We start from the raw sequence: 72089 nt of genomic DNA on the forward strand, positions 1-72089 counted from the left end.
CAACATGGAGATTGCGGGATGGGATAGGGACACTGCAGAGCCATTAAGGCAGCAGCTCATGGCTTATCTTGATTTGATTTTTAATCTGTTCACCGATGGGCCAGGTAGCTGCAGCACTACTATGTTAAATTTGGAACTGATGTCATATTTGTGCATAGCACCTGACTTAAAATACTGATTCTTCTTAGCTTTTGAGTGTTCCTGCTTTCAGTTAGCTAAATATTTTAAATATTGAAAACATCCTCCCAAATGTAATTTTTTTTTAACATTAGAGATGCTTTTTCTCACTCTATGGATTTTGTTCTAGAATTATTAATGAAGCCACTGCATAAATTACTTGTATTTTATATCCGTAAGAATAATGAGAATAAGACAACTACCAGACCTTTGACTGACATAAGGACTCAAGTGCTTGACCCACACTCCATATTTTCCTCCCTTATCTGTAAAACAGACAAAGACTATATAACTACTTTATAACTAATAAACAGCTTTATAGACCTGCTAGATAGTAAATAAAAGGTATGTACCTTTGGCATTTTGCTGAAGCAGAGAGCACTGATGTCAAAATGACCTAAAGCTTGAGAACCATTGGACACATACATAAGGACTGACAGAAACTTAAGTACCCAAAAGAAGCGAGACATGGCTTAACATCTATAGAGCATCTTGACTTTCCAGGGTTATGAATCTAATTTTTCTTCTTCCTGTAGATGTTTTAATTTTATGATGACCTTCCAGCTCACTTTCCTTTCCCTTGCTAGTCAGTACCGCAAAATTATTAGGTATGCCTCTGCCTAATGATTTCTAATTTCATTCAGCACCAGAGACTGAGAAAGCATCCTTGTGTGTTTCTCACTTTAGCTGATCATATTTTATTGTGAACAGGATAAGAAGTGTTGAAAAACACTGGCATGACACTAAGTTATCATTCAGAACAAGAATGTATTACTGGCTTGGGAAAGCAGTCTTGGATGACAAGGATGTCTGTTCTCTTTAGGTCCAAAATTAAGCTGTTGTCGAAAACTTAATAAAAAACCCTGGAATTTGTGATGCAGAATTGTTTATGCTTTGTAAAGTCCACTTTATACCAAATGCTCATTAAGATAAAATGATAGCACCTGCAACTAGCTGAGCCTAATTTACATTTTTACTTGATATATTTCTTGTTTAGTTTCAGTTTTATCTAATTAAAATGTGGGCCAATATCCATGAGCATAGGCTAGAAGGCTAGTGATGCAGAGCAATGAGCTGGAGGCCACTGATGCATGGCATGAAGCTGGAGGCACTGGTGTGAGACAGAAGTAAAACAGTTTTATGGAGTAGCCTAAGAGGCTCCAGGGAGTGATGATATGCTAGAAAATGTTACTAAAGTACCGTAGTCTGAAAATTACTAGAGGAAGACAGATGGATGGGATGACCGATAAAGGACAGAAATCTGTAAAATGGATGATTTGAGAGAACTGGTAGGCTGAGTCTATCAGAAGAAAAAAAAAAAGCCAAACGTGGAAGCCCACTGGAGCAAAAAGCAAGTGCTAGGTATCACCGAAGTATGATACAGGTGAGCTTTCCAAAAGCTTGATTAGCAGAGCACAGCCATTGCTTTGCCTGAGTGGGTCAGCCAAAGTAAACTTTGAAACCTAAATATCACTCAAGGTAGCCAAGAGGTTAAAATACTCATTCTGTGTCAGGTCAGAAATGACAGACCAGGGAGAAAAAAATGCACTCGTATTTTCGTAAGTGGTTGTAGTGTGCCGAGCCACAGTGATCCTGGTTATTCAAGTGGCAGACCTCACTCTGTGACGGAAAAGTCACGGTGAACTGTGGGGACTGGGAAAGCACTTGGTAGATATAGATTGAAGCTTGGTGTCTGAGCAGATTTGTATGTTGTGCGGCACCCTACTCTTCTGGAGGTCTCAGAGCTGCAGAGTACACTGTGCCAAATACCCTTCTGCATTCAGCTCAGCGTCCGTGCCAAGAAACTGAATAAATTAGGCTGTAAGGAGCTGCATGCTGCTGCAGCTCTTCTGCAGTGAGTGCCTGAACTATTTCATTTACATATAGCTTCACTTACATGTGGTTCAGGTACAACTACCTTGCACTGAAAGCTATGATGTAGATTTACTTATGAAAGAATAATAGCTGTATTTTAGTTGTATCCTGTATCTTTTTTACCAGCCAAAAGCTGTATTCGGAACTCAGAAAATTGGTAAGAGGTTAATATTCATTCCAGAATATTGGTACAGACAGGTTCTTAACTGAGTAGCTGGATGAGCTTTTTCTATTATCCTACAAATTTTCCTGCACTTGTCCCATTATTAGAGTTTATGCCTGGAATTAGATTGTTATGTCTTAGGAAAATAGCCATCTGTATTTGTAAAACATTTCTTAGTTTTGTGACTGTTTCCCTGAAGCTAATTTTTAAGTCCTGTAACATCAGAAAATAATCACGTGAAAAAAACCCAGATTAAATAAATCGGTGAAAATAATTTGGAACACATACTGTAAATTTATAATTGGCTCTCATTTCCTGATTCTGTTCTCATAATCATATACATGAAAAGATTTTATAAAATTTACCTCATGTCAAATTTTAAATTTGGGGTTTGGATTCTGGTGTATTTTAATTTCTGTTAGACAGCCAAAATTTCTAAAAGTGCTCAGAAAGAAGGCGGCTCCTTGTCTGTAAAAGAATGAATGAAAGTTAAGGAGGAGGTTAATATTTTTATATTATATGTGACTTCTCTTTCCCTCTAATGTGTGTATGCATGTCTTTTTTAATACTTGTATTTATGAGTACGTTGGGAATGAGACCAGGGGCTAGAGATTCTCCTTGATTAACAGTGTTCTAGAAAGGGATTCGAGAGAGGCTGAAATTGAATTAGGATCCAAACTTATAATTCAATGCTATGAGAATATATAAAATAAGAAACACCATTAAATCAACAGGAAATGAAAAAGATTGCAGTTAGCCAAGCAACCATCACTCACCACAGAAGCTAAGCGATCCTTGAACTGGATGAATCAATCCAGACTGCCAAGGTCAATGCGTTGCCATACTCGAGGAAATATGAACATATGTAGTAGGAGCTTAGCAATAAAATGAGCCACGCTGCCATCTTTTGTTAATAGGAGTTTTATCTGATTAAGGAAGGCAGCCCTTATATCAGCAAATTTACACTAGCATTTGGAGCAAATTGACTGACAAGAGACGATCCAAAAAAGAGTTATGAAGTAGCAATGCTGCAGTACAATAGTCCACTCTTAAGCTGAGCATAGAGGTACTGCAGACAGCAGATTTTAGTACCTCCCTACAGCTGAAAGTGTTTTAAATAGCTACGTTTAGTGTAAAAAGATTTTGTATGCTACTTTATTTTCAGAAAAGTTAGGCAGAAAGCTGAGAAAAAAAAACATGAAGCTGGACTTTTAAACACTTCTCCAGCAGCGCCTGAATAGAAATATTCTTCTTTTCACCCTTGTGCATTTTTTTCCTCCCATAACTTATAGCCTCTTTTGCCTTTCAGCCTCAATCACTTCTGTCAGTCTCGTATCTATTTCACAAAATAGGATTTGCATAATGAACAATTTTGCAGAGATTCAAAATATAAATTAGTTTTTTCTGACACTGCAGTGAAAGGAATTTGAAAAGATTTGATCTTTGTGACTGCCAGAGTCAGCAGAGGTGAAAGTTAAGTTGTGTAGAAAGCATAGCAATCATACTTTTCATTAGGACCTGCATATTTTCTCATTGATCATTCTCAGTGCATCGTGCAGATGGAAGACCAATCTCAAACATGACCCATTATAGTATTTCCTATATACGCGCATAATAATTCACTGCCTTTTCAGTTACAGTATAAGATTTTAACACTGGCTGCGCTCATTTCTGTAGTCAAATAAACCTAGTTACTAAAACACCTAGCAGTGATAGTAAGCACTGAAGGGCACACTAGTGCCTTTAACCATTAAGAACTCTTTCCTGCTCAGCTGAAATTTTGGATTATGGCATGATTATTTGAAAAAGGATGGAAGTGAGACTGCTTTAAGGATAGTGATAAGAAATTGCAAGACTTGCTGTTATGCAGAGAAGCAGATGAAATGGAAATTGTTCCATCCTGACTGCCAGCACCTGCCATTGGTCAAAATAAAAGCACTTGCAGTACACTCCAGAATGCTTTTTCAGAGGGGCTTTCATATGTGAACATGTGCATCTCTGAGGGCCGTGACAAGAAGACAAGAGTAGCAAGAGATACCAGTGTGTTAGTGAAGATCTGTAGTGTGGCTCTGAGTGAGAACTTTTGAGTTTAATGCTGGCTAAAAGGGAGTTGAATCTTCAGAAGAAAAATCCCTTCTCCTATTGGATTCCTTTTACAGTTAGGAAACTGTTTCAGATTCTTTACAAGTAAATAGGAATGTGTAACAGACGCATTCAATATTATTCTTCCCTTCCTAAAGATACAACTTGCAATGCTGAGAACCCGAGATAATTCCTTAGGTAAAAAAGGGATATGCTAACTGAGGAACTTTACATTGATGAGCAACTTCTTCAAACAAAACCAACAGGATGCAAAATAGCCATATCTTTTTTTTTTAAGGATTCTTGGTGATCCTAAACATCATGAGATCTATGATCCAGTGAAGCTTGTATAACCTCTGAAAACTACCGCTCTATATTATACAGTATAAGCATAAGTTATAAGATGGTGTGATCAAGAATTGGCAGAGCAAACATCCTCATAGGACTCGGTTATCAACACTAGTTGTAGTAGGTTAGTCTTGCTGTAGTAGGTTAGCTTGCAAAAATAGGTAGTTTGCCTGGTCAACCAGTAGGCATAATGGGCAGGCTTTCAAATGCAAACTCATGGCTGCATGTGCTAAAAAAAGGGTAAACTCATTATTTTTTTCAGATTTTTTTAAAGCTGATTTGAAAAACATAGTCTTTACATGCCATCAGAGATTAAAGTAAACACTACCTGTTTAGAGATTACTGAGAGAGTCTGGGAAGCTACTTGTCCCAGAAGAAACATTTGGCTCACCCAGATTCTTTTACCAGCCCTAGAGAAAAAAGGAGCAAATCTGTAATTCAACCAAAAGTGAAACTACAGTATAATTAGGGGCAACCATTAATCTACCTTGCATGAGCAGCAATATAAATGAAGATGCAATACATGAACTCTGGATCAGGCTGTCACTGGGTAGAAGTTTGTCAGCCTGTCAGGTTCATGGTGCCCTTTGCTGCTAGCGTACAGATGCTATGTCTCACTTGTGTATGCCAAGTGACAGCAGTGTAGACCTACGCAGAATGGATTTTCTAAAGAGTGCTTCAGTATATGTTGGGATCGGGAGGCCTTGGTGAAAAAAGTTACGTCTTCTCACCCCTTATGGAAACAGAAAGGTAGTTCATTTTAACTTCAGTAATAGCTTTGACAGAGGGTGTTTCTTACGTTGGTTGGAGTGAACTCTTTCTAGCTGTTCACTGATTTCTGGGTGATATAAATTACTGTGTATCCCTTAACTACCCTGTCTCCTTATGTTTTAAGATCTTTCTCTAACCCATGGTCTTCAATGAGGCACTTTTAAAAATATTTCTTCAGACTAACACTGGTGTGGCTGCTTTGAATCTACAGTATTTCCTAACGACATGCAGATGGTTCTCAGGATGATTAACAGGTCTATGCTGCCTCTGTAGCTCAAGTACCAGGCGGTAGCATTTGCTGAGAATATAAAAAAGCTCCAAAGGTTGGTGGTGGCCTTCTGCCAGGGCAGTTAGCTTTGTAATGAGTATGCAAAAATGAACAAAACCAACCTTCTCTCTTCACATTTATTATTGAATACCTGTTTCATAGTGGTGGCTTTTTTTACTATTGTCAGAGAACTGTCTTTACTATTTATCTGAAAATGTATAGCTGAAAACCCGTGTCTCTGCCCCAGTGCAAAACTTCACATTTAATCTGTTTCAGCAACAACCAAAAGAAATTACCTTTTGAAGATTCTGTGGAACAAGAAGTCTTTCCCAGTCAGTTACCTTTATTTCTATGACAGTCCTGGAGTGTCTGTCACGCCATCTGCCAAGCCCCCAGTAGCCAGCAAACAACAAAAGTTAGACATAGCTTTTCTATAACAAGAGTTACTCCAGATAACATAATCTCAGCTGATATGTTGCATAAAATTACTAATAAAACTCAGCAAAAGTGAGAGAGATGCTGAATTAATCCACAAAATGTCTATTTACATCATACAAGGACTTTTGTTTAGGACCATAGACACTAAACAAGATGTGGATAGGTGAAATGAAAAAGAATTATTAATAAATTATTTCTATTGTGCAGAATTCACATTTTTGTCTTGCTAACAAATTCAAAACTGAAATCCTCATATTACATGCAATAAAATGGTGTATTTATGATGCTAGCCAAACTCTTCTCCAGCCTTTCTGCCAGTATCTTACCTCACTCTATTGCACTTCCTTAATTCCTAAAGACAATGGGAAAATGGAAGAAACATATTTATATATTAAATGTATGGATTATGCTTAAAATGATGATCTGTTCCAAATAGCCTTATCATAAACTTTGAAAATGATCAGCACTGAGAGTTTTTAGGGGCAATGATTGCAAACTTAAGCAACGAAGGAAACATAATGCTTGAAAAACAATTGTAGAGAGGATAGAAGTCACTGTGACCTAGATTGAAAAGTGAAATTTGTAGACAGCAGATGTTTCATGTGAAAGAAGACCCAGTTAACACTTTAAAATGCACAAATCCTCCCTGTCCCTGGAAAAAATTGAGCTAGCCTACTGAATATTTTCTGTTATTTAAATAAATGTCAGACATATTATATTCAAGTAAAAAGATCTGTCTGCAGTCAGCAGAAATTTTCTTTTCACCCTGAAAAGATGGATATGCTTGATTATGGATGGGTATGGTTGATTAAGGTAGTTATACAGTCAAAGGCAGTTCAAACTATCAAAATTTTCAGTACTTTAATAAAATCTGAAATTTGAAGTACTATACAAAGTTGTTTGGAATGGGAATATCTTTACATCAGTTTTAACAGCTGATGTTTAAAATAAGGTTATTAAAATGACATGTAAGTGATAATTAATCATAACAGACCAACATAACACATTGGAATTTCTTGTGCTGTCTTGGAAGCTAAATATGTTAATTGCTACTCTTTTTATTAATAGAAACAGAAACAAAAAATAGAAAGTTACATCAACTATTTAATGTTTTTGAACATAGGCCAAGAAAGTTTAAAATTACCCTGAAGAAAACAAGGCTTAACATAAATAAAATAAAAAAGCATGCTCATTACTGATTTAGGGCCCATAATTAAGCTTATTTATATCTGACTTAAGGCTTGTACTTAAGCCTACTCATAACTGGCTTTTATGACAGTGGAAATTGGATCAGACTCTTAGAAAACATTAATGGCCCTGTCACACCAGGGTGCTTAAGGGCTGGCTCCTAATTAAAAATTGCCTGTTTTTTAAGAGGGGCTGAGCTCTCTTCAGCCCTGCTAACCTGCACAGGGCTGTGAGAAACCTCTCTGTGCGTGGCTGAGGATTGCTGGGCTGGGACAGACCCCACAGCAGGGCAGCCAAGGTGCAGGAGCTGCCATCTTGACTTCTCTTTGCATCCTCCTTCTGGCCTGTCTCAGGGCTTCCTCATGCCCCTTCAGCCAAAACCTGGAAAGCTGGAGTAAGGCATAGATTCAGGTATGAATCTGGCCCTAAAAAAAAGCATTAAGACCAAAATTTTCCAAAGATGTGCCCCAAGAGAGCTAAATTGATAGTCTGATTCCTCAAAACACTGAAACATCCAACATTCAGGTCTTTGGCTGAATACCCAAACTGCTTGTAAATGTGCACTTACACTATTTAAGTATCAGCATTACCAACTGCCATCTCAGTTTTCCTAAGACTGCTTTTACCATCAAATGTCTGGCATTCAGATGCCCTTAGCTACCATGCCCTTAGCTACCATGGCAGTGAGTGTACTGCAAGCATACTTACTTACAAAACAAGTTATCAACTGTATTTCCAACTATAACTGCTGTATTCTCAGTCCTTCTACTTTGCCTCCATGTGATGCTTCATAATCAGATTTTTTTGAAGTAATTTTTACAGCTATTTTAATGAATATAGGGAAAAAGCATTGTAATTGTCACCACTTTTGTCCTATACATAGACTAATACTTATTTGTCTAGTAAAAAAGCACCGCCATATTTTAAAGAACCCTCCTGAGCATATTTTTGCCAAATATTTATTTCTGAAAAATGTAAATGTGTCATCCATGCTGTTTAGTCTTGTAACTTTACAGCCTGTTTCAATTTGTATATATCCCCACTGATCACTCCTACTACATCTGCTTTAGTGAACTAAAATAATAAAAAATATTATCCAAACTATTCATCTGGACTCCTTTTCTTTTCTCCTTCCCTCCTCAGCAAGATTGTTAACTCTAACCAGTAAATTCAAATGTACATTTTATGGCTTATTGCTGTGAGAACAGGGATGCTATTGACAACACTCCAAGGTGTTTAACATGTGTCTTGGAATTAAGATTACAATTGCTGAGGGAGTGTACAAGGAGAATGGATTTACAAAATGTTACAAGCCTAATTAAACGGAGGGGTATTGTGAAACTTCTCCTTTTCAGATGCATCAAGGTATTAGATGGTCTTCCCTGATATTTGACAGAGTGACTTTTATATTGCATCTTCCATGAAATGCCAAATCCCACTCTCCATGCCCAAGCGCAGAATCTTCAGCTATGAGACTCTTAGGGATGTGAAGTAAGTGTAAACTCTGCAGTGCAAGAGTTAAGAGGCAGGATCATCCAGGATTGCACTGGGGGAAGGCCTTTTCATCACTGCATACCCAACTTGCCTTCTGCCTTATATCCTCAGGAGAAATGTGAAATCCTGCTCCTTTTCCCCCTCCACCCTTTTTCTGGGGGATGCTTCTTCGAAATCTCTGTATGAACAGTGGAGCTAAAAAAAAGAGACAAGAAAGCCTTATCTTAGGGGGAATAAAGTTTGTATTGACTTAGAAAATGGAGAAGAGCATGGTCCAGAGGAGTAAACAGCAGACTTGAGAAAATAGCAAATGCTCTCTCCCTAATGCATATACAGATACAAAGCAATCAAACAAAAATGAGATTGTGCAGCTAATAAAATCAAGCAGGCCAGGCTAGCTAGAGCCATTTACAGATGGCCGTTGAGAATTCCCCATCACTTCTGAATGGCTACTGGCAAATACATACCAACACTTGATCTCTCTTGGGATGCTATTTAATTTATCTCCAAATCATCTGTCTAACTCCCGGGTGGCTGTTTATCTTGTATCAGTGTGTTTCTCTTATTGCTAAAGAATTCCTGTCTTGTTTGACTAGTTTTTTCTATGTTTCCTCTTTCTTTGCAGATTATTTATCTCTGTTTTTCTCACTCTAGGGAAGCATGTGCATAATTTGTTTGTCAATAATAAATAATGGACACATTTTATTATGAGTTACTAATGTTTCTGAGTAGGACAACAGAAGGAAAAATCTTATAAAACTGCAAATGCACTGAATGTGTATAAATACTAGTGACACCTGGCATATATATTTCTATTCGCTTTTTTTCATTTTATACTTCCATATTTACATTTTTTCTTTAAATATAAGTAAATATATATATGCACATATATATAATTCAGTTCATAAATTGCATGTTGGGTGGTTTGAACTTTTTCTGTGTAGAGACAAAGCATTCCTGGTTACTTCAGAAAATTGAGGAATGGCTAAAAGTTTCCCCTTTAATATCAGACCCCAGTGATTTGATCTGCTCTGTCATTTTACTGTGTCCCTGATTCTCAACCTGAAAAAAACCCACCCTTATTTCCTCCCTTCAAAAGTGCACTGACTACCTTCTGCTTTCTTCCTTTTAAAGTCTGTCTTCAGTGATGGCTTGAACTTGCCTGATCTGTCTGTATTAAGTAGTCTTACAGGATCAAACCCTGTTACCTTTTGCTCACTTTCGGTAGCACCTTGCTTTTCACCTATGGTTTCCTTGAAGTAGTTGTATAGATTATCCTGTAACCCCATGAGTTGGCCATTCTCTTTCTGCCAAGGTCCTGTGACACAAACAGGCCGGACAAGAGCATATGAGGGCTTTTTCACGTTGGTCAGATAGGAGTGCAGCAAAATTCATAACAAGCAAGGCTGATATATTGACAAACAAAAGCAAAGATACCAGAGACTGTCCCATGGGGTTTAGCATGAAGGCTGTGGTGCTGTAAAAATACCAGAGTCAGCAATGATGTGATTCTGCACTAGGGATGGGGGAATCCTTCTGAAAACATGCCAAGCACTGTCTTTGGATGTGACAGTCTTTGAGCCCCCATGGGGGGGTGGGTGTTAACAGGTTAACTGTTCTGATTTATGATATATGTATGCACAGGAATTTGATCTCCATTTGCCCTTTTTTCAGCACCACCCTTGTCTTTAATGTTAGTATTTGATATTCAAATTTGTTGTTCAATTTGATGCTCTTGATGCACAAAGACAAATCAGTCATCTCCTTTTCATTCTACATTTTAGACTGCTGGACAAGCCCAGTCTTCTAGCGTGCCTTAGTAAGACAGGCCATACTGTCCCTTAATCATTCTTATGTGTCTGCACTGATTCCAGTCCGAATACATCTTTTGTGGTAATGCCTCTGCACAGTGTTCCACTGAACTCTTACCAGCTTTCTGCACAATAGACTTAAGATTTCCTGGGTTTACCTGAAAACAGCTTGATGGCTGCATTTTAAGCTTTCACTGCCTTTTCACCAGTGCTGCATTGATGAATTATATACATAATGAGATCAAAACAAGCACCAATTTATTTTATTCAGTCATCCCAGTCCACTATCTCCAGGTTCATTGCAGAAATCAGCATTATTTTATTCTCCCAGTGTGAGGCCTTGCATTCTGTACTATTTCTGTACTATTCTATTCTACTATTCTGTACCTTTCACCCCATTTTTATTTCAGCTTTAAGGTGATGCTTATGCTCTTTCAGTAGAGTCTATCCTCTCTTCATAATACCTCTCTGCTTCATTCTGTCAACAGGTTTTGTTAGGACACATCTATATTTTGCAGGAAAAAATCTGACTTCTCTCCTTCCCCTGTGATTTCAGTAGGGTCTTTCCAGATTATTTCCTTACATATTTTGCCTCATCTCTGAATAGAAAGTCACTACCAGTCAATGGCCTATCTGGTAGAAAACAGTTGTTCTACTCAAAGAGAACATTGCATTGAAGGGCTGCATTAATGACACCCCACAGATAGAGGTGGCATAATAAGAAGGAGGACCAACCATAACTGAGCTCTTCTATTTCATGTTTTGAGAACTTTCCTAGGACCGAGTCGTATGGCAGGTGTTTGCTTCATCCTGCATCTACCTTCCAAGCCATTCATGACATGAGTTTGTACCAATATAACAGCTGGGTCTGGCTGGTTTTCAAGCATCTCTGAAAGGGACAGCTCTTCATGATATGTAAACAGCCATTTCCTCATGTGACCTTCACACTTAAACCAGCAGCTATGGTTCATTTGTGTGGGTGGAGAATTAAGATCTGGTTCAGTCATTTCCTTCTGTCACATGGAGAGTTCTGGCTGAGATATTGCCTCATCAGGGTTCAGGTTTCTCTGAGTTCCTACTTGTGTTTCTCAGCATATTTATGAAGACATCAATGACAGAGAGTGGAACAAAGAAGTTATTTTGGGTCAACTCTTTTGTGATCTTGGGCAGACATACAATGGAAATAAAATAATTTTACTTTATGTGTCAGGGATAACGTAAGAATAACTGCACTCCTGTGAATGTGAGGAAGTGGGAAAAAATAAACTGTCACATCATTTTTAATCTTCAGTCTTTGTGCAGTCATAGAGACTAGAAGTATATTTTGATTGGTCATTCCAAGCCCAAATTCTGTAGGGCTTCAGGAATGGTGGGCTGTACAGAGGCCTTGACTGGTTGTGTGTGGATGTTCTCATGACTGATACCCACAGAATGACATATGAGCATTTATAATAATTAAGACTATAAAGAGGCTGCAATAAAACATTTTTAAAGTAGAACAGTATGTCCAAGTTCTGCTCTTCTGCTTTCTTTAGAGAAGGATTATATTCAGTGAAAGATCCCTTGGGCAGGTGCTGGCACCTGCCTCCTCATGACATTAGATACAAAAAGCTAAGCCCATTAATACATTTTCATTCACTTGGAACCTCTCACCCAGGCCCGCTTGTGGCTGTAAGCAGAATGTGTAATGGGCTTAGCTGCCCTTAAAGGCAGCTTGTATTTGGAAATTAACCCCCTATTTATGAGATACTCTATTTATGTTTGTATCTTTTGCAGATTTTTTGCAAATCAAAAATAAATAAGAGAATACTCTTAAAAATAAATCCATACTTTGGTGCAAAAGCAGTATCAAAAGTCAAACTAATAGCTTAAATATGTACACCAGAGATACTGCTTCTAACAAGGCATGACAGCTAATAAGAATTGTAACAATTAAGCAACAGATATGCAATGAAAGTAGCACGGATCTGACAGGCTTTCACAAACTAAAATACGGTTCATCCTTAAATGTTTTTCAATGCTACTTTAGAGATTCTTGTTTTCTGGTGCACTAAATTAAGCCCTAAGCTAATTCTCAGGCATTAGTACATTTCCACTCCCTTCTATCGTATCTTCTTCACTGGTTAGAGACAAGGGGTGAATTACAATGTCACTGGGTGTCATGCACAATAGCAGCCAGATCACGGACACAAACTTTTACATTTGTTAAACTCTCTACATATACAGCTGCGGGATTGAAAATGCATCTTCAGGCACGAGTTGTTCTTTGCTCAAAATCCAACACATTACAGTTTCTTAGCAGTGGCTTGTTTTCCTGCTCTGACAGCGTGAGCTCTATTAATAATCTGTGTTCATACAGCCACTGGCAAACCAGGAAAGTAAGTGATGTGGTGGCACAGTAGAAACAAGAGCTTTTAATCACACCAACAGTGTTGTCTGGAGGGAAAAAGAGAAAGCCAGTGCTAGATGTGCAGAGGAAGTAGAGAGAGACCAGAGCAAGCCCATGGAGAGGTTTATAATCAAGAAGTTCATTTTGCGCTGGGTTCTGAAATTAATGAGGAGCCAGTGGAGTTGTCTGACAATGGAGGTGATATGAGTTAGTGTCCAGGGATCATAGAAGTTATTCTGAGCCCAGAAATATTGAGTTGTTCATTGTTTTCTCCCACTGAACAGTCTTATAATTCAAGTACTTAATCATAAAGAGTAATCAAGTTCTCTCTCTCTGACTTCAGCTTTTCTGCCTTTCTCAGCTGGCTGATCATGCCTCAGATAATCAGACTCATCTCATCTCTCAGACATATATACCTGATGGTTCCCCTCTCCCTCTGTGCCCGCCTTCTGCTTTGTACTATAGTTCTCTTTACTCCTTCCTATTCCCTAGCTGTTATTTGCTGATTTCTTGTGCAGTTTTGTTGTAGTGATGGCCTGGCTTACAGAAATAAAAGCAGGAAGACCATAACCTTAATCCCGCTCCCCACTCCCCGTATGCTATTACTGTTTTACACTGTTCTATCCTCATTCCTTTCTTGCTTTGTGGTATGCCATTTCATTTGTGGCTTGTTAGCCAAAGATGACCACCTGAAGCTCAGATATCAGGATATTACAGATTTCACTAATCACACTTCTGTTTATGACCTTGTGTCTTTTGCAGATTGCATTTCCCAGGCACATCCCTTGTCATGGTGGTCCTATTGACTTGACTGAAATTCTGCCTTATGCAATCAAAGCAGATTTCCTTGCAGGATAATAACTGAAAGTTTTGATCTCCTTCACTTACTCTGAATTTTAACATTAAAAAATGGAGGGCATAATAAGTACAGAATTGTACTTATCAGCTGGGAGTGCCGCCTGATTGCAAGACTCTGTTACATGAAAGTGTTTAACACTGACTGTGGCAAAGTGAGTTGTAAGTGGGTAATAGCCACGATGGAGAACAACTAAAAATATATTGGACAAACAACTTCAAATTTTACTTTCCTGAGTCTACTTATTCTTCACAGTAAACAATCAAATGCAAGATGTTCAGACATTCAGGTAATTGTTTCTTTTTCTTAAAGATGAAAGAAAAATGAGATAATCATAAAAATTTCAGAAGACTTAGCTACGTACAAGTCAAATGGATTTACCAATAGAAGCAGAAGTGCACCTCTTTGGAGTTAGGAAGAAAAAAGTATTCTGGCCCCACCAGGCTTTAAAAATGATAAATCTTTGGCACAAGGAAGGGCTTTTCTAAATTAAATTTTCTTTGCAACCTAAGGCTTTTTTGATTTATACTATCTAGCCCCAAGCAAGGGTCTTAATTATTTTTGATTTATTTCCTTCATTCCTGAGAAAGGTCTTTCAGTTTTTCTTTATTATTATTATTTCAGGTTTTCTTCTTCTTCTGTAGGCATATCTATATTTTCTAGCTCTTATTTTTACAAGTTTTCATGTTTCTAAGTTTTCACATTTTATTTCCTTCTAAGGTAAAATTCTCTAGCAAAAGCCTTCAGATCTTACTCAAACAAAACTCAGCTTGCTTTCACAAATGTAATGCAAGATTTGAGTCTTTTCCTTTTAATTTCAATTTGTTAATTTTTGTCCCATAACTTCTGCTATGTTGCTGTAAATGAGGTGTGCTGTCCCGTCTTTTAAAGTAAAAAGTTTCCTGTGATCAATATGGCCTCTTTTTCCTCTCAATTAATATTTTTAGACAAAAGATGCTATACAAGCTTAGCAACATTTTCCCTTAGTGATAAAATGGCTTTTTATCAACTGTTTTCTCTTCTTTATGAGAAATAATTCTGTTTTATTATGCATATAAATGGGAAAAAATGCCTCTTTTCTACCCTGGCACGCTTTCAGGAAAACGGGAGGAAAGCGTCCCTGCCCAGCACAGCTCGGGAATTAAAGCAATCTCCAGGACTGCAAAACCCTCACTCAGAGAAAGAAATTGAACCTTTCTCTATTTGGATTCAGTAAGCTGTGGCTGTTGCTATATAACAGGGGAAGGCTGCTGTTTTCAAGGAGGTCTGTGGGTGCTTTTCCAGCCCTGCCAGGGTGGGGTGCTGGGAGGTGGCCTGCCTGGTAGGGGGGGTCCCCTTGGCCTGAGGCGTGAGCAGTGCCTGGAGCTGCTCAGCCCTGGCGAGACCAGGCAGTTCTGCCAAAATGCAGAGTTGTGAAAGCGAGTGCCTTGCAGGAAAAAAGAAAGCGCTGGGGGAATTTAGGGACCTCTGGAGTTTACTGAGTGGGAGTTTTTACTATTCTCATTTTGGGTTTCTCTTCTGCCATGCTTCTCTTCTGCCTAAATCCTGCTGAAAATGCCCAGGAACTTTGTTTGTATTGCACTGCTGGCCCTGTGCTAGTGAGATGAAGTGACACCTTTCTAGCAGATGAGTTTAAATACATGTCAAAGCCAAATATATGAAGGATTATTTCAATCTTACAGTGACAACAGCTCTATAAATACCTGAATGGATTTTTCATTTGCTTTACATCCACATATTTCCTCTAGGAGTAACAATTCTAGTGAGGCGAGTTATTTTTCTTATGGTACCAGTGCCGCCACCTCATGCTGAAGGTTACTGCAGGCAGGAGGAGTTGTACTGCAGCAGTGAAAATCTTGTCCACAAACCCTGTGCTTCCTTTAGTTTTTTATATGGGAATGAGCACCCAGATAGTCACAAAATCAAAAAATATCTGTTTGTGCCTGTCATTACACAACAGATTGAAACCAATTGTTTTAAGCTCTGAATTGGTTAGAAGCTTGATTAGGGACTCTGTATCTAGAAATGAAGCTGCAGATTAAAAAAAAAAGAAAGTAATTGCAATTGTTTTGCAGAGCTACGCTAGAGAGCTGGGACCATCAGCACACTGGTTTACTCTCTGATAAAACAATTGAGTTTGGCTCCCCACTGCACCCCCCATGCTAACCACAGATCAAATTCAAATACTGAGCAAATACTCAGCAGTTACTTTCCATCTGAGCCACCAGAAACATGAGTTTGCCTACAAAAGGGCATGAGAAAGTCAGGTTTGATATGACCGGGGCTTAGAGTGTATGAGTTCCACAGGCCAAAACCAACCACAAAATTCAACTTCACTGTAATGGTAGGAACATACACATCTAATGAATTTTGTTTTGTTTTGTTTTAATGAAAACCTACTTCACAGTATATATAGAAAGCTGTGGTCACAGCCAGTTAAGTACTTTGTGTTTATCAAACACTGGAACATGTTTTTTCTTTCTGTGGGAAATTCAGTAGTGGCATTTTTTGATTGGAACAAATACAAAATGGGAAATATTGGCATTGCTACATGTCATTACAGGATGAAGGGAAGCTTTTTTTTTGATGTAACTGAATATTTGGTTTCTATATTAACATTTTAAGTGCTCTAAAATGTGTTTTTACATAAATATCAATTTAATATAGAAAAATTGCCCAGAAAGGAAAACATAATCCCTTTCATTATAATGAAATATATTTCAGTGCTATGAAATAAATACTGATCATAAAAGTTGTTTTTTTTCCTAAAGAAGTTTGTTTGTTTGTTTGTTTTAAAGTCAAAGGTTAAATCTAAAATTTAAAATTATCTAAATTATGCGATCTATTCTAGGTAACTTTTAACAGTCATTGTATAGTTAATGATTAGGAGAATAATTTCTGAAGTAGGAGCCTGGTAAAGCCATGCTACACATTTTGATTCCCATTCCATATCAAAGATCTCAGTTAAGGCCTGATTCAGAAAGGCAAAACATCCATCGCCTTTGCTGAAAACAGCTATAATATAGAAGAATGGTTATGCAGATTAACCTAGCCCCAGACCTAATATGGGAAAGGCCAGTATCCAGTTACTTGTCTTCACAGGAAAACAGACACAACATTTTTCAGCGCTGTAAGTGCCTAAAAAGCAAAACAGCAAAAGCAAAAATAAATGCAGTAGAACAACTTTTTGCCATGTTTTCACAATGACTGAAAATAGATTGACAGTTTCAGACTCAAGGCCTGAAGTTAACTTCACGTCTTATGAAATTGTGTTTAAGCATGTTTTGATGAATGTTGTTCAAGACAAAAGGTCACAGACATATATGTTGTAATACTGCTGTAATACTAGAGAAGTCAAGACAGCAGAAGTAAAACGCTAACACACCTGAGTGCTATAAAATTTTAATCATTGTTGTAACAGATTTGATCTTGACATATCAAGATGGAATATTAGGAGTTTGGTTTTTGGTACATGGGTCTTTTTTCTCAAAAAAACATTTAGGAAATTGGACTTTGTACTAGGGGAATTGTAGGGGGACAGATATGTTCTGACACAAAGCAAGGAAAAGCCAGAGAGGAGTACATGATTTCCTCTGTAGGACATGTAGACCACAAATTCCACCACTCTGTGTTCGTAGTCCTGGTACTTCAGTGTCCATTCTTACCTCCATAAGCAGGGAACACAAATTCACCAATTACCACCTCACTCCTTGCTGAATTGTCAAAGGTCCCTTGCACTGTGGAACATGTGCAGTTCTGGAGTTAACTGAGAAAAAGTCAAAAGCTATGAAAGCGTACATGTTCTAAAAGTCAAAGCAAAGGCAGTGCGATTGCTCCTTTGTGCGAAGATGGGGTTAATTCAGGAAATACCTTTGCCAGTTTTATTGTATTTGCCAGCTGTATTTTTTTCACTCTTAAAAATTAAGCTTTAGTGATCCAAGGAGGAAGAGAAGAAATGCATTGCCAGGATGACCTTTCTTACTTTCTGTTCAGCCTTCTGTACATTTTCAATGCAGTCCTTTGAATTTCCACATAGAGGAAGGACTAAATTCAGAGCTCAGTGTTTCCAGGGTAAGAACCCTCATGGCTCCGCCTGGAAAAAATGGTGTGGGTAGGCTGAGGGTTGCAATATCTCTGCATGTAAATAAATGAGCATGAGGCACTGAAGTAAAAGCTCTGCAGTTTAGTAGGAAAAGACTCTGATTTACAGAATTAAAAGGGATTATGTCAATGTGGCATGGACCTACAGGCATTCTAAATTTCCCAGCGGTCTAACTACCCAGTGCAAAGCTGTCTTAGTCCACTCATAGGATCCAGTGACATAAAGGATATATGGAATGCTGTTATTTGTCAAAACCAGACATAAAAATGCAAGGTAATAAATCAGAGAAGAAGGCTTTGAGTGGTCTAAATGCTGTTGTCCCTCTTTCATTTCAGAACACCACATAAACAATGTAAACACAAAATCCAGAACTGTTCTGTAACGGGCAACAAATAGCATAGTAAAATTGCTTTAATAATAAGATAGAAATAGGAAGAGAAATATAAACAGAAAGTAAACCTTACATCCTTACAGATGCTGGAACCCGACTTTTGTGCAGCATCAGATGGAACCCAGGTGGGCAGCCACGGCATGCTCTGCAGATCCCATCTGTGGACAATTTCACCCTCCCAGCTATACTGGTGCTCTTTCTATCTTGTGTGGCAAACAAAACTATATGTCTTGTCTGGAGAGGTGGAAATTTTATCTTTTTCTTAATGCCCATCAGAGTATATCCATCTGCACACATCTAGGAACTGTATCCAGAAACAGCACGTATCCAGGGCATTCCAGCACCTTCCTTTACGTTGTTATACAGATATATATATGAGATCATGTTGTGGTCACTCATGCTAACATATTGGCTTTTCAAGCCCTAAGTACAGGGCCTAGTAGAGCAGACATGGCTTGCTCAGGATCACTAACTCCTTGAATACAACGTCTTCTGCAAGACTCCCAAGACACAGATGTACGAAACAGAAAAAATCACAGGCACATAAAATACAGGTGACGGGTATGTAAGCTCATGTTATGACAGCTGGATATTGATCAAAATGGCATGGAAAGAGCTGGACAGAAGTCAGGAAAGTACCAGGGTAATCAAAAGGTAGATGTTTAGAGGATTCTGCTCTGAGCTCACCCTTAGGTTGTGCTGACAAGCATACGTAATTCATCCCATGTGGAATGATTTAACTTGAAGTAAGAAAGTATCACAGTAAGACATAAAGGCCAGTAGCTAAAGAAGGTAACAACTGCTACAGGTGAGTAAGCTCATGTTTTATAAACAAATACATATACAGAACCTTTGCTACATTTCAGCATTTGCACTACAACCAAAGACAGAGTCCTATTGAACCTATGGAGCTACCTGTGTTGAATTATCTTTGGCCTCATCTGATTGCAACTCAAAATGCCAAATCTTGCCTTGATATAACTGGGAAGTGGAATATGTCTCTAAATTTCCCTTAGACCAAGACTGCAGTATTGGTTCCTGAGGATCTTGTGAAAATCTTGAACTTGGCAATGTTGGCAAGATGATTCTTTCTTAATTCAGAAGACCTAAATGGACCCAGAAAGGTCAACAGTTTTATCACAACCTTTTCACTGTGTAATATTAAGCAGTTAAACATGGTTCAAGGTTTTGATTTGAGGCCTCTCACTGCTTACTGCTGTGGAAGACATAAGGAAAAACCCCAACCCCAAAATTGACAAAGATAATGCAAAACATGAAAACAAGGGGGGGAAAAAAAAAGGAAATTGAGGGATTATACAAAACAAATGTAATCAAAGCCTGTTGCCCATAGAGGGGTTACTTGATAAAGTTCTAGCTTTCCTAAGCAAGCCATATAAGCAGGAAAGAAGAGGTTGGCTTTAGCTCTGAAGTGGCCTCTGAGCACAGCAGTTGCTTTTCTAATTTTGACAAAATAGATAGCCAGAAAGAGAAGTGTAGGCAGGATAATAAATTGTGAGAAAAATGTATCTTTTTGTTGATGTTCTCAGAATTTAAGATGGTTTATCTGTCACAAGTGGATACTTAGACCTGGCAAGCTGTCTCTCACAGCTGTTCCCCTGGGACCTGATGCACTTCTTTCGTCTAGTGTGTTTTCTGGCTGGTCTGGTTGTTCCTTCTTCAACTGGTCATTCTCAGGCATTGCAGAAGAAGAGGTCTGTTTGCTCGCATGCAGGAATAATTTTGAAGATGAGTAAAAATGGCAGAACAAGGAAAATAAGTACAGAGGGGAGTCACAGAAAAGGGGATAAAGCAGGAGGGGATCCTTGCTAGTTTGGTAGTAAAGGTGAAAAGCATTCTGTTGCTTTATACATCCTAACAGCCAAAGATCACCAACACAGGGCAGCCTTTGTAAAAAAGTAAACCCAAATTAACTTCCTCCATGAAATTGTCCATGAGCCATTTCACTTGTTTTGGCCCCCAAAGGATAGATGGGTAGAATGGACCATTTTCTTATTATCTGCTCACTAAGCTTAATTTTTAAAACAGAGTTCTGATCTATTAAAATCATATGTCTTATCTCTCTCTACTGTACCTGAGATGAACACAGTCTACATGGTAAAAGTAAGTCACTCAATTCACATCAAGCTGTCTTCTACTTTTGGCATTTTTGCCAGTATTCATTTTTTACAAGCTACTATAATGTTTATAAAAGCTTCACCTGCTTCCTACAGGCAGGTTCAGCATTAGTAATTTTTTAAGCCTGATAACTAGAAGAGTAGTAGGACATTATAGCATAATTACTTGAATAGGCATGTTTGACTGGGTAGGTTGTGATCTGACTGTATTGAAGTTTCATGTGCAAGAACTGGATGAAATGAGGTTATGCTTGCCTTGATGACGTGCATTCAGAACACTGAATTACATATCCTCAGATACAGAAGGGGGAAAACAATTCTCCCAATTCAATTTCTGCCATGTAGTTGCCTTTCCTCATACCCGCATTGGAAATCAAACTAAGAATCTCTAGAGAGCCAAGAAAAATGTTATTCATCCTCTTGCTCAAGCTCCGAAATTGCTTGGCCTAGTGAGTGACATATTATCTGAGTTACCATTAGCATAATGTATAAGTGAGTAGATTTTTCTCCCTTAATTGCTGTATTTTCTGGGGGAAAAAAAAAAAAAAATTGGGTAGCTACTTCAAGTGTTATAATGTATATTTGTCCTTCTGAAGCCATTTTGGTGACCTAGCAGACTTTTTTTTTCTGAAAACCTAAGTTGTGTTAAATTAGAATTTTGTGAGGTCTTCAGTGAAAAGTGACTTCAAACCTACAAATGCTTTATGCATTAAACCAAAAGAATTTATTTTTTCATATCAAAAGTATAAAAAAATAGTTCTAGGGTAGTTAATTTTAATTTTGAAGATATTCATTCTGCCTCTGTGAAACAAAGGAAGGAATGCAAAAGGTTTATATTTTGTTATCTTCCCTTTAACCTTTAGATGTTACATGATTCTTGTCAATATTTATCTTATTTTGCCAAAAGCAGATTAAAAATCTAATTTCTTTATCTGCCTTTCTGGGTCTTTTTTTTTTAACCTACAGCCATGAGAATTACTCTGCTATCAGGTAGCAGTAGCACATGTTCTTTTGTTAAGGTTATAATTAGCTTTGTAATTATTAGCCTGATTTTTGACCTATTTATTTTGCTTAAATTCTGTAAGGCAAAACCTGTCTGCCCATGGCTCTTACCAAAGGGGAATTCTGCAGGAGCTAGAAGTTAATTGGGCTAAACTTTTTGGAGGAAAAAAGAAGAAAAGGGAAAGAAGAATAAAAAAGCAACAACCTTATACTGAAAAGTCTTCTTTTATATTGTATTGTATTCTTTGACATTTGTATGGGAATGCAAGGGCAGAGTTCTCGCTGCTGTAAAATCCCAGCACTTGAAATTTGAAGCAGACAAAGTTTTAGAGACTATCTCCTCAAGTCCCAGACAGGGAGCTATGAGGATGTTAGTAAAATGATCCTATGGTAGATTCTAATATAGCATAAACATTTGATTGAGAATAAACATCTCTATGTAAAAGGCACATAACATTTTCTCTGGAAAAAAAAAAGTAGTTTTTAGCAATACTAAAGACAAAATAACCTTTGGGTTTGCAATCATTGTCAATTTTATGTATTACTTCAAAAATCTTATCAGAATTCATCCTTGTTTTACACAAAACAATAAACACTTTATTTAAAAAAAAGATAGGAGGTCACAGAACTGAGAATTCATCATTCCCCAAATAAGTTAACACTAACCTCAATTCAATAGGTTTCTTTTAATTATCGATCAACTAACTTTTTACACTCAGCTGGCATAATGCCTCTCACTGTATGCTATGTCTACAAAATCTCAGTTCCCCCCAAATCCGTATATATTATCTGCTAGGCACTAATTTGATGGGCAATAGCAATAGAAGGTCTCTCTTAACGACTCCAAATCAATCCGTCAAATATTAATCACTGGAAAATTATTGACACCTCTTTTTTTTTTTCTTTCTCCCACCTTCCAGACACAGCCCTGTCTCTGTTCCACAATTCAGCCCATTTTCTCATTCATTCTTCAGTGTAGACAGTGTTTACAATGCCCAGGAATACTTACCTGATTCATCTGAACCATTTGACACGGCTCAGATAGCTTACCAAAGAATTCAGCCTATGACCGTGTGAACTCTTGAAGGAATCAGAAACTATACTATATAGATAAGCATTATATACAAGTACTTGTTGTCATGGTTACACAGATAGGCTCACTTCTGACTTTTCCCTGGTCTTTCTGAATAGGTGATAGAGATCCAGAAAGACTTTCAAGCCTCACTCGACAGACATTCCTGCAATTTTATATGTGTGCGTGTCTGAAAGAAAAAAGAGTAGGTGTGCCGTAATCCACCTACTTCATCTTTTAAAATATTTATAGGTAGCAGAGTGTAAGTCAACATAAATAAAAGAAGCCTGTACAGGTTGCACTGCATTTTTCAGAGCCAAAATACTGTTTTGCTGTCAGGGAAATCAAAATAAAGTAGTTAAACAAAGTATTGTAAAGAGAAAACAGAACTGAGAACCTGTCAATGCATTATTTCAGCAGACATTTTATGGAACCAGATCTTTTTGAGAAATCCACGAGAAAAAGTGTATGTGTGGCTGTATGCAGCAAATAATAAAGAATCAACAAAATAGATGTGGTCTTTGTCCTTGACAAATATGTGCCCTGTAAAAGTCCATAACCCTAACTGTTGTGTGTTTTATGCTTAGGGTATGTCATGGAAGTTTAAAAACAGATAGTGTAACTTCTGAGTGAGAAGTTAAACTCTAGAGATTGAGACATGAAGCAGATATTTAATGCATGGTTATCTCCTTGCCAGACCACCAAGCTGTGATTAAATTGTTTGCTTGTCTTTCTAGCTGCTGACATAAATATTTAAATGATTTCATAGTTTACATGTTTGCAGGTTATTGACCTTAAGTGGCTTCTAACTGGACCTGAGTGTCTGGTCCAAGAATTTTTCTAAAACCTGGTATCTAGCCAGCAGGCAATTAAGACTTACTGTTTATGGGGTGGATTCCTGCATTTCTTTTACAATAGACTAGTTACTGTATCCCCTCTGTTGACTAGATTTGCCCCATCAAGAACTCATTGGTTCACATGTTTGTTACTTTTCTTTTATAGACAAGTAGCTGGAGGTGAAGATAATAACTTGTAATTTCATAAACAGAGCACTTAATCTTAAAGCTAGAAATAAACTGCACAATAAAAAGAGAAGAAAAGAAAGTTAAAAAAAGAATAAACCTATATGCATATCTGTCTTTCTTACAGTGTAGTAAACACTCCATTTGGAAGGACAGGTTAGTTTAGCTGCGGAGACCCTGCAGGAGAGTATCTCTTTTTCCATTGTTCCTGAAAGAAACTGCCTGATAATGCCATTATACAGAAAGAAGCTTTCAAATATGGATAAGCTTTTTGATCTGCCTCCCAGTCTTGGCAGCCACCACTTGAAACCTAGAAGTTGCAAGCTAATACTTTACACATTGTGTCTTTACAACCTGGACTTACAGTTGATTTCTGGAGCCAACCTTGCTAATAGCTTCCCAGCTACATTTCTGTAGCCTCATATAAACTGCACAGAAGTTTCCTCAAAAGTGATTCCTTGCAGCATTTATTTTTTATTACGGATCAACTCAAGAATCTTTCTTCCTGGCATCACATAAAAATAGTCATGAAATCCTGTCTCCACTGAAGTCAGAATGAGAAGTTGCACTGTTTTTGAAGAAGCCAAAATTTTTCTCTTTGTCCCTCAAAATGCTGAGAAACCTAGACCTGCTCCAGCAAAACACCTAAGCATGCAATGAACTGTAAGTAAATAAGGAGTCCTCTTTAATCACAAAGGTCTCTATTATGCAGAAATACAGATCAAAGTTAAAGTTATCTGGTGACCTATTATGTTGATTTACATATATAAAAGCCTCATATTTTATAAAGCATTATGATAACATTTTTTTCCTTATTGTCTAGTGTTTTATACATTTTCATGCTGTTCAGTGAAACCAGTATGCAAAATACTTTTTCTTATTAATATGAATATGATCTGCCTCTACTAATTTAACTCTGTTTCCAAGGCAGTTGCCTGGGACTTTATCCTATGGTTTTAGTATTTTAATTAATTAATTTTCTTGCCCCTTGTTCAGGTCAAAGATTTAAATACATTTTTTCAGCAGAAAAGATTTTTTCCCCAATTTTTGTATAAAAGTTCAGCTGCCCAGTTTCGTCTCTGTAACATGATAATAATTTTTTTTAATGTTCAGATTACTTTGATGTTTATTTTCTTTTGACTCCTTTCCTAGCTTTCCTGGATTGTGATAAGCTAGCCAGTTCCTTCTGGTCTCATTTCTTTTAGCTATGTGTAAGGTAGATTTATCAAGTACTGAGATAACTTCTGTTATTACAGGAAAGTCTCCTAAATACTTTGAAAAGTGCAAAACCAAAAGAAAACACCTACATTGCAAAACCAAAAAAAGCTAGCCAAACAGATTTTTTTAGAGTGAAGCAATAAGAAATTACTTAGCTATCCATGTCAGCATAGATCAAGTAATCATGTTAAGTAATTTAAACACTACAGGTTCACTACAAGACTGAAGAGGATGCTCTTGGTTAAAACATTAAGAGGCATATGATGCTATCTGGTGAACCGACATGGGAGTATTTTATTTTCACTCCTGTCCTCCCGGCTTTGGGCAGCAGATTATTACGGGTATGACGTCTAAGAAAAAGTTGAATGTTGGACAATAGAAGGTCACAGTTGTACAGGGAACTCCAGAGTCTGTGCTTTCAAACTCAACTGCTTTTTGTGGAATATGCCTTTTAGTTTGTTTTGAATGTTTATGATAGCTTTTTTGCACTGTCTGCAGGCCATTTTAAAATATATTGTGACCTTGGTGACCCTTCAGATGATTATTCTGCTTTGGGTTGCACACTTTTTCCTCTGTCTTTTTGAACTCTTCCCTTGCCTATTCTTTTAATTTTTTTCTTTCCATTTCCTGAAATATTTTTTTCACTTTATCAGTAAAGGGTTTCCATCTAATGCCTCCTGCTACACTATGCACTCAAGCAACTCTTCAATGGCAATCTGCTGCCTATAGTCTGGGAGATGGGTTTTAAACTAAAATTGGTCATACTTGTAACTGATTTTTTTCCTTTAGTTGAAGATTCTGCTTTCTTTGAAATGAAAAATAAAATACAGACTAAATCCTCAGTTAAATGTATTCTAAAATTATCCTTATATAATTTGAGGGACTTATCTTACTTTCTTGATTAGAGCTAGAATGACCAAAAATGCCTGCAGAATCAGGAATCTGGGTATTTATTTTGGATAGAGCCATTTGGGATTGATTTAAAAGAAAACAAAACAATTTCAGGAGGAAAATGTGGGAAAATTTTCTTTGTTACTCTTCAAGAATGATGTCCTGCTGCTGTAGCAATTTCCTGGGATCTAACATACAGATTCAGACCTTTTCAATAGATTTTTTACCCTGGTCATCCATATCCAGTGAATGTTATAACCACAAAACGTTAAAAGTGACAAATGAGGTTATGCTCTTTTCTAGCCTCCTTTTGATAGAGAAAGCTCATTAGCTATTTAGTTTTGAAAGCATTAGTAAGCCCAAATCCAGGGAAGGCTCTTTTCTTTGGGACTTTGAATGGATATGAAGTATAAACTGTGTAAAGTATTTATAGTAATACAGAATGAGCATGCTGGTTTACTAGAATCTGATGTTGTGTCATCTCTGTTGTGTGTGAAAGCACATATTTTTAACTTGAAGTTTTATGTTCAGTGAAGTTAGAACACCTAAAACTTAGCTACTGAGATAGTATGTGGAATTGCCTTTGTGTTTCTTAGGAGTCTAACCTACCTGCTTACCTCCAAGCCTCTAGGACATGTCAGTGCAGTGCTCTGCCAGACAGATCTATCCAAAGCACTGTAGTTTTGTTAGCACCGGTCTTCTCTCAGACTCATATCCTATATGAACAGGTTAGGAAATAGTGAAGTGATAATTTAAGAGAGCTATCAATACCCATCTAGAGCCAGCATTGGCACCCCTCTATTAAAATGTAGGGGGTGTAGGCATATCATTGCATTATGCCCAGAACATTGAGTTAATTTCTAGATATCATTTTACCAGAAAGCTGTTGACAAATTAGAGAAAAGAACAATGACATTAATTAAGGTTGCACAAATTGAGAGAAAGTAATTATTTATAGTAGTAAATGGTGTAATAATTATGAGAAATGGATTGAAATTAAGATACAAAATATTTAAACAGAATATTAGGAAGTGCTCTCTGACAGCGAGATGCATGAAGCTGCAGAGCAGTTTCCAAAGAGAGGTGGTGGGACTCTCATTGCCTGGAGCACTTGAAACTATACAGAAAAAGAAATGTTAAAAATCTTGGAAAGTGTCTGTGCATGAACTGGCAGGAGAACTGAGTGACCTTTTCCTTCTTTTATTCTGTGAATAATAAAACTGGTACTTTTAAAAGACTTTAATATCCATGTCAAAAATTTTACCTACCTTTTCCTGTATTTTGAGGTCTTTTCTTTCTTTTTTTAATCAGTATGGAAATGTCACTGAATACATTAAATGACACACTCTTTATCTCATTAAATTCCTGGATGCTTCTCCTTCTTAATATTATATCTGGCTTATAGTGACCATTAACTCATTTTTCTTTATCTTTCATAATTTTCCTTTCACATGCATTGCCAATTGCTCTTCCATCTCAGAATATTTTCAGTTTTGATAGTTTAATCTTTCATCTAATGAAGATTACTCTGAGAATTTCATTACTCTGTGTAACAGTGTTGAGGTAACTAGTCTGATTGACAAGTTGTATCACAAGGATTTAATTGTTTGTTTAGTTTTAGCCCTGTGCCTGATTCTCTCTACAGTTTTTCAAAGTTTCTGGTTATTGTCTTGTTTTGGTTTATATTTCTCCAAGACCAAAATGTAGTCTATGTAGACCTTTGTATTCTGCAATATATATATATAAAAAGATTAATTTTTCTTGCCTATATCTTTGATGCTGCTCAAAATTCAAATAGCCTGTAGAAGCAGCATTTCCAATGCAGACTTGAAAAATGCCTGCAAATGTGTTGTTACTTGTCAGAACCTTGATGAAACATCCAGCACAGCAAAATTAAGGACATTAAACACTTTTCTAGAAAGAAATCTGTGTTGTAAGTACTCAGTTCAATCCTTTGGATCTCCAGGTACAGTTTTCCTGGTTCTACCTCCCTCCATCCCACCTCTGGGCTTTTAAATGAGCAGAGAATATCCCTTCTAGTCCTCTAGACTCTGCCAAGGCACAGCTCCTCCTCAGCTTCTGCAAGCTGGAAAGAATTTTCCTAGGAGTTGCCTGAGGCAGCTGTCCTGTGCTTGTAAAGCCAACCTCAGATTTTCCTTCATTTTTTATGGTTTCTGTTCATCTTTGACAAACTCAGTGACTCAACATCTTTTTCACTGAAAAATTGATTTATTTTTTTTCCTGCCACTACTGTAAATTTACTATGCTGTAAATTTTTTCCTGCCACTGCTTGGTAGGACAAGGGGTAATGGCTTTAAACTGGAAGAGGGTAGATTTAGATTACATGTGAGGAAGAAGTTCTTCACTGTGAGGGTGGTGAGGCACTGGAACAGGTTGCCCAGAGAGGCTGTGGATGCCGCATCCCTGGAAGTGTTCAAGGTCAGGTTGGATGGGGCTTTGAGCAACCTACAATTTCTAGATTCTATGATTCTAAATTGTATCCTTTCTAACTCTGTATGTGTCTATACACTTGTATTTAACTGACATACTCCATGAGAGGGGCTAAACCCATCTTTGCAAGACTTCAATTTCACCTTAGCCACTTGCCTCTTTCTGACTTACCTAGTAGTGACAGTATCCTCAGGACTGTCGTGTGTGAATCTTAAAAAGGTACGTGAAATGTTAAAAAGAAAAGCTGTCCCATTTGCAGCCTGTCTGACAGTCCTGTTTTGCTGAGCATTGCTTTTTGAAGATTTTCTCTGAGCAAGCAGTGCTAGCCACTTTGTCCTTTCTGAGCACCTTCCTTTGGTTTTTGCGAGTGATGTGATTCAGTGTAGTCCTTTCTGTCTCATTCTCCCTGCCAGATTCTGCTGTTGCCATGGTTTGCCACAAAACATGCAGGTGCTTTCTATGTTTTTTGGAATTAAGTTCTGAACTCATTGTCTTTTTAACACAAATGTCCTTTTTTGAATTAGTTTAGTTTCTTTTGTGTTGGCCATGGTGAGGCTCTTTTCATGAGAGAAGACTCATGGAAGTCTCCATGAAGACTCCATGCAGTCTTCATGGCAGCTCAGGCTGGACTTCTAAGGAGTGGTTCCAAGTCCTCCATTAGCACCACTCCTACAGGCTTTTCCTTTATTGTACAAGCACCATCTGATTTCCTAATGAAGTAGCTGTAACTCCTTCATTCCTCCTTTGTGCCACTTCATCATCATCAGTAATATTCTTCTGTGGTCATCTTTTTTCAAAATACCATTGAATAAGAAAGCAAATCACCTTTATACTTCATTTTCACAGGGAGTGCAGCACTTTCCAGACCATTAACACGGAAGTTCACTGTTAATTTCCTCTGCCTGATTTAACTGAAAACTGCTAAAACATTAAGTTGCTTCAGAAGCAGCTCCTTTCAGAAATATCTTACTTGGTTTTGGCAATCTATTCACCAGAATTGCAGAATAAAGCACAGTTAAACCCTTTTTCTAGTTGTTCTCCACATTTTACACAGTTCTGGCTTTTTATAAAGTGTTTAATGCCAATAAGATAGCTGAGCTGGATATTTTATCAGTTTTCTGCTCTTGTACTCTTGATACATGACTTATTGAGAAATCACAGAGTGCTAAGGACTAAGGCAGACGTCTGCTTCATCAGGGTGCTGAGTCACGTCTGACAGGTCCAAAGCCATGTGAGCCCCTGCTGGCTGCAGCATCAAGTCCCACACGCCTCCTCCGAGGGTATCTTCATGTGCCTGTTCTTCATAGACAGGCCTGACAACTTTGCATCCAAAGGTTCTTCCTTGGTGAAGAAGGCTTTGCCCCTCTTCCCTTGCTGCTCAGAGTAAAATGCAACTGATGAATCTTTTCTTCCTCACTGCTCCAGCACGGACTTCCCACAGGGTCACGGCCTCCTTCGGGCATCCACCTGCAGCCCATGGAGGACCCCACGCCGGAGCACACAAACCCGATACACTCACCCTCTCCTTAACTTATGCCTCTGCATAGGAGTTTTCCCTAATCTGCCTTCCTTCCCTTTGGATTCTGTATTATTTAACACATATAGTTTGGATTGACAGATATGCTATGGATGAGAGGAGACAGTTTTTCTGACATTACAGCCCCATTGATAACCATGTAATGAACAGTTTTCACTTCCTTAGAGGAGCAGGTCATAGAAATGCATACGTTGCAACTTCAAACTGGTATCCAGCGTGAAAGAAGACCAAAGAGTCTGCAGGAATAAATACGATCATGAATTTTTCTGGTGGTGCTAGGGTCAATGAGAGGAAGAAAGCTTCCCAGGTTAAGATATTGTCCTAGTTTCAGGTGGGATAGAGTTAACTGTCTTCCTAGTAGCTGGTACAGTGCTATGTTTTGAGTTCAGTATGTGAAGAATGTTGATAACACTGATGTTTTCAGTTGTTGCTCAGTAGTGTTTAGACTAATGTCAAGGATTTTTCAGCTTCTCATGCCCAGCCAGTGAGAAAGCTGGAGGGGCACAAGAAGCTGGCACAGGACACAGCCAGGGCAGCTGACCCAAACTGGCCAACGGGGTATTCCATACCATGTGACGTCACATCTAGTATAGGAACTGGGGGGAGTGGGGGCGGGGAATCGCCTCTCAGGGGACTAGCTGGGTGTCGGTCGGCGGGTGGTGAGCAATTGCACTGTGCATCATTTGTGCATTCCAATCCTTTCATTATTGCTGTTGTAATTTTATTAGTGTTATCATTATCATTATTAGTTTCTTCTTTTCTGTTCTGTTAAACCGTTCTTTTCTCAACCTGCGGGTTTTGCTTCTTTTTCCCAGTTCCCAAATCCTTGGCATAGACTATCTCAGGAGAGGGTATTTTAAGGACCCAAAGGGGTATTGATGGGCTTTTGGTATAGCTGCCTTGGAGACAGAGGGCACGGAACAGCTGTCTACCCTGCCTGGTCTCTCTCAAGACCAGATTGTGGGGTTGCTGAGGGTTGAAGAACAAGTGCCAATTGCTACACGATGGTGCACTGGCGGCAATATCGCACCAGCTGAGACTCTCTGATTCCCATCCACAAGTTGATTCGCCAACTGGAGAGCCAAGGAGTGATCAGAAAAACTTGCTCACCCTTTAATAGTCCCATATGGCCCGTGCGAAAGTCTAATGGGGAGTGGAGACTAACAGTTGACTATCGCGGCCTGAATGAAGTTACGCCACCGCTGAGTGCTGCCGTTCCAGATATGCTAGAACTTCAATACGAACTAGAGTCAAAGGCAGCCAAGTGGTATGCTACAATTGACATTGCTAATGCGTTTTTCTCAATCCCTCTGGCAGCAGAGTGTCGTCCACAATTTGCCTTTACTTGGAGGGGCGTCCAGTACACCTGGAATCAACTGCCCCAGGGGTGGAAACACAGCCCCACCATTTGCCATGGACTAATCCCGACTGCACTGGAAAAAGGTGAAGCTCCGGAACACCTGCAATACATTGATGACATCATCGTATGGGGCAACATGGCAGAAGAAGTGAAGAAAATAATCCAAATCCTTCTGAAAGCCGGTTTTGCCATAAAAGAAAGTAAGGTCAAGGGACCTGCACGGGAGATCCAGTTTTTAGGAATAAAATGGCAAGATGGGCGTCGTCAGATCCCAATGGATGTGATCAACAAAATAGCAGCTATGTCTCCACTGACTAATAAAAAGGAAACACAGGCTTTCTTAGGTGTTGTGGGTTTTTGGAGAATGCATATTCCAAATTACAGTCTGATTGTAAGCCCTCTCTATCAAGTGACATGGAAGAAGAATGATTTTAAATGGGGCCCTGAGCAACAACAAGCCTTTGAACAAATTAAACGGGAGATTGTTCATGCAGTAGCCCTTGGACCAGTCCAGGCAGGACAAGATGTTAAAAATGTGCTCTATACTGCAGCCAGGGAGAATGGCCCTACCTGGAGCCTCTGGCAGAAAGCACCTGGGGAGACCCGAGGTCGACCCCTGGGGTTTTGGAGTCGAGGATATTGAGGATCCGAGGCTCGCTATACTCCAACTGAAAAAGAGATATGGGCAGCATATGAAGGAGTTCAAGCTGCCTCAGAAGTGGTTGGTACTGAAACACAGCTCCTCTTAGCATCCCGACTGCCAGTGCTGGGCTGGATGTTCAAAGGGAGGGTCTCCTCTACACATCACGCGACTGATGCCACGTGGAGTAAGTGGATTGCACTGATCACACAACAGGCTCGCATAGGAAACCCCAGTCGCCCAGGAATTTTAGAAGTGATCATGGACTGGCCAGAAGGAAAAGATTTTGGAATGTTGCCAGAGGAGGAGGTGGCACGTGCTGAAGAAGCCCTGCTGTATAATAAACTGCCAGAAAATGAAAGGCAATATGCCCTGTTCACTGGCGGATCCTGTCGCATTGTGGGAAAGCATTGGAGGTGGAAAGCTGCTGTATGGAGTCCTACATGACAAGTTGCTGAAACTGCTGAAGGAGAAGGTGAATCGAGTCAGTTCGCAGAGGTGAAAGCCATCCAGCTAGCATTAGATATTGCTGAAAGAGAAAAGTGGCCAGTGCTCTATCTCTATACTGACTCATGGATGGTGGCAAATGCCCTGTGGGGGTGGCTACAGCAATGGAAGCAGAGCAACTGGCAGCGCAGAGGTAAACCCATTTGGGCTGCCGCACTGTGGCAAGATATTGCGTCCCAGCTAGAGAATCTGGTTGTAAAAGTACGTCATGTAGATGCTCACATACCCAAGAGTCGGGCCACTGAAGAACATCAAAACAACCAACAGGTGGATCAGGCTGCCAAGACTGAAGTGGCTCAGGTGGACCTGGACTGGCAACATAAGGGTGAACTATTTATGGCTCGGTGGGCCCATGATGCTTCAGGCCATCAGGGAAGAGATGCAACATATAGATGGGCTCGTGATGGAGGGGTGGACTTGACCATGAACACTATTGCACAGGTTATCCATGAATGTGAAACATGTGCTGCAATTAAGCAAGCCAAGTGGTTAAAGCCCCTGTGGTATGGAGGGCGATGGCTGAAATATAAATATGGGGAAGCCTGGCAGATTGACTATATCACACTCCCACAAACTCGCCAAGGCAAGTGCTATGTGCTCACAATGGTGGAAGCAACCACCGGATGGCTGGAAACATATTCTGTACCCCACGCCACCGCCCGGAACACTATCCTGGGCCTTGAGAAGCAGGTCTTGTGGTGACATGGCACCCCAGAAAGGATTAAGTCAGACAACAGGACTCATTTCCGAAACAACCTCATAGACACCTGGGCCAAAGAGCATGGCATTGAGTGGGTGTATCATATCCCTATCATGCACCAGCCTCTGGGAAAATTGAGCAATACAATGGACTGTTAAAGACTACATTGAGAGCAATGGGGGGTGGAACTTTCAAACATTGGGATACATATTTAGCAAAAGCCACCTGGTTAGTCAACACCAGAGGATCTGCCAATCGGGGTGGCCCTGCCCAGTCAGAATTTTTACATACTGTAGAAGGGGATAAAGTCCCTGTAGTGCACATAAAAAATATGTTAGGGAAGACAGTCTGGGTTACTCCTGCCTCAGGCAAAGGTAAACCCATTCGTGGGATTGCTTTTGCTCAAGGGCCTGGGTGCACTTGGTGGGTGATGCGAAAAGATGGGGAAGTCCGAAGTGTGCCTCAAGGGGATTTAATTTTAGGTGAGAATAGCCAGAATTAAACTGTATGATATTAGTTGCTATATAACCCTGCTACTCTATGTTATCCTTACTATAATTGTTATATGCTATATCCATAGTACTATAGTAAGAATCACTTAGATCAAGCAAGAAAAGAACTGTGATAAAACTGAGCAAAGCACAGTAGTGATGGAACCAGAACTGACTCCAGCATGCAACAATCCAATGGTGCACACCATCCTCCTGCTGTGTCAAATGTCACCTGCTTGTCACACTGCACTGAAGCCCAATTCTGCTCTACCGACTGAGAGGACTTTGCACCATCCCTCCTGCCCAGAAAGACTGGTATGACAGATGGAGCCCAGAGTCGGGAACTAAATGAACTCAACGAACATTTAATGAACATAAACCATAAACTAAAGGAATGATATCTCTGTGTGTGTATACATATATATATATATATCATTGTTCATATGTCTCAAAGGGATGGAAAAGGTGATGATGATTGATCAGGATGTAACTAAAGGTATGGGAACTGAGTATGACGTCAATGGTATAGAATAAGGGGTGGATACTGTCCTAGTTTCAGGTGGGATAGAGTTAACTGTCTTCCTAGTAGCTGGTACAGTGCTATGTTTTGAGTTCAGTATGTGAAGAATGTTGATAACACTGATGTTTTCAGTTGTTGGTCAGGAGTGTTTAGACTAATGTCAAGGATTTTTCAGCTTCTCATGCCCAGCCAGCGAGAAAGCTGGAGGGGCACAAGAAGTTGGCACAGGACACAGCCAGGGCAGCTGACCCAAACTGGCCAACGGGGTATTCCATACCATGTGACGTCACATCTAGTATAGGAACTGGGGGGAGTGGGGGCGGGGAATCGCCGCTCAGGGGACTGGCTGGGTGTCGGTCGGCGGGTGGTGAGCAATTGCACTGTGCATCATTTGTACATTCCAATCCTTTCATTATTGCTGTTGTAATTTTATTAGTGTTATCATTATCATTATTAGTTTCTTCTTTTCTGTTCTGTTAAACCGTTCTTATCTCAACCTGCGGGTTTTGCTTCTTTTTCCCAATTTTCTCCCCCATCCCACTGGGTGGGGGGGGAGTGAGTGAGCGGCTGCGTGGTGCTTAGTTGCTGGCTGGGGTTAAACCATGACAGATATTTATTAGGCAGATCCAGGAGTCATAGGAAAGGAGCAAGGTGGCAGTGGTTCACAAATATAACTGAACCTTATGGATGGGTAGACTTGAGTGAAGCCCAGGCCATCCTATGGCTTAATGTCTACTGAACTTAGAAAGAATCATAGAATCACAGAATGGTTTGGGTTGGAAGGGACCTTTAAAGGTCATCTAGTCCAAACCCCCTGCAATGAGCAGGAACATCTTCAACTAGATAAGGTTGCTCAGAGCCCCATCCAACATGACCTTGAATGTTTCCAAGGATGGGGCATCTACCACCTCTCTGGGCAACCCATTCCAGTGTTTCACGAACACTTACAATGTTGTAATTTTCCAATTGAATCTGTTGTTTCTATTTCATTTCCTCATTAGCACTCATATGTATGTCTTGGAAAGGAAATTTATACTAATGCTTAAGCAGAATATATTTTGAGTTCTAACATAACATTTCATATTTGATTTATGCAAAAAATTGTGTGTTACCCAAAAAACAATATATAGTCTTCTTGATCTTTTAAGAAAATAATTTTAGACTCTTTGAGGAGGGGGAGTTTCATATCTTGTGAAACTCTTTATAAAATTTCAGTTGACTGCATTAGGTCTACAAATATATCTTTGGTAAAGGAAAACTCTTCTTAATTTCACTTTGTTTTTTCCTTATTTTTCTGGAGCAAAGGTTTAACTCTACCTCTGTTTAGCCAAGCATATATAAATGTGTATTGATTGGGGAATTTTTATGTGCTGCATACAACACCCTTTCTTAAATAAGGTAAACACACGTGATACCTTTGGTGGCAGTATTCATTATGCCATTTATCAGATACACAAGATTAAGCAAAGAAAGGAGGTCAGACTTGTTCTGACTATTTTTTACATGTCTTACCCTAGCCGCAATCATGTCCTCTGACAAATTAAGTGAAGGTAGATTCTAAAATACTCCTAGACAGCTACAGTAGGCATTGTCAAGCAGCAAACCAGAAAAAATATTGTGGTACTTAAGCCACATAACTTCTCCATCTGACCAGTTTAACCTGAAATTCATGCTATGGCACAAAACAAAGTAAAATAACTTCACTGACTCTGGAGTACAAAGTATGAAGGAATTTGTCTCCATCAGTTTGGGCTCACACGTGACATACCTACTACCGCAGCCAAATACTTTTTCAAGCTTCTCTGAAACATACAGAAAGGAGAAAGGGTTTTTAGCCTTCTTAGAGGCTGAGCATGAACTGAAATTATTATTTTTTTTGCACTGACTGCAAAAAAAGACTTGCTATGTATGCTACAAGGCATTTACCTTGTATGTAATCCAAAACCCATAAGGAATCAGTACAGGCAAAACTTTTATCTTTTTCAGAAATTAATGATTCTGTTTTCAGGCATTTGGATTCTGGAGGAAGTCTCGTTTCAGAAGCGTAATCCTGTAGGGCCCAGGAAAATGATCTGAGAATTCTCAGGGTATAGCAGGGATAAGTGGAGAGTTATTTTTTAGTGAAAAGTTGAGAAAAGCACAGAGGAAAGGTTGAAAAGGGCAACAAGATCTGAAGCAGGCACCACTTATCCAATTCTGTAGTGCAGTAAATAGTATGCTGTCCCTTTTGTCTTTCCTGTTCTTTGTTATGACATTATATTCCTAGAATAGCATTAAGTCATTTTGTTTTAAGACATAGTAACATATTCATCAGGCAGCTACATGATTTTTATGTGAGCTAAGATATAGCACTGCTTTCAACCTGGAGAGGTAGATCTACTTTCCTCCATTGAGGGGAGAGCTGGTACGAAGTGCCTTTGACATGGTGCCTGAGAAGTATGAGCAGTAATGGTCACTTACAAAAGGCACAGTAAGAAATCTGTATTACAAATGGTGCAATGAATGAACAAATATTCAACAGAAGAACAGAATGAGTCCTAGAACACTGTTTTCCAGAACTTTGCTGATTGTATATATCAACTATTAAATTCAGTATTGCTTTTTTATATTGACTAGACAAATTGTCCAATGACCAGTCAAAAAACTAGATTTTTTTAAAATGATGTTTCACTTAAAAAAAAAAAAAAGGCAATTTGTTGCTGCTATTGTATGGATATCAGTCCTGTTTCATTCTGAAATGATTATTGCAAGAATTGCAGCAGGGGAAAAAAAAGCCCACCACCTCTGTCTTTGGTACAGCACTTGCAGTAGTCAGTCAGGTATACAAGCAAGTATGCTCAAATATATTGTTTACCAAACTATCTATGGAAAAACAACAACAAAAAAGGGCATTTGTACACAACTGCATTATAAATCTTATTTGATTTACAACCAGCTGCTTCTAATCTTGTTACCATGCATCTGGACCTTGACATCTAGGTGTTTATTGAAAAATTTGAATTTTCATCTCTTATAATCTCTACTGTGAAGAACTACACACACTAACCCTTCACATTCTTCAAAAGAATTTTTTCCAACTGGAGAAATGCCTGGTGTTTTGGAAGCCAGAAATCATCAACCTAGTAAAGAGTCCTTTAAAATGTTCAGCATAGGAGCATGTTCTACCTTAAGTGTGCCTCTGATAAAAGACCTCTGTATCTCTAGAGGTACAAAGCTGAAAAAAATGATGTACATCAGAGAGATAAAAGATCACTGTGCTGAAAGTAATCATCAAACTATGACTTTTTTAAGCTTGAAACTGCATTTTTCTTCTAAGGTTTCCACTGTTTCTTCATTTTTTTCCCCATATATTTTCATAAAACAATACCATTTCCTTAGAAACAATCAAAAGTATCTAAGGAATATAAGTTTTTAAGAGAACCAAACTCCACCTCAAAGGTTTGTTCGTTTAAGGTTAAATTCTCTAAACAATCAGTCCATTAAACCAACAATATTTTCCTCTTTGTGAAAGATAAAAAGAACGTTTTCAATACGCTGACTGTACAAAAAAGCAAGCTGGCATTTTAAAGACTGCAGAACAGTCTCCCAGTCATACAGTTAGTTTGAATGGAAATGCTAGTTGCTATCCTGATATAAATAAAAGATAGAGTTAATTTGTTGTTCAAATTACTGGAAATGTCCCTGCCAGGGCAGTCTGAATAATTCCAGGTTTGAGTGGCAGGGCATTAATGATGAGCACTCAGGCATTTAAATCAAAGGATTGTTATTCTTTATTACACCCTTCCTAAATGGAGCTTACTTCCACATTCCACTCCTGACCAAGATTTGCTTATTATTGCCCAACTTTTGTATTGATAGAAGGTATTTATCATAATCATATCTTCATGACTTATATGATTTATATAATAGCCTCTCTTAAGGAAGAACAACAGAAAAAGAACTACTTCTAAAAGATAACAATTGTACTGCTAACTGTGTCAGTATTTATTAAAATATTAGCACACATTCTGTAAAGTGAAATAGTGGTCAGTAGGACTTTGTTTTCACTGTGGAATCTGGTAGCAAACATTTCAAGGTATTAGGTACCTCTCACGGGTTACTACTATTCCAGCAGGATTTCAGTTTACCACTGAAAACAGACAGTAAGGCATTCGATCTGCATTTACTGTAGAGGATAGAAATAATATAAACCATTGTTACCTTGAGTAACACAGTGACTGCCTTCTGCAAATTACGTTGCAGAAATAGAAGTTTCTGCACTGAAGACTGAAATATGAAAGCAGCAATAGAATCAAGAAGTTATATGATTTATTTTTAAAGGGTTTATGATGGCATTATATCATACTGATTGTTTTCTTAGCACAGACCGCATTGTGATGCTGTACTTTTTCTGAGAATGAGTTGCATTCTTTTTCTCTCCATTTAGCTCAGCATCTTAGTAATATGAGTAATAAGTGCAAAAGATTTTCTGAAGAAACTGCATTCCTGTTTCCTATCTATACTTGGTAGAAACACTTTACTTTTATTCCTTATTTCTCACAAACTCATTCCAAGCACATCAGTGAAGCGTGGCAGCAGCACTTGAGTTTACAACAAACCATTTACCTGGTAGGAGGGAACAAAATTCTCATCCAAGATTTACAGCTCATACCAGAATATTGAACTGGTTCTTAATACAAAGTCAAACTAGGCATGTCCTAAGCATTGATGGTGTATGAACAAGAATCTCTTCATCCCTGCAACCAAGGCTGGGAAAACCATCTAAAAATAGTATGCACACATTGGATTCTCCATCCAATTAACAACTTTGAAAAACGCTGAGAGTGCTAAGCAAAAAAAAAAGGACTCTCAGTGTTAGATAGAGCTACTTAAATAGCATGTTGGGAAGTGGTAAATTTAAGCCTTCTTCTTGTTTACAAATAATCTGTGAATAGATGCAATTTTTAAAGAGTTTGTCTTGCTGAGTAGTTTAAGAGAACATTTTTTTTCCCTATGGATTCTTTTGATCAAGAGCTGAGGTACTACAATGAAAGGCATATTATGGAATCATGCAGAAAGTAAATAGTTGCTTGCCTGACTAGTTTTTGTAGCCAGTAGAGCCTAAAATTCATTATTTGTGTTGTGCAATTAGTCACACAATATTGGTTCTGGACACAAAGGTTACGTAATTAAATGTAAGGACTGCGGGAAGGAGTCCTTGATACTTATAAAACCTAATGGCTAGGAGCATTTCAGTGTTTCAGAAAGAGCAGAAGTAAATTACACTGTCCACTTTACCTTTTCCTGTTGGTTTTTTTTCACCAAGGAAAAAATAGTATTTGTCTATATATGACGACTCAGGATGTAAAAACCTAATTCCCTTCCCATTCTAGAGACAAAGATATAGAAACTATCTTGTCTGAGCTGGCTGTTTACAAAATATATACTCCATTTTCTCTTGTCACAGTCACATAGAGTAATTGCATTTATATGAATACAGCACTAATTGCCAAGAGTTTGGTCACTCGTCTTTGTCTCTCTTATTGGATTAATTGCCTGAATGCCAGGGCTCCTGCTGGAGGCTTTAGAGTGCTGCTGTGTCTATATGCTGAACATTGTTTCATCTATTTACCTAACACACAAACTGAATCTGTTGCTTCCTTTTAATGTCACCGTTGTAGGTTACTTTTCCTATTCATTCCCTTGATACGGATTGTGGAGTGAATAATCCCATATAGTACAATGTAGCATTCAAAATCATTTTTTCTCATGTGTCATTTCCCTTACTACTGTATTTTTCTCCATAAACATTATGAGAAGTATTTTTATAAACACACTGCAACTTTCGGACCTTCCTACAATTCATTGCAGAGGAATGACAGGTGATAGGCATGGGGAGAATGTAAGTTTCTGGTGAAGGATTTTGACATCTGGCTAAGAAACTAAAACTGAAATTGTCTCTGAGAGAGAAAATTTTAGAAAACAGGAGTCTGGATGCTCAAAAGAAGCTGTGAGTAGAACTGCAAATCAGCGAAGGTAGACAGGTATGCCTAGGTATGCTCTGTAGCTCCTCTTACATGAACAGAACTCCAACCTCATATGGCTTGATTTATCTTTACATTAAATGAGCATGGTAAGAGTCTTTTCTCAGCCTGTATCAGTAATGATTATTTCAAGTGTAGCTGAAACAAGAAATGCTGGATGTGTTTTTCCCTCTTAAAAGGGGCCAAGAAAAATCAGCACCAAGTTGTTCACATAACAGAAATTAGGCCATTAACTCTTTGGCTTTGAAAAAATTATATCTTAGATCACAGCATTCCCCAAAATCAAGCAGTCTGGGTAAATTGTCAGGATGTTTTCTGTGCTTCTCACATTGCAGAGATTACCTAGAATTGAAGTCGACAGGTAGTTTCTGATAGAAGAATCTGATTATGAAATAGAGTATGTCTGATATAACCCCGGTTACTGCCCAAGGATGTACCACATCCTGCTTCCTCGAACACAGGAGGCATTCAGCAGCAAGGAATAGTTAACCTGCTTACAGTTCCAGACCTCCCCTTCCTCAGTGCTACATCCAAAATAAGTATTTACCACAAGTCCTTCTGCTACTACTGCCATTATAAATCAGATAAATTGATACATATGCTATCCTAAACTCAGGTATTTTATGTTGACCTAATATACCTTTTAAAAAATGCTGGGTATCTATAGTTTCTCTTGACTTAAGGAAGATTTGTGTCTGAAAACTTTGGAAAACTAAGCTTCTAAAACTTTACAAGGGTGCAAAACACTCATTTTTATTTTCTAAAATTCATTATCATGTCCTACCAAGTCAGTTCTTAGAAATATCATCAACCATTTTTGTGAACGCAAGAAGATGAAGGTGTATTACAAATACTAACTCCTACAGACTGGGACTGAGTCACACATTCACTAAATATACCATGCTCCTTGAATCTGCTCCTGTATGATACAGTCACCACTGTTTTTACTAATTTTATGACTCTTCTTTGAACATTTTCCATTTTTCAACATTCTCTTGGAAGTACAAACTTCCAAAGAAATGGCTATAGTGTTCTAAGCATAGTCACAACACACTGATGCAAGAGAAACAGTAACTGCTTTACTCCTACTGAGGGTAATCCTTGGTAGACATTAGTCTTTTTGATTTAGAATTTGTGTATAACTGGCAATTCAGTAGCACCCTTGAGCATTCAGCATAATCAACAGTCTGAGCATGGAAACCCCTTCTATTTTCATTCTTTGTTCATTCATGAACAACAGTATTGTTGGTCATATTAAAATGTAAATTATTTTCTTGGCTTTTGGATAATAAGTATTTCATAATCATCATATGATACATACGTATTATATGTATTGAGTACCTTTCCCAAATGCATAACAGAAATATTTAATGAATATTTCTTTTCTTCTCCAGTATCACTGAAAGAAACAACATTTTTATCTAGCTGCCAGGCAATATCATTGCTAAGATCCATTTTGATCCATATTTTACTTGAAAAAAAGCCTTTATTTTCAGTCTTAAATCAACTAAAGATAGATTTTTCCACATGTAATATTTTCCTTTTTGTATTTTGTATGAATTTTCCATGATTCCTAACATCGTGTGTGTATTCATTGTTATTAGCTTAGCTATTAATAAGGTCCCCTTTTCTTATCCTTAAGTTAATAGCTATTTTTTTAAAATCAGTGACACCACCTTTCTTGATTATGTCAGTGCCACTTTTTTACTAATATTCAATTTTTTTTCTTAACATTTGCCTAAGACAAATTGTCAGTACCATATTTTTACTAACATTCAAATTTTTCTGCTTAAATTTTTCTCCTTCCTGATTTGCATATGATTATTGAGGGTTTTGTGTAGTATGCATGTAGTAGTTTATAGTATTGCGTTCATTTAATCCTGTTTGCATACAACAGACATAATCAAATCATAATCACATGTTTCCCTGTGGAAGTGATAACCAGCTAGTTACTACATTTAGTTTGGTAAGCAAAATATATTTATGTTAATCTCATGAGGTTTCTGATGTATGCCATCTTTTAAATCTCATTTCTGCATGTCATACAGTGTTTTCCTCCCTTTCTACTCATACTTTATTTATATGCGCTTACATACACAGGCAGGAGCCAATCTTTGGGGTCTATGAGACCTAAATCTGGGAGTCAGTAAATAATGACGACTATTCATCTAAACAGAAGAGGCACAAGATGGAGCATTGATCTATATGGATTCAAAGTTAATGGCATCCAACCTATCAATGATTTAGAAACCCCCCAAAAAGGACCATTTTGGACAAAGAAGGCCTCTTCTCTCTTTCCTATATTACCTTTTGTAATAGCATATTACCACTTCTTTTAATATTTCAGTCATTAATCGTCCAGGTTTCTGTAATTTTAATCAAGACAAATGTATACTGACAAATGAGCAATTTGAGTCTTCTTATTTACTATTTATTCCCAGCAGTGGCATATGAATAGTTAATAAGTATCATTCCCTCTTCTTCCCTTAGTGCCTTGGCTAATTTTGTAATCAATAGCTCACGTTTGAGCTAATTGCTTGATTCTTATTCCTCTTTGTGCCCATCCAGTCTGTGAGGTTAGCGCTCTGCAGACTGCCATCCCGGAGCAATGCTTCCTTTTTCAATCACATAAAGACAACTCAAACAGTTGTGCTCTCCCCTCACCAAAGATTCCATGAGTTTCCAAATTCTTACATCACTTAATCAGTGGTTCATTTCCATGTTTTTTACCACGTTTCCTTCATTTGGTGGACAGTCCTGAGTAAGGGTTTTAGAGGAACATTGCACATTAACCTCAGAGTAAAAGCATTTGTATAAAATACAATAAAATGGTTATTCATACACGTTCCCCTCTGTAGAAGCTTGACTCATGTGATCTGGTTAAAGAAAATTAATTGCAGCAGCAGAAGAAAGAATAGATATTCAGTGTTTGTGTTAGTTAATCTGAGGATAAACATGATTTTTAATTCTTTTCTCCTAAAGTTGTTTCTTGGTCAAAGTTTTGTTCTGTTTATAAACACAGTGGAATTTTGGGGGGTTCTGTCTTTGTTTCAGGACATCATATATAGAAAGGTCATAGTTCAGAATTAGAAAAGTCAAAAAAGAAAGAGTGAGGAACAAGAAAAAATCAAAGCACTTGGAGGGATGCTTATTCTTTGCTCTACGAGCGATGTCCTTGTCTACCTTTCACTACCTTGTGGTTGTATCATTTTCATGTATCATTTTCAAAGGTTTATGTTCTGGGAATGTTGTATTTTCTGTGGTAAAGGAACATGAACATGGCATCCAGGACAAAGCAATTCTGTTTACAAGTAAACGTGGTTTTGTTTACAAAGATATACTTTTGCCTGAGTCAAAACCAGATGAAGAATTTGAGCTTCTAGTTCTCATTTCCTGTGAGCTGATATAACTAATCATTTCTGCTGATATAAATAATCTATAAGCTAAGCCCTGGAATGAATGGAGAGATCTATAAAACTAGTCGCATCTCATCAGGTACCAACGTATTTCTCCTTATTTCAGCATGAAGGACTTCATGAAAACATGTATACTGTCATTTCACAGGCGGCTTGGTGTTTTACCTCATACAGGAGCAATGTGTCAGACTACGTTCATTGTTTATTAATTTACTGCCAAACATGTAATGCCATCCAACCTCTCTCCAGTCCAAAAGTAGAGCCAGCCACTCTTATACCCTCTTTCATGGTACATAGTGCTAATCCTACAATGCCTTATATTTGACTGTTAAGTTGAATGGCTTCTGTGGCCTCCTGTCAGATTATGGTACGTTGCAGACCCAAAAATTGCCTTCCTTTCAAGGGTTAAACTATACAATGTAATTGTCGCTTATTCTAAAAAAGCTGCTCTCCCTGAGGTCAGGCAGAGCACTGAGCTGCAATCATTAATAAGCCATTTTGTGTTTGCCTCTGTGATCAAAGAATTCTTGTCCAGAGTGCAGTAGCTTGTTTCCTTTGCATTTCAGCTTCAAATTTAGTTTCCAGAGAGAAGAGAGAATAAATCCTGACAATAACAATGGTGAATCTTTAATGGCACTCATTAAAGTCAATGTTTGATTTTTCAACTGTGCTACCTGAAATCCAATTTTTAGACCAAAAATGCATTTAAAAGCTTTGGGGCCTTTTGTAACAAACACCCTTTCACAAGTTATACTGATCTGCTATGTTGGATGGAAGACTACTTTATGTTATTTGTTCCATTAGTTCCTTTAATTTCTTTTATAATAGCTGAACCTTTACAGCAGTTTAAAAAAAATCTAATAGCAGCTTTGATCTTCAGATATCAGCTAGAGGGTACTCCACACTTGGATTTTAAATAATGTACTGTAGAAAGCTACCATCCAATGAAAAATCCTCAATTACTTTAAAAGCTACCCTTCACCATTCTTTTACATTTACAGGCCTTTCTCGTTTTTTGAAATTTCAACCTCCATAATATCGAGGTGCTTTAAGCAATTATTTATGATAGCATTACCTCATACTAATTTTCTACTCAGCACATATACCAGAGTTGCATCTGCTTTGTTAGAACAAGGAACATGATCTAGCTGATACATGTTCTCCCTCTTCTCTGGCATAATTGATGAAAAACACTCCCCAGAGACAGCAGTGTCTTTTTCTCTTCACACAGGATGCAGCATTCCTTTAACTATTGTTCGGTAAATACATTAATTAAAACAAAAAACCAAAGCAGAACCCTGCATTATAAGAGTTACAGTGCATTTATTTTTGCGCTGTTAGGACCAAAAATCTCACAGATAAAGCCTCGGGTTTCATATGCTGTATGAGTTAATGTACCTTGCTGTATGTAACTAATACTGGTGCTATTTGATATGTTTATGTTTGACTATGTATATGCATGCATAGCTGCATCTACACTTATTGTGTGCGTGACTGAACAGAGTGCTGCACGCAATATACTGTGTATAAGCAAATATGCTTTTGCCCTCTAGAGCAGAACTGGTTGGGAAATACTCACTGGTTTTTTTAGAGGAAATTTAATTTTGGCTGGAAAAAAGGTGACTGGCTTCCAAACAAATTGGAAGGAAGGCTCTCAGGCTGCAAAGCCTGCCAGTTTCACCTGATCACACATTATTGAAGGTTTGAGGTGCTGAAATAGGCACCTGCATGTGATGTAAGTGCAGCCACATGTTGTGCATGGGAAGTTGGATTAGTTTCAGAATGGGAGCCTCAATAACCTGCTCAGCACCTGTGAAATGCAAAGAAGAAGTCTCAATGTTGACTAAATGCCTGCTATTCCTTAGGATTATGAGCCTCCTTCTGTCATTCAGTATCTATATCTAGTTTATAACTAGAGAAATAGCTTTTGGATTAAATGTGGAGTGATATTAAAGCCCTGGTATAGGAGACACAGACTCAAATTCCTGTCCTGCTGGATGAGAAATGAGTCATGAGTATTGAAACAACCAAACTGCTGGATGGTTTGTCACTCTCTCTTGCTAAAACCTTTCTGCCTTGTATTAATAATTGAACAGGCTTGAAACTGTCTTGCCACAACCTTGCTGTATATAATGTCAGCAAAGCCAGTTCTTCATTCTTCCATCCCTCAGAATACTTAATCTCCAGCATACGGTGCTGCATTCAGTCTCCCCCATCTGAGGTGACTGCTCAAACCCTTTGACTGTTGGATACATGCACACATAACTTGTGCTGTCCTCAGAGTCCTCCCTCCCTCCACATTTTAACTCTGCTACGGGTGTGCTAGGTTGCTTCTTATTCTGATTCTTGAGATCAGAGTACTTCTAAACCTGCCAGTCCTGCTGATCTCTGTTAGGCAATTAAATTAGAGGCATGTCATAGCTGAGAGATATGTTAAAAGGCATTTGCTGACACAACTTATTAGATCCTGAAGCTTGCTTCCAAGAAATGGGAGACATGATGAGATGATACCAGCCAGCTCTGAAGTTGCCCTTCTCCATTCCATTGCTTAGGGGGGGATTCAGGTTCGGCTGAAAGGCGAACCAGGTGAATGGTGACAGGACTGTCACTCTTTTGTTTCACTGCTGAATTACAGTATTCCTAGTTTTCCTGAAACAACAGTAATTTTTGCATACTCAGGATTTAAAAGCACAACAATAGCTAGGTAGTTAAATAATAGTTATAAGAAGAAAAAAATTAATCCTCATTTTTTTGCCAGCTATAACTATGAGAGTAAAGTTTTTTAAATCTGGGCCCCAAATCTTCAAAATGCTTTAAGAAAGTATTTCTAAGGACTCAATAAATGTAACTGTAATTAAAGTTGGAGACACAGATAACTTTCATATTATGATCATCATTTACTGAACATAGGGTTATCCTTGAAGATTGTCTGGAAGACAGAACTGGTGCAGACACAGTTGTCCATCTGTTTTCTGTCCTAAACCCAAATATCTGTAAAGAAATAGCTTCACACTTTCAAATGTGAAATGGGCTGTAAAGCTTATATCCTGAACTGGGGAGTAGAGGAAATCAGATAACTTAGTCTTTCTTTGTGGGAATATTATACAATCCTTAAAGTTCTTCAAAACTCAGACTCAAAATAAATCTAATGAAACATATAACAAACATAGAATATATCCAAGAAGTCCTTCCCTCAGGTCATTAAAGTACTTTCTGCAAAGTGCTCCTCAAATCCTTGGCCTGAAGAAAACAGGGATTTGTATAGTGAGATTTACAATGTGATCATGTGAGATTTGCAATTCCTTCATCAAGCTCTGTGGAATTGACATAGTGCTCAACAGACTTGCTTCCCCACACCCCTTCAATTTCAACTAAACTGTAAATAAAATTACCAAAAGTAAATCAATAAAATATATTTCAATTTCTCCTCAAGAGAATTATATTGCTTTATGTTTGGTATTTCTTCCCATCCAGAGAACTAGATTTTACTCCTCTCTGCTTCCTCTGAAACACAGTGAGTAATGGATGCCCAACACTAAAAAAAGAATGGAAAAAAATGGGTTTGCTCTTGGCACTGTAATTGTTTATATTAGAATAGTATCTTGGGATAAGTTTGAGATCAAGGTCCTATTTTGCTATGTTTTGATTATATAGTAGAAAATAATCCTTACTTCAGAGCAGTTATAATCTTGCCAGAAATGACAAATGGAAGGTAGTGGACAGACATATGACTTGTGGGTGCTAGCTCTTGTAGGACAGCATTTAGGTACTTCCTATCTAAAGGGCATGAGTATTTTAGTATTGGTACACTATGAAAGTTAGTAGTAGAGAGAAGAAACCCAAGAGAAATTGAGTCCAGACTAGTGGTGCAAGAATGTTATCAGATACACAGGTGATTTTTTTTTTTCTAAATGCAACCAAATTGTACTGGCCTTATATGCAAAAAGCAGGATAAAGCATTTGTGGGAATTGCTGCCCATTCAAAAATCACATCAGGCCAAAATGGTCAGCTGAGTCTCTCTTACCTCTTCCCATCTTTCTGTTCTGCACATTTATTCCCCCATATGAATGGATGATAAGCACACATGTCCAGATTTATTTCTTGTGCTGAAAACATCTTTAGGGACCATTTGTATCTTTTGTAGGATGTAGGATGTTTTTTTCATGAGGTGATGGCAGTTCCTGAGAACCCAAATGTTATTAGATTTATTTTAACATATGTGTCTCTTTATACATCTGCAAATCCCCAGGCAGCTTTTAAAAGTGAAGGAATTTTTGTTTTCAGTTTTATTTTGGAGAAAATATTGAGGTAATTACAGTTATTTCATTGTTACTTTTCTATTATTGAATAGTGTTAAATTCCTGTTTGATATTATCCTCTTTTTAAAAGGTGATGTAGTATTTTGTCATTGTTTCCCAACAAAACACAAAGCTGGGAGTAGATTGGCCATTTGGAAATATGTCCAAACCTATACTTCAGTGATTACTGCTTAAATATAACAAATCATTGTCTATTGACAGCTATTCCAATATGAAGCATCTCCTGCAAAAGCAGATTTGATATGCACAATAACCCAACTAGCCATGGTGTTTTCTTACCACAGGAAGTGAGAATAATAGTCTATGACAGACAAATACCACTTTTTTTCAGGCAACATAAACAAATCCACACCTAAGGGAAGGATGATTTTATTCTACATTAATAAAAGATTATATTTGGTCTGTGCTGTGATTTCTAATCATATGCCGCTCCTCTTTTAGTCCATACTTAAAGGAGTTGGTTTGAAAATTCTCCCCATGAACTGTAAACCAGCAGTGTTCTTTTATTTTGTATTAGGCTGAGATCTTCCCTATCCCCTCCATTTTTTCTTCGGCTTCTTCCTCAGCCTTTTCAATTCCTTGCTACTCTGGTGAACAGCCTTTTAAGGGAAACCAAACCAGTTGCATTTAACACAATCACAGATATTCTTTTCTCTGATGTTATTTGAAACTTTGTCTTCTAAAAAAAAAATATTCTTAATCTATACATTTACTTGGTAGAGTCCCTTAGAAGTAGTAAGTGCATCATTTGAACTGCCACATTTAATCTATTTAACTTTCTTTGTCTGTTTCTTCTTCAAGTACTAGTATTGTTATCAATTAATATGTATAATATGATTGAAATAACCAAGAAGCTGCTAAAGTTCTGTGTACAGCCCCCATCAGTTAATATTTAAAATAGGGAAACAATACTAGACATGATTTAGGGTTTAGGAACTAACTACTAGACAATGGGGCTTTATGTTTATGTCAGAAAAGGTAATGGATTGTGATCTGGTCAATAAACCTTGAAGAACCACTTGGAACTGCCAAGATTAGGGAAGAAGTAGGTAAAAAATTCCTACAGGGGGAGATGGTGACCACCAACTCATTGACCACATATTCAAATGATACCACCTACTCAAAAGAAGACAATGAAGGAAGACAGAGTCTGCTCACTAATTTACATGAGGGGTGAAGAAGAAAGAACAAATCATTGAGAAAAATAATAATGAATATGTGTTAGTTAAGGGTATAAATGTGAGAATTTTTGAGACAAGGGTGTGTTGTCTTGAGACAGGCACTCATTCATGTGCATCAATGAAATTAATTTGAAAATACTTCAACTCTGTGTGTTATTGGCTTGCACACTGGGTAAATAACCCCATTTGTGGGACAACAGTATTACTGGTTTGGGTGTCTTAGTAACTGATGTAGCAGCTTGATATTAACGTTAATTTGTGGGGTTTGTGTCATACCCCTTGAATAACATGTTTTTTCAGCAGTGCTCACCAGTGCTCCTATGAAGAATTCCACTGAGCTGATGATGTTCCATTTTTATCCTAGACGTGCATCATCTCTTCGTTTTAGGTGGACAATCCATTGTAGTTCTTGCCCTGTTTCCAGAAATTAGGGACAGTCTTAATTACCTATTTTGTCACAGGGCTCTGATTCACATTAACCAAGAAAGCAGCAGTGGTGCTTGACTCTTTGCAAAAATTTTCAATTTTCATAGTGGATTTAAGAGAAAGTATTGTGTACCTGGATGCTGTGTGCTCCAGTTCTTAGGCTGATTTATTAGCACAAAGGTTTTGAGTCTTTTTGCTGGCCCTAGCATCTATGTTATTCTATGCTACACGGTTAGAGACTTCTGGCAAAGTATGAGATAGGCCCCCTCTCACCGGTTTATATGCTGGTTGTGAGAGCTTCCACTGCCTGCAGCTTTGTCTGTCCACCTATCTTGGAGGAATTCTGCTGGCAGAAGACTTACTACTCCTTTCCGCAGAGGACCTGACCACACATCTCTCTGCTGGGAATATTTTGAATTCTCTAATATCTCTCCAGGTATGAAACTAGCCACTCTCTTCAGCTTCATCTAGTGATTTCTATGCCTAACTAGTAGTAATTACTCTAGCACAATTACTTTGGCAACAGTTTCATGCCATTCACGAATTGTTTTATTCAGGTTCTTAATCATGGACATGTGGCTTAAAAGGGAAGCACTTCAGTATAGGCTTAGGTAGATTTGCGAACTCCATGAGTTCTTGTTTGCTTTTCAAATCCTCTGATAAAAAATATAGAGATATATATATCATAAGTTTAATTTTTATTTGGAGTAGAACTCTTCAAATTTCTGTAATACAGTTTCATAGTTAACCTTCTCGGCACTGAGTTAACTGAAAACTGTGGAAACATCAAAGCTTCAAAGCCACCTATTGTTAGAAATAGCTCCCTGTCTTCCTTTTCACTAGCACCTATTGCTAAATTGCCTTCCTTTTATCACCTTTTCAGCTGTTGTGGTGTTTTTAACTGCTTCATTCTTCAAGGTCTTTGCTTAATTTGCTGCAGTTCTGGCTCTCAGAGCCAAGAGGTCCCCTTCTCAGAGTGCACGAATTTTGGCTGGTGGATCTGCAGTCTGGGTCTCTGCCCAGCCACCAGATCCCGCTGCCTCTGGAGTCAGATATGGATCAGAAGAATACCTCCAGACAAAATCATTGTACTGGTAGGCAGTAAGTCCACAAAGGATGGATGCCTAAGACCAAATGTTATCTTTGCTACTGGAAGGAAGTTTAAGTACACTGTTAATTCTAGGTATCTCCAGAGATCCCTTTGTTTTTTTTTCAACTGAGGATCAAGTAACTAATCAAACATAACAGAAAAACACTGTATGTTTTTATCACTCAGAAAATATCGTCAGAGGACAAATTCTATCCAATGATTATATATAATACACATGAAAGAAATCAGGGACTAATCATGGTATGGAAACTGCGTGGAGGAGGTAGATATTGAAGAAGAACAGGGAAAAATCAGAAGTAGGAAATTTAGGGTATTTGCATCCCTCTATTTTCTGGGAGGTTTTGTGAGTTTAAATTACAGACTTATACTTTTCTGTAGATTGATTTGGATGACAGTTCCAATGTAAAAAGTATTTCACCAGTTCAGACTTTCTATTGAAAGCGCAATTTCACACTCATTTACACTGAAATCTCTTCAACTTAAGCTGGTACTCTTGGAGTTCTTTACATTACTCTTGTTCTTTGCAATCAAGTCCACTATTCCAGTTTTGCCAAAGCAAAAAATTGCAGCAGCCACAGTATAGGCAAACACAGGGAAAAAAAAATCCCAAACAAACTAAATATAAAAAAATAAAGTGCTTTGAATTCCAAGGGGGGGAAATAAAAATGATTTGTATTAAAGGTTAAATATACCCTGAACTATAATGTTACAAGTTTTACAGGAATGATGTCTCTATATCCTTGTGCAATGCATCATCAATTCACAGCCAAATACCACTGACACTGTACATTTTTTATCTCTACAGAACAATATTTGGATATCACATACCTCTGAGGCAGTTCTTCTGAAATTATAAATATATTTCTTTCTTGGGATCAAAAGAAAGCACATCAAAATGAATGATGAAGCCTACAAACTGAATTTGCAGCTGTTTTATGTAAACTGGGAGAAAGTGTAAAATCTTGGTCTAATTCACTCTACCCAGAGTTTTGACGATAGCAATCTGAAAATGTTACATTTGCAATATTACTTCCCTAGCTGTAAGTAATTACCTAGTTCTTACCTAGCTGTATAAATGATCACAAACAATCGTTCTTCCTTGTGTGAGGAAGGACCATGATACTACAAGCTTAAAGTAACCCCATACAAAACCGTGGAGCTAATTCTAGCTGGACTGGTGAAACACAGCAGTTTAAGAATACCATTACTGAAGCAAGACTTCATCTTTAGTTGCAGATTTGCAGCATTCACTTTTCATCCTATACTAAAGGTATTTTATTCCTCCTTCTGGTGATCCAGAACATGTACACTGGCTAGAAATTATGCTGATACTGAGTTATCAGAAGCTTGCATACTACCCCTATATTATGACTCTTGGGACTTTGGTAGGGAGGACAGCCATGGTCAAGACAGCTCCCTACTAGATATTGGAGAAGACTATGTGTAGAAATCAGTGGTCCAAAATGAATGAAAATATTTTTAAAGTTGTGTATAAACAGATAAGCAATACTAACTGTAATCAATTACAAACTGAATCCAGCAGGATAGCAAAGAAAGTTAGTATATAACTATAACATCTCTTGAATCTTGTTGTAACCAATACATTTTGTAGATTCAAAGTGCAGTTTTTATCACTAAACCTACTATAAAATAATTATGATTATTTTATTTTTAAAAGATGTGGCTTAATTTCCTCCATTCTATTAAGTGCATTATTCTTTCATGGTACCGCTAACACAGTATTGTGGACATGCTGTCATTGTGGATATAGTCCGCTTGAAAGGGAAGACCTAGACAATGGTCTCATACAGCTAATTTGTAATACTTCTATCATTGTACTATTGTGTGTATATGATGACTGTCAGTTCATTAGAATTTAAATCCGCTTATAAATATTTGATATTAAATTCTTTGTTAAAGAAACTTTAAGCCTTGTCTAGTCTAGTGATGTGTTTATTGTTTAAATTATGCCTTAATATTTCACTTGCTCTAATGTTTTATATAGCAATAGAATTTTACAGGGGCTTAATAAGAATAGGCTAAGCTTGCTCTATTGTAATGAAAATGTTTTTTTCTGTGCACTTTCCACTCTCATTCCAGTCCCTCTCACTGATTCTGAGATTTAATGGCTCATGTGTTCCCTTAGACATAGTCATCTACTATACTATGCTGCCCTGACTATTTCATTATTCTGTTTCTTGACTTCATGCCCATGTCATCAATTCAGCTATTGGTTATTCAGTTTGTTAATGAGGGAAAAGTGCAATGACCATTCAGTCAAACTACAGAATATAGAAAAGGTCAAGATACTACAGTACATTATTCTAATTCGTGGAATATTGTACATAAGACGATATATTTTCCATTCCCTGATACTTCATTTCATAACAAAATTATTACAAGAGCATAATATGGCATAAAATTAGTCCACACTAAGAACAAAGCCTGCAATTAAAATGCTAAATGGCACAACTTGAATCCTTTCTTTTGACAATTACTCGGGTAAGAGTAAGGATTTAATCTTGTACCACATGAAATCATAATTTTATAGTTATCATTTGCCACAGGATACCAAATATATTTTAAATCTACAGCAAGATACAGGTGCCAAAGTGCTGCCTAACCTCTCCCCCTGAGAAGTAACTCAGTGCAAATTAAAATCCTGCTTAGTTTCATTTAATCCTAGAAACATGTGAAATCCCAAACAGCAAAGTTTTTGATCAAGGAAAAGACAGTGATAAAGAATACAGCCAGAATTTTGTAGCCTCACCATTTCTAAAATCACCCATGATAGTCAAAATGAGGATTATAGTCCTTGCCCAGCGACTAAGCAGATATTCACTGTGAAAACGGCTTTAAAACTGAAACTCTCTTCCTGGAAAAGAAACTAAAATCCCATCTCCAGTCTCATAGATGGTAGTCACAGGACAGGGGAATTCTGGTCATTTTCTCTGATTTTGTCTGATTAACTTTTTACTTTATATTGTGCAAAATGGAAAAACCTTGAAGAAAAGAGTTTTAGAAATACTCTTTCCTCCTGTCTCAACCACAGTGTGATTGTTGGGGTACTTCCAGGAGATGCCAGATACAGTCTTTTGTTCAGAGGAGAAATTAATTCCATCTCTTACCTCTCAACAATGACTATTTTAACCACTACAGTTTCAGATAAAAATAAAAGGAATGGCTAGATTTTAAATTAAATAATGCTCTCTTTTTTTGGTCCTTGTTCTCCCTTTCCTGGGCAGTTTCTTTTTGTCAGAAAATGCTTAGGTATGTAATTCAAGAGTCTTCACATCAATGAAGGCAAGAACATCAATCCAGAAGAGATGTGGAGTTTAAAATAAATTTTCTAATTTCCTAATGGATAGCATAAGTTACCTGCATTTTACTTGTAATTGCAAAGCTTGTGAGACATTTTGTGACTCCCCAACTTTAATTTACCTTGGTGTACCTTTAAAGTTATATCTGAGTGTGGAACTTCTGATTGGTATTTTTTTTATAATTTTGCTCTCTAAGTTAATTTTGCATGTCTACCTACTTATTCCTCCCATTATCCAGACCTGTTATTATTTTTATTCACACAATGTAGTCTCTCATGATGGTCATATGAATTCGCATATTTCTGAAGCCTGTAATTTCACTTCTATTCTCCTTCACTAAATGGAGTTACTGATATTGTGATGAATTGACTTATTGGACTGTGTCTCTTTCAGTTCTTTCTCGGCATTAATTACACTCCATTCATTAATATGACAAATTGCAAAGTTTTCAATTGTGCTATTCTTTTCTTCAGTATTCTGGAAAATCAGTTTAGTCTTAATCAATGAAAATTAGAGCCTAGTAGCAGATAGAAACCGAGAAGTTGAAGGCCAAATGACAGGTTGGGTCAGGCCCAAATCTGCATCTGACCTGTGCTCACAATAACTCTGAATTATGAATCAAGCTGCTTTTAACCAGCTAAAGGCTTGTTTTACATTCAGTGCCCACTGTCACAAGTAGAATAGGATTGCTAAAGTGACCCATTATTCTCTCTAAAATTCCATTTTACATGCAAACAGCAATCAGTTTGGGGCTTTTAGCAGCTTTTCACCTGTTTCAACAGTTCTTTTTTGTCAGTCATTTGGGAAAGTCGGTGTGTTTGGGTAAAAATAACATGCAATTGTCATTTATTTCAGATTACTTTATTGGAATAAAATTTGGGAACACACTGTTTAATTTATATCTCAAGTTATGCATTGAGAAGGAAAGAAGAGCATGTACTTCAACCTATTGTAGAGGATTCAGAGTTTTGTCTGGCACGTGTGCTGCTTGAACAATAACTGCACCTGAAAAACATCACCTTTTATAGTCAAATCTGCTATTACAGACTTGGAAATCTGAAGGACTTAGTTCAGATAAACTTCGGAAGTTGTCAAAGCACACATATTTCCATTTACACTTTTGGCAGTATTTTTTTCAGTAGAGGATTTAATCATGTTGAACTACCAAAGGAGAAAAAGTTTATGATCATCTTTATAAAGAAAACAGATATAAATATAAGAAAAGACCATTATTTCAATACTGGGAGGCATTTGACTGAGGACTTTCAACATTTCTAGCAACCTTTCACTTCTGCCTTCTCTGAACTCACAGTATCCTCTCAGACTGTCTTGATGGTGTTTTGCTGGGTTTTACATCACCCATTTTTTGTCCTTTTTTCTTAAACGAAGTTAATTATGAATCCTAACATGGTCGCCTAAACAATTTGGAATTGAAGTATGATATATATGCATTAATTTAAGTATTATCCAAATATATTAATCAAAGGGCTGAAGAGGTGTAGAGGACATGATGTCCAATAAACCAGCGGCATTTTAGAGCTGAAAATGCTGCTCCTCTTACCTTTGCTGCTGTGGAAGAAAAGGTTGATGATTCTCTGGAGATTCTGTGATAGCTCAAGACATGTCAATGACTCATCTGTAAATATCTATTCCCCTGAAGCTAGCAAGGAAAACTCCACAGAATGTGCTTGATAATATAAATCTCATCATGAAGCCATATACATCTTGTAATTGCCACTTTAAGGGCGAAGGCCAGATTTCCTGGCAGGTGTGAATTGGCATATCTCTGCTGAAATCACAGAACTGCTGTGTTACATCAGTTTGAGATTCTGGACCTATTTCCTGAGTTATTTTTGTCATGCCCCTAAAATCAATTCCTTGAAGGCTAAGGCGGTGAAGAAAGGAAATAACTCTCTACTGCTGGGATATTGGCTACCACATAGGCTGTTGTCCAGCCTAAGACATTTAGGTTTTACTCTATCATAAATAATAAACTGTAATAAATCTATATAATGTGAAAAATGTAGAAAATAAAAAAAGAGAAAAATACAGAATAATATATGACTTCTTGAAATTACAGTTTACTGAATTTTCTTCTTCAGTTTGGACTATTTCAAATAATCTGGATGTGCGTATGTGTAAGATAAAATAAAATTTATGAAGCCAATATTTACTTATCACTTGTAGCTTTCACAGTAGGGTCAGAATTAAACCCATAGGATTCCACACCAAGGAACACTTAAATGCTAAAGATTGCTGCATGACCAGACTTTTCTGAATAATAGGAGTTATTTTTGTTGTGATATCTTATGGATATGTGTTTATAGATCGCCTTTTTAAATTTAATAGCACAAATGACCTCATATTTTCCATCATCTCTGAAAAATCACAGCAACCAGTTTCATTTTCCATGTTTCCCGCCAAACTACTTACTCCATCTCTCATCCAGATATTCTTTTTCTTCATTGTCAGCAGTCTGAACTAGAATGCCAGTTTACTACATTTCACATGTTCTAATAGCAGTCAGTTAATCCAGTCAGAATTACACGACTCAAGGATAAGACTCTAGTGTCACAGTCTTTTACGTAAGGCAAGTTCAGCTGGAAGATTTACACAGGTTTATGGGCTTTATTTTGGAAAAGACCTGTTTTCAAGCAGAGAAAGAGTAATTTTTTTGGTGAGAACTGTTTATGTTAAGAACAGATTACTTGGTGAGTCAATCAGAGCAAAGGACTGGAAATCTGTGGGCATAAACTATGCATGAGATTTTCAGGCTCACAGAGGGTGTATTTGCTCAGATCCTTACAAAATTTTGAGGAAGTCAGTAACTCCAGCCTTAGCCAGAAACCTGAAGTATGTCCAGCTGCTTTAAGGAGCATGTGTACCTGGCACAGTGCAGAAATCCTGGTCTAGGTCTGGTAAGGCAGTTTGCTTCTGTGTTGGGTATAAATGACAAGGTGTTGGCAGTGGGAGGGCTGCAGGAGCAGTCTCTGTGAGAAGAGGCCAGGGGCTGCCCTATGCTGGACACAGACTGGTTCCAGACAGCTCCAACAGACCCACTGCAGGACACAGCTGAGACCATGAGCCAAGCTGGTAGTGCCTCTGTGAAAACATGTTTAAGAAAGGGTAGAAAACCCCAGGTGGGTGGAGGAGGAGGAAAAAAATAGTGAGAAACAGCAGAGGGAACACCAAGGTCATAGGAGGAGGAGGAGGAGAAGAAGGAGGTACTCCAGGCACTGGAGCAGATATCTGTGCTGCAGCCGGTGGAGGACCCCATTCTGTAGCGGATGAGTATTTCCTTAAGGAACTGCAGCCCATGGAGAGCTCACATGGGAGCAGGGAAAAGTGTGAGGAGGAAGGATCTGCAGAGAGAAAACATAGCCCCCTCCACCCTCCATCCCCTCTGTGCTACTTGGGGCAGGGAGGTAGAGGAGTTGGGAGTAAAGGTGTGAAGTTGGATGTGAGAAAGTGGAGAGGAGAGGTGTTGTTTTAATGTGTGTCTTTGTTTTTCACTACCCAAATCTATTTTAATTGGCAATAAACTAAACTAATTTTCCCCAAAGTGGGTCTGTTTCGCCCTTGACAGTAATTTATAAGCAATCTCCCTGTCTTTATCTGGACCAATGAGTTTTCTCATCCCATTTTCCCCCTCTGTCCCACCAAGGAGGGAGAGTGAGTGAGCCGCTGGATGGATGTTTGGCTCTTAGCCAAGGCGAACCCACCACAGGTTCTTAGAAACGGACTAATTGTGTGTATACAATACTTTGTCTGGGCTGAATTATGATATATTCACCTGTGCTGAGTTCTGTGCTCCTACACAGATTTTGCTTCCAGTATGTGTTGCAGTTTTTTTGGGGGTACGCCTGCACGGCATTGCCATAGACATAACTTAAGTTCCAGTTTCCTCACAGGTCTCTTTGAGTTGTATGGACTTATTCTTCATAAAATCTTTTGAGATCTACATATGAAAACCAGTATATCTGAGCTCAGTTATTAAAATTTTTGCTGTATGAGCATGGATCATAATAGAGGACATCAGAAACTGACATGATGTTTGGGAATTTAATGGGGTGTATTTTCTTCTTGATAGGCACATATATTTTCCATTAATGCTAATGGGAGTTATATGTGTGCAAGAAGAGAACATACCACTTTGCATGTAAATTTCACATTTTATTTTACGGATGATATGTAACCCTATTATCACCAGGATCTTAGTGCTGGCACGAAAATTTGTCCCAGATCAGTTGGTTATAATCAAACATTAAAATGATCTAGCTGAACCTAATTGTATTTTACCTTCCCACCACTTTTGTAATGAAAGTACTTTAATCCAAAGCATTTTCTGTGTCATGTGGATGAATAAATAGCCTTTTTCTTGAAGTTAAGTTGTTTTTAAACTCAAGCTAATAAAACTACTTATTTCCGTTTCCATGAGTTACAAGTACAGTTAAAAGGCTTACACAATTTAGATTTGAAACATTCTTCAGGAAGAAAGACTGGTAAAAGATTATATCCTTGACTTTTGAAGGTATCTTCTAAAGCTGATAGAAAATGCCAGCTTTTATGAATCCTGTGTTTGATCTAGAAAGTGTGTGGGTTTTTTGCCATACAGTGATTTTCAAGAAAAAGTTATGCAAGTTTATGGCTATAAATTTTAAATAGCACAAAGCCTTGCATAAAGCCTTGTGACGCAACTTAGGGTAACGTTGACCATGGCTCACAAGTTGCATTAGAATTAGTGATCTCTTATATTTCTTCTCCTTTCATGATTTTCTTGTTTGCATGAAATTTCTTCTTTTTTTCTTTACTTACCTGTTCAGTCATACCAGAAGCAGCTCCCTCTTCCCCGGCACATTCAAAAGGTAACCTCTACATTCTGGAAAATTCAAATTCAGGACTCCTGGCAGATTCAGGTACTACTTGTATTTTCACTGGAAAAAAAAAAAAAAAAAAGGTGGATGTACTTGGAAACAGAAATGTCCTTTTGTTGAAATTCTGGAAGAGAAAAAAATCCTCAGAAGGAAAAATATTATTTCAAAATTTCCCATAGATAAAACTGGAAAATATAATCTAAATATAGCTGAAGTGCTCTGCCTTGCTGAAAACATATGAGTCTAAGAAAATCTGCTTTATACCTAGTGTCAGGAACCCCAGGATATCAGATTCATGGCAAGGAGGTAGCTGGAGATTTCTGGCATGACCCAGGACTTTCACTGCTGTCAGGCTCCATTTTCACAGCAGAAAGCCTCTGAGAGATGTTTAAATCAAAAAACCCCAGGATTTTGCAATAAGACTTTGGTTCTTGAGTAAATTCCATCCAACTACAGCCCATATAGAAATCATGCTGGGGTAAAAAACAGTTAAAAATTATAAGCTATGTCAACTGCTGGCAAGACTCAGGTTTTTTATTTCCTAATCAAGCCAGAGGCATTGTAAAGGTAAGGTGGGAGACTACAGCAGTTTGGACAATATCTGGAGAAGATCCAAGACCTTTGCTACTGTATAGAAATAAGAACTGATGTTTCAATTTTCTTTTATAGAATCATAGAATCGTTTAGGTTGGAAAAGACCCTTAAGATCACTGAGTCCAACCATCAACCATGCCCACTAAACCACTAAACCATGTCCTGAAGTGCCTTATCTACAGGCTTTTTGAATACCTCCAGGGATGGTGACTCAACTGTATCCCTGGGCAGCCTGTTTCAATGTCTGACAACCCTTTCAGTAAAGAAATTTTTCCTAATATCCAATCTAAACCTCCCCTGGTGCAACTTGAGGCCATTTCCTCTCCTCCTATCACCAGACACCTGACAGAAGAGACCAACACCCACCTGGCTACAACCCCCTTTCAGGTAGTTGTAGAGAGCGATAAGGTCTCCCCTCAGCCTCCTTTTCTCCAGACTAAACAGCCCCAGCTCCCTCAGCTGCTCCTCGTAAGACTTGTGCTCCAGACCCCTCACCAACTTGGTTGCCCTACTCTGGACACGCTCCAGCACCTCAATGTCTTTCCTGTAGTGAGAGGCCCAAAACTGAACACAGTACTCGAGGTGCGGCCTCACCAGTGCCAAGTACAGGGGAACAATCACCTCCCTGCACCTGCTGGCCACACTATTTCTGATACAGGCTAGGATGCGATTGGCCTTCTTGGCCACCTGGGCACACTGCTGGCTCATATTCAGCCAGCTGTCAACCAGCACCCCCAGGTCTTTCTCTGCTGGGCAGCTTTCCAGCCGCTCTTCCCCAAGCCTGTAGCGCTGCGTGGGGTTGTTGTGACCAAAGTGCAGGACCCGGCACTTGGCCTTGTTGAAGCTCATACAACTGGCCTCGGCCCATCGATCCAGCCTGTCCAGATCCCTCTGTGGGGATATGTGGAAAATTCCATAAAAGTTAATTTAAAATCACTAGAACTGCTTGGGATTTCATTCCCAAATCAGTAACCTGAAGCCAAAGGGATATTTACCATTGACAGCCTAGAAGCAGGGTAGGTTTTATAATCTGACACAGGTAGATACTTTGTGATTTTGATTTCCAGTTATTCTGCTGTCTGACCTTTTTCTCTTGCAACTTCCTCATTCTGTTTTCCTCCCTTCTGCCTTATACTGATTTTACTTCTGAGTGCTGGGTCAGATCCTCAGAAATCAATGTGGCTGGGGTTATTCCAGAAGAGCAGCTGCTTTCATTTTACTATGAGAGTAAAATTACAATTCTCTTTGAATAAGGCCAAAACCTTTACTGTCCTTTGAAAGTGTTTGTGTACTTAAGAGTCTTGATACACAGAGTACTGCTACAGAGGTTTCTACTAATAAGATTTTTTTTTTAAAGAATAATGATAATGAGTATAACTTAATTTTAGCAAGATTTTCTTACTATTTAACTTAGATACTTTTTAATATTTATATTTCTTCATTCTGAATTTTGAAAACAGCATATATAAAATTCACCAGAGAATTATTTGTCCTTAGAAGTTACTACAGGACTTCGGTTCAAGAATTGCCATCACTGTTCCCCCAAAAGCATTTGATTTAAGAAACAACCTGCACATCTCTTATGCTGAAGTATTAGTGTAATAAAGCTGACTGGTAGGAAAAGCCACAATTAGTCAGATCCTAAGCCCTCTCTTCTCAAAAAGACATAAAAACATAGTAAGGAGTGACAGCCTTTCTGCAGAAATGTTAAACTGTAAAATTTTGTACTGGGTATTCAATATTAATAAATAATAATTCCATTATCTTTTAAAATAAAAAGTGTAGAAAGTATGAAATTCTATATTCTATAAGCTTTCGAAGATATTCCTATAAGCCTTTGTGCAAATGAAAAAAACAGATCACATGAAAAAAACTCATTACAAGCATAGGCAAAACTCGTTTCATGCAGCTAAGCTTATGCACGCATTGTGGAATAAACTTGACTTTAGTTTCTGTAAAGTACCACAACTTTCTCCCTAGAAAATCCTTTAGAAGCTTCACTCAAATTGCTAATCCCAGTATAGGAAAAAAGGCATTGAACTAATTTCTAAGTTTCCTGTGTGCTGGATCTTCTGTCTTCTCTCAGAAGCCTACTCTACACTGAATTTCATGAAATTTGTCACGTGGCAAATTGGCCCAGAAACCAGAGCAGTTGCAGTGTCAAACAGTTTATAGAATACTTCAAAACCCAAAACTTACATTTAAACCAAGATGGTAAAAACATTTTCTTCCTGTTGTTCCACTCTTAAAAGTGGGTTAGACTGTTTGGGCATATGACATATCTGAATTGAAAACCCCAAGAATTATGCCACATTCCTGAATTTGGACATAGATCCTGTGAGATGTTCCAGCTGCCCTGGTTTCTGTGGAAAGGAAATTAAGATGCTTGGGCCAGACCTACCATCTAGGCAGCTGGGATACCTGGACTTAGGAATGCTGTAGGAGCATCATTTTTGACACAGTTTGGACAACCAGACTTACACTGATTTAGAATTTGTCACATTTTAAATTATGCTCAACAAACTCAATCTCAACCCATTTTTTTGCACCAACATCAGGGGTGGCAATGAGGGATTTATGAAAGTGGCTGAGGATCTGCTAAGCTCTACTTCATGCAGGCAAGATGACTAGTGATCTGCCACCAGTCAACAGTCTCTGTGTCACTGAAGCAGAGCAAGGGAAGTCAGAATGGGGAAAAGGATCTATCCACATGCTCGAAGAGATATTAAGTAATATTTACGGCAATATGCAAACATCAGGCATGACTAAAAATATTGCTGCCCAATCCTCTACCTAGTTTTGGAATGGAACCAAACCTGAACTTTCATAAGGATGTGAAGTTAGCTCTCTAAACCTACTTCTTCTCAGGGCTTTATCATCTTCTTGCTGTAGCTAACAGCCATGATTTTTTGCTGTGGTCTAGACCTACAACTGGGATGAGAACTTGTAGATAGGAATTGATGAATGCAAACTCCTGCGTGCATAATTTTCTAGCACTGATTCTTTTAAACCAATTTGACAGAATCTGCCCATCTCTCTACTTGTTAATAGTAACACTTTCCAGAACCTGTAAGATGAACAGGTTGGTCTAAAAGGGCTAAGTGGAAGCAAAATCCTGAGACTCTTTTTAAATTGAAGCCTTGCGTATTTTTCTATATGCCTCCTTGGATTTGTTGTGTTAGTTTTTTAATCAGCCCCCTCAATACCATGTTGTTTTACTAAAGAATTTCAGTCAAAAGGGCCATGGCTTTTGTGTGGACATGAGACATACCTGTTGCTCCAGGAAGTAGGGCAATTCTATCCATATTAATGCTAATTAATACTAGCTGAGATCAAGCCCTTTGTTTTGAAATTTCTGTGTTTCCTATGTTGGAGACTGTTTCTCCTAGCTACTGGAGGACTCCCCATGTTAAATCCTTGGCACTTGCAAAGATTTGTGGTCTTTTTAATGCTTATTTTCTTGCAATTTCCAGATGGCGCTTAGGCCTAGTTTTTCTGTCAGATAAGCATCACTAGAGAAAACATTTAAAAATGACAAGTCACGTGAGAAGAGGCTCTGCTAAAGCTCTCACTAGTTTAGACTAAGAGTGTGTTTCAGTATTCCAGTCCTTCTCCACAATGAACCTTTAAGTTGTTTGAGATTCATCCAAAATATCTTTTTTTCTTTTTAATAATAACATCTAAAATAACTCTAGTGCATTTACTGTGACACTAATATACCTCAGGGCCACCTTCTTACTGCACAATTTACCTACAGCATTCATTAATGGCTGAGAAAAACACACCCTGTCATGGCTTACTGCAACCTAACAGACTTAAATTGCATCCAGAAAGCTGACAGGCCAGTGCGTTATTAACTGAGCCACTGAGACCCTTTAAACTGTATTGTATGTAAGTTTATAGCACAGGGAGTATAGAATTTTAAGCTTGCACATTTTAATGTATTTAATTTGCCGCACTCGGCAGTTTGCTTTGTGAACTGTTAATCTTTTCAACCGATACAGCAAAATGTCACTGTATTCATTTGTGGAGTATAATAGGCTTATATCCTGAAACAATAAAGTTATAATAGCCTGCCCACTGCCTAGAGAAGTTATACAAATTCAGCATGTCCAAGGTGGTGTGTGTCCTACTTACCTTCTGGGTTTTTAAAACTCATCTTCTCATATCAGTGCCTTGAAAATCAGTAGTGCACATTACATTGGTGAGATAAAGCCAAACAAATGTCATGGATCGAGCTCTGCTGAATTCTCTCTCTCTCTCTGGAATTGCTTTCAGCACCTTTGATACTACTTTGTTCTTGCCATCTCCACCCATGACAAAAGCAAGCTGAAGTCACAGACATCTGGATTTGTTCTGCACCCTCAGTACATACACTGGTCTGGAACCAATGAGCAATTCTTCCTCTTACGGGGGTGGCAAGAACCAGCAGCCAGGTAATTATAGATCTTAGGGAAGAAAAATGGCTACTAAACTGTCTAGCCTCCAGGAAAGAGGTCCTACATACTCTCTAAAACTTTACTGATGTTTCTTGTATTTGCCCTCCATTCTTTCTTCTGACCATTTCTGCACAAATTGTCATGTCTCATTTTCTACAAGTATTGTGAAAAGGACTATGTGATCATGGCAGTATCACAGTGTTTCTATAGTAATGAGTCATCACCTGCAACAGAGAATCGTGGGTGTGAGGATGAAGATGATAACAGTAATAAAGGGAATACTGACACTACCAGTGCTAGCATATGGAGACCTGATTATTTTTTGTATGAGTTTTCTATATTTTTCAAATGAAACTTACTGGAGAAGGACTGGATTGGTTATTTCTATCATAGGTTTTCCATTCTGAGGAGTGGAATTGTGACATCTTCTCACACTGTATTCCTATCAGGTTGCTGAATGACACTAGCTGTACTTGGGCAACTTTAGGTTCAGCCTCTGAAGTGTTTAGTTGACCTGCAGGGCATATTACAAAGCCTGTCTTTTTTAAAAAAAGGGTTAACTTTCTGCCTGAGGGGAAGGTTTGTGGGGGTTCTTTGTCCATACCAGGAATGACGTGGGGGTTAGTTGAGCTTGCACACTTAGATACCATTAAATATTCTTTAGAAAAAAGATCTGAAAACAAACAAACCAAAATGCAATGAAAAAAACCCACTTGTCAAATGAAGTCTTTGTTGTCTGGATCATTTCTACTCATAGTGATTAATTAAAATGTAGCCTGAAGCAGAATAAGGTCATGCATCTCGGTCCACAACCAAACAAAATCTTTCGGGAAGAATCAATAAAATGATCCCTGGCTGATTCTATTAAAAATATCATGTAAAGGAAAAGAAGATTCTCTAAACCACTTATAATACATTCTTAAAAAAAAAAAAGACATGCTGGTGATGGAACATAACTTTCTGGGTATCTTGGGCTTTAGTGGTTCTAAAGAGGAGAGGGGATCTGAAAGGGAAAGACGACAGTTACAGGAAGGAGGTGAGAGAGCTACACTGAATTTTCCTACACAATAATTGCCAGAACCTGTACAAACCTGTTTCTTGTATTGAAGCAATCCCTTTAAACTTATAACAACTCTGCATTTTTCAGTGAAGCCCTATTACTAGTGTCTGCATTGTCTGAAAGCATTAATAAAACCAGCCAACATCTTAATGAAAACTATTTCTTTCAGCAAAAGCAAACTTTGTTTTTAAAACTATGCCCTGGCTGCAAGCTGAGTGTAACAGAGAGAATTAAAAGAAATTAAAACTAGCGTTGTTACATAAGGTTATGATGAGTCTGTCTCTTCCTTCTTTATGAAAAAATAAGGTGTATTACAGCAACGGTTCAAGAATTTTCTGTTAGTAACAGCATTTATACTGAAGTGTTTTAGACCATTTCTCCAGGTTACATCCTGGGCTTTTTTTTTTTCTTTTTTAATAGGTAAAAACCTCACAGATTCTATCTGCAGCTGGAAATAATGTGCAATAATAAGTGAAAGCATGGATTTGCTTATTTTAACTGTGCTGATTACATAGTCTTTTAAGTTTCTTTATTTGCATATAGAGTTCGGAGATTTCTATGGCAAAGTATGGTTAATCTGAAGCATTCAATTATGCATCTGCTAACTGCTAGTGAATTAAGTATTATCAGGCACTGGAGAGTACATGCGTCTTTTTGACCTAGTGGACCATGGGCACACTGGGTAACAAAACTTCACAAGCTACTAATCTTGATTCATAGGAACGTGATTGTATCTTTAAGGTCTTAGACAGTGTAATCTTGGAAACATTAATTATTGGGAACTCATTGCTGCATCTTGTATTTTTATGTCTGCTGTAATATCTTGATTTATTCCTTTGATATTATTTCAGATTCAGCAATCAATGCTGGTTTTGAGGTCCTTATCATGCGAATGAATTGAGCAAACTACAAGACATAAAATTATTGTAAGTAAAATCTTTTCACATTTTTGCTGTGGTTGGGGTCAGGAAGAGTTCTTAAATAAAATATTTAAGAAACATCTGAATATAACCCAATGAGAATGTGGGAAAATTACATTATTTCTTAGACTATTTTAACATCAAATGTAGCACTGGAGAGATGGATAGTCATTAAAAGCTGAATTACTGAAAGTGTCTGGATAGTGCACTTAAACACATTTCAGTCGAGTGAAATAATTTAAAATCTGAAGTGTGATCCAGAATCACATATGTCAATTACCATGTTGTCTGTGATATTAAAAATGTATGCAGCTGGAGGCTTAATTATATGAGATCTCTCAGAGTTAGAAACACTTCATTCTTTCCCCCTTTTTTTAAAGTGTGGTCTTTTTAGATATTGAATGCAAATAATCCACAAAATAAAGAGAAAGGTTCTCCTGTCATTTGATGTTATTGAAAGCCAGGATAACACTAGAGATTTGCAAAAATTAACTTTAAAATATTGTTGTGCTGGTGGAATTTGATTACCTGCTGATGATGTTGATTGACTGAATATAATGAATTTTTCAAGTGGAACAAAGACTTTTTCATGAAGAATTATTTAAAAGATATGCTGTCCTCTGCATGTGTATGTCTGCATCACTACCAAAGTAGTAATTTTTCTATCAAAATGGTCAGCACAATATTTTGAATCATCTTCATTTTTCCTCAAAACTGATGCATTTGTTTTCTTTTCCTATCCTAAATCACAGAAAAACCCTTGAACCTAATGCTACCGAAGATAATTTGCTGTCCACTGCTCTGTTGTCTCAGTTGCCCAGCTCCATATTAACTTTAATAAAGGTAGGACTGATCACTAAGAACTATTATTCATAATAACAAGACGCTGTGTCTTTCCTCAGTCATGACATGAGCTGAGGTTAGAAGAGATGCCTTAGCTACTTGCCTGTAAGGGGAGGAATAGGAAAACTGCTTCCTGGGCTTTTGGACTCCAAGATGCACTGGTTGATTCTGGCAGAATACAACTCAACCCCAAAGCTTAGCTGTTTTAGGAGTAAATACACAAGTACGAAGAAAGAAAATTTCTCTTCCAATGGCCTTGATGAATATCCGTGCAAGAGCTGCTTTTTTTTTTTTTTTTTTTTTTTGTAATGGGCAATTACTTATATATGGATCTTGGCTTTTAGTTATTTGTTGTAAGATTCTCCAAATGAGACATCAGGGAGTCAGATGAAGCTCCAGGATATGTGATTTGTACAGCAAATTAGAAGAGATTTTCTTACTGGAGAGTCAGTCTTTCTGGTGGCAAGCTGCCTGCTCAAAATTTTATCTGCCAGATTCCATTGTGAGGAAAGGTAAAGATTCATGGAGAGGCGTAAACTGCTGGTTTTGTGATGGTGAAGATGATGATACAGTGGAAACAATGCAGAGGTACAGATTTGCTGACATCTCAAGGATGATAGAATTAAGAGAGCTGAAGTGTGGTGTACTCCCACCAAGAAAACTGAAATTGTTACAGCTGGATTTGATTGTTCAGCTTGCTTCAGTGGCTGAGAGCTGGACTGCCTGAACTCTATAATGCTATGAACTGTCAGCATCAATTTTATAGTCATTTTTACAGATATTAGTTAACGATATGAAATTCACTTTTCAGGATTCCATTATGATCACCCACACAAGTGATCCAACGGTTTGTTTTAATCAGCTGTTTGCTCAAGTACCATATGATGAAAAATAAAAGTACAGTAAAATAAGAATGCTTTATTTCAGAAATTAAAGGAAAAGGCTTGTGAAACTGCAGCCTTTATTTCAGCCAAAGTTCAATATTGCTCATTCTGTTCTTTTTTTTCCAGTGTTTTGTTAACAAAGATTATTTCCTAAGAAAAAAAATCACAATGAAAAATAGTTGTAAGTTGTATCCATCCTGTTAATAGACATAACCAGGATCATTGCTTTCCAGCTGCTTTTGAAAGTAGACTTTTTTAAAGGTTTCAATTCAAGTTAAAAGAGGGCCAAGAGTTCTTGATTTCTGTTAAGTTAAAACTAGCATTTGGATTAGCCAATCAACTCATATTCCTGAGTCCTGTGTTGTGATTTACAGGATTACCTTGCTTCAAAGGCTGCTGGAAAACCATAAGTGGTCAGAGGATTGAATGTCACCTGAAAATGAGACCTGACTTTTATGATCTAACTTGAAGTTTGATATATTTTAGCTTGCATGAAAAGTCTCTTGACTGATTAAAACTACAACTATTAAGAGAATTTAACAAGGTCTTAAACAGTTTACTCATTTGCTTTAGTTCCTGTATTTTTAAGCAAGGGTTGGAAGGCCTGTCTTCAGTTGAAACTACATGGCACGGTAAGTCAAATGGAAACTGTAGTTCATACATAAACATGAATTGTGAATGTGCTTGTTAAGACACTTGCAATAGCTTACATGTGTCATATTATTACTGTTGTGGTTGCTGTTGTTTTTATTATTCTTCTAGAAAAGGATATGTTATCAAAGCTGAACAATCAAACATGTTTCTGGCTCATTTTACAACAAGACTGCGTAGAAAATTTGATCATATGATCCTCCTTTCAACTGTTAAGAAAACAGTGTATTCAGGGCTAAGAAAACATTTCATTCAACACCTTAAGTGCTTCTCCATCCTACAGAAAGATTGACCTTCATCAGCATCTCTCCTGGGTCATAAATCTGCGTAAGGAGAGTTCATATGGAGAATATGTACTGATTTTTACCTTATTACTGTAAGTCTGTGTATGTTGTATTATTTATGTTTATCTCAGGTAAAGGTTAGCTGAGATAGGTGATGGTTATTTTATTTAAAATTGATATTCTAGGGGGACCAAGAGGCAAACTACTGTGTTAGACACTTTACAAATAGAAAGCCAATGACAGCTCCTGTCCCAAAGAATTTAAAATTTGCCTGTGATTTGTGACAATTTAGAGAACTGCCTGTAAAATACCAAAATGAAAGACCAATTAATAATGACAGCACTTTTCCAGCAGAATGCAAAAGCAATTCAACAAAATCCTTCAACAACTTTAACCATAAATACAGATTTTTGAGCTCCAGGTTGTCAGAACATGCACGTTTACAAAATGTTAGTCTCTGACCACGTTATTTCACTGTCCACTGAATTGCATGGTCCACAGCACTTTGCAAAGCACCTCTATGCTACTGATCCAAACTTATTTTGGAACAGACAAGGGCTCTGACACTATGCAGCTGAAGACAATTGTTGAATCCACAGAGGGCTCTCTTAAAATACGTTCATCTTTCTCTTAGAACCAGCAGTCACTGTTATGATGACAGGTGACCTAAGAAACCTGAATTTCTGCCAGCAAATTCTTAAGTCCCATTATAGCACCATATAGGTATTTTTCACCTGATGTGGGATCTCTGGTATGACCTCTGAAATTTACTGACTTTATTGTAAGTGGTATCTTTCTAATACTGGCAACATCTTCATACATTTTAATGAGCTGCCCTGAAAATAATAGACTTTTGTCATCTGGTTCAAAATATCTCCGCTCCGAAAGGAATATTTTGCATCAGCATCAATTCTTAGACTCACATTCCCAGTCTCTCTTCCTTTACATCCTGGAGGAAAAAGACAGCTTGTTCTCATTTTAATGTGGCAAGGGACATTGTTTTGTTGTTGGTCTGTTTATCCTCAACTTGTAATATATTTGTATATTAAACTAACTCATTCTATTTTTAGTTATTTATTTTGTGCTGCAGCCATAGTCTAGATTACTATGCTCCTGTCTATGGCTCCATGCCAAGTAAGTCTGTTGAGCCAATGTAGCCACATGATAGTCTGATGAAGTGCTGGCACTTACTTAGCAGTAGTTTTCCAGATGTCAGTGGGTTATTTCAAAGGATACAAGCTTTAAAAATCTTACAACAACAACAACAAAATCATTGGCCCCAACAGCTATTCCTATGCTCTGATTGCTACCTCAACATTTGTATGTAGGAAAATGAGACATCTGGTACACTAAACAGTGGCAAGGAGCTGTATAACAACGCTTGATTAGAGCAATGCCTTGTTGAATGCTGTCTTTTATTTTCTCTTTTGAAAAATATAGTTCATATTAAAGTATAATAGCCATTAAAAAATAAGTTATGTGATATTTTTATTTTTCTTACCCAAGTTCTACTCAGGAAAGCAGGCCTAGTACAATGCATTTTACCATCCTACTGATCCACAATGAAACGACTAGCACAATTATTAAAAAAAATGTACAATGAACCACAACAACTACCCAAAGAAACCTTGAAAGACAGGAATTATTATGCTTTTTCAACACAAGATCATTGAATGCACCAATTAATTTCCTTAAACACTGTTAATGTAGCAACAGAATTCTATGTTTTACTATATTAAGGGAATATATTTAGGAAAATCTTATGGATTATATATGTACAATGGTCCTAATTTAGCAAAGCTCTTACCATTAACTTAGAGTTAGCCATGTGGTAAAGTGCTCTCAATAACTTCACATAAACTACCCATATTCATGAAGTTAGGCATTTATTTAGATGGCCCACAGAACTGAGAAATTAATCATTTGTGGGTTTTTCAATAAGTTAAAAACTTATTGAATTTAGTGGAGAATAAGCTGTTACCAAAAAGAACATTGAAACATCCTCTAGAATACTGCAGTAGAAACACATTTTATATTAAATTGCCTGGGACTTTTCCGCAGACGAAAAGTTGAGTTCATATAATCCCATCTGGGAAAAAATAATCCAATAAAGGAGCAAGCCCTCAGCTAAGGGATGCAAAAGTCAATAGCAATGACATTTTGTGAAACTTTACACGTGCTGAAGACACACTTCTTTATGGGATTTTAATACAACACTCAATATTATCAGCATTAGACAAAGTGTCTGAGACAGCATTATCAGCACTAGAAAATGTCTCATATGCACATATATTGACATAACTGCATCTTTGTGGGGTTTCTTTCTGTCTTCTGTTTTGAAAATATTTCTCCATGCTTTCACTGACTTTCTCTGAAATACATAAGGAACATAATGTTTTGAAAAAAAAAAAAAAACAACTGAGAAAAGCATTTGGAACTTTTGCCCAGTGTATTGTCATGTACCTAAGTTTCATTGCAGTAAGAAATGCGGTGTCTTATTTTTAGTTAATATAACCATTTTCAACAGGACATGCACAGGTTGCCTCAGTTACATACCAGCTGAACTCAGATGTGCCAAGAGGATCACAAGAGTTGCTTTAGTCTTTAGGGTGGTCAGCCTAACCAAAAATTCACGGAAGGAGACTGGACAGACAGAAATTAAAAAGTCTCCTAAACTGAAACTAAAAGCCACTGCTTTTCCTGTTCTTCCTGCTCCGTTGTCATGCTGTGGAGTTGTGGTGCAGAAGACAGGCTCCAAGACCCAGCCAGAAATCCCCCTCCACTGCAGCCCTATTCTTGGGGTGCTTTTGCAGTGCAGTGACCCAAACTTTCAGTTCCAGGCATTCAAAATAAATTAAAGATTTTAGGTCAAATTCTCTGCTGGTATAAACTAATGCAGCACCACCAGAGTCAGTAAAGCTTTGCCTATTCACACCAGTGGAGAAATTAGTCCTCCCTCTATAGAGATCTTGTAGTTCAGCTATCATGGAAGACTGATTTCCTGTCAATAATAAATGTCCTCAGTATCCTACACAAGTCTTCAGTTTATCGCCTCTGGACATTTTTTAATAGCTGCAAGTCTCAAGATGGAAGCAGATTTTCATGCTTTATTTTGAAGCGTGAGGATTGTTCAGAAAAGATACTTCCTGAGCTGCCTAGGGAAAAGACTATTATAACACTAGCATGGTTCAACCTATCAGCCTAACTTGCGTAAGAAAAGAAACTTATTTCTTTGTAACTTGTCTTTCATTTTCACATCCATTTGTTCAAAGACATCTGAAAGTCCCTGAGCACTGACCTGAATAAAATGAAGAAGGAGGCTAATAGAGTGTTCACCTACAGTATTGTTTCCTCTCTTGTTATTAGATGGATATGACCCTGTCTTTGATCTTCCTGCAGATGGTACAGCCAAGGGTGCCTGGAATAAAGAGTGCCACACTCCTCCTAGGAGGAAAGAAAGAAAGAGGAGTAGAGCGGGAATATGCACAAGCAAGAAAATGGCCACTGTGGTAATTACAAGTGACAAAGATAAATGAGTAAGAATGTGTGAACATGTTCCTCAGTGGGTCCTTAAATAGGTAGAAAATGTAAAAATGCAGCATGGGAGTCGATGAAGGCAAGGTGAAATGATACTGAAATAAAACCAGGACTTTCTCTCTGATTCAGTAACCTTGTAAGGGAAATGATTAAAGAAATGCAATATTTTTAGGTTTTTTTCTATCTCTTGGTGGTTCTTTATGTACCAGCACACTGTTTATTTTTCAAGGATATGTCTCCTTATTTCTGACTGCTTGCCAAACACTGAACCTATGTGAACCTATATTCACAAACAGTGAAACAGTTG

This window comes from Harpia harpyja, chromosome 2, assembly GCF_026419915.1.
Source record: "Harpia harpyja isolate bHarHar1 chromosome 2, bHarHar1 primary haplotype, whole genome shotgun sequence".
NCBI lineage: Eukaryota > Metazoa > Chordata > Aves > Accipitriformes > Accipitridae > Harpia > Harpia harpyja.